Source organism: Chiloscyllium plagiosum, unplaced genomic scaffold, assembly GCF_037043375.1.
Source record: "Chiloscyllium plagiosum isolate Xiang-an unplaced genomic scaffold, Cpla_swu_hap1 HiC_scaffold_18, whole genome shotgun sequence".
Classification (NCBI taxonomy): Eukaryota; Metazoa; Chordata; class Chondrichthyes; order Orectolobiformes; family Hemiscylliidae; genus Chiloscyllium; species Chiloscyllium plagiosum.
Window position 1 is genome coordinate 111,541,709 of NW_028270156.1, and position 72,089 is coordinate 111,613,797.

The window sequence follows — 72,089 nt, forward strand, 5'->3', positions numbered from 1 at the left end:
TATGTCGGGCCGTGATGGTTACTGTACAGTGAGGGGTATGTCAGGCCGTGATGGTTACTGTACAGTGAGGGGTATGTCGGGCCATGATGGTTACTGTACAGTGAGGGGTATGTCAGGCCGTGATGGTTACTGTACAATGGGAGGTATGTCGGGCCGTGATGGTTACTGTACAGTGAGGGGTATGTCAGGCCGTGATGGTTACTGTACAGTGAGGGGTATGTCGGGCCATGATGGTTACTGTACAGTGGGGGGTATGTCAGGCCGTGATGGTTACTGTACAGTGGGAGTTATGTCGGGCCGTGATGGTTACTGTACAGTGGGAGTTATGTCGGGCCGTGATGGTTACTGTATAGTGGGAGGTATGTTGGGCCGTGATGGTTACTGTACAGTGGGAGGTATGTTGGACCGTGATGGTTACTGTACAGTGGGAGGTATGTTGGACCGTGATGGTTACTGTACAGTGGGAGGTATGTTGGGCCGTGATGGTTACTGTACAGTGGGAGTTATGTCGGGCCGTGATGGTTACTGTACAGTGGGAGGTATGTTGGACCGTGATGGTTACTGTACAGTGGGGGGTATGTTGGGCCGTGATGGTTACTGTACATTGGGAGTTATGTCGGGCCGTGATGGTTACTGTACAGTGGGAGGTATGTTGGACCGTGATGGTTACTGTGCAGTGGGAGGTATGTCGGGCTGTGATGGTTACATTACAGTGGGAGGTATGTTGGGCCGTGATGGTTACTGTACAGTGGGGGGTATGTTGGACCGTGATGGTTACTGTACAGTGGGAGGTGTGTCGGGCCATGATGGTTACTGTACAGTGGGGGGTATGTCAGGCCGTGATGGTTACTGTACAGTGGGAGGTATGTTGGACCGTGATGGTTACTGTACAGTGGGAGGTATGTTGGACCGTGATGGTTACTGTACAGTGGGAGGTATGTCGGGCCGTGACGGTTACAGTACAGTGGGGGGTATGTCAGGCCGTGATGGTTACTGTACAGTGGGAGGTATGTCGGGCCGTGACGGTTACAGTACAGTGGGGGGTATGTCAGGCCGTGATAGTTACTGTACAGTGGGAGGTATGTCGGGCTGTGATGGTTACTGTACAGCGGGAGGTATGTCGAGCCGTGACGGTTACAGTACCGTGGGGGGTATGTCGGGCCGTGATGGTTACTGTACAGTGGGAGGTATGTCGGGGTGTGATGGTTACTGTGCAGTGGGAGGTATGTCGGGCCGTGATGGTTACTGTACAGTGGGGGGTATGTCGGGCCGTGACAGTTACTGTACAGTGGGAGGTATGTTGGGCCATGATGGTTACTGTACAGTGGGGGGTATGTCAGGCCGTGATGGTTACTGTATAGTGGGAGGTATGTCGGACCGTGATGGTTACTGTACAGTGGGAGGTATGTCGGGCCGTGATGGTTACTGTACAGTGGGAGGTATGTCGGGCCGTGATGGTTACTGTACAGTGGGAGGTATGTCGGGCCGTGATGGTTACTGTACAGTGGGAGGTATGTCGGGGTGTGATGGTTACTGTACAGTGGGAGGTATGTCGGGGTGTGATGGTTACTGTACAGTGGGAGGTGTGTTGGGCGGTGATGGTTACTGTACAGTGGGAGGTATGTCGGGCCGTGATGGTTACTGTACAGTGGGAGGTATGTCGGGCCGTGATGGTTTCTGTACAGTGGGAGGTATGTCGGGCCGTGATGGTTACTGTACAGTGGGGGTTATGTTGGGCTGTGTGGTTGCAGACTGTATGAATTGTGCAGAATATGATTCTGCTCCTGCCGATGGCCCTCTACACTTCATGGATGCATCATTATTAGTTTCTCAATCTATTTAAATACTGTGCCATTCACTACCCAAGGGGCTACATATCATGGTGAGGTGGGTCTGCAAAATGTAAAGATAGCCCTTGCTCCCCATAAGGACTGTGCAGTGACCTATTCGTACCGATGTATGAAATGGATTGGTGTAACTGCAGCAGGCAGATCGGTGATGATGTGGTCAATTATAGGTTTCCCTTTTATTGATTCCCCCATAACCAGCCACAGAGCAATCTAGCAGCCATAGGATCCAGCATCAATACCGAGCACTATACTGACTATATACCAAGGAGCTGCCCCCTCAGCCTGGCTATGTGCTTCCAGTGGGGCAGACCCCACCAGAGAGGGTGGTGATGTTGCCTGGGATATAGTCCTGTTCACAGAATCCTGCTTTACAGACAATATCTGACTGTTGCTTGATTAGTCCTTGGGAAATATACAACAGGTCACTTTTCCTTTTTGTATAATGAAGAGTTAACATCCCTAACATATTTAAAAGAAACCAAACATCATTATCTTTCAGTTGAAAAGAATTGAAGTGAACAATAATTGAAATACCAGAGCGCATACCTAACTATTACACAATTCAGTGACTGTAGTAAACAGCTCATTGATGTTCAGATGAATGAACACACCATCTCGCAGGAAGCAAAGCTGTTGAAAAAGACTTTCAGAAAAAACCTGAATTCAGACACAGTGTTACTGGGCCTCACCATGACCTCCAAAACACTGGCCATCTCCACAATCTGTCCAGAGAGCTTCCAAACTGGAGCTGGGCAGTTACTCACACAATCCCTCACAATAGACTGGTTAGAGACATACCTGAACAGCAGGGAGATGTGAGTGGGGAAACTGGTCAATGGACTAGCACATGGTGCTGGTCTAGACTCAGTTCAACATTTGTAACAATGACCTATGAACAACCATGTCTTGCAAGTATATCTCTTCTGATATGGCCCTTAAACTCTGTAATTCTGCACCTTGTACCCGATCCTGAATGAAGGTGTTATAAAGGTGATGGGCTCCTGCAGCACATGGCATCATACATTGAATCCCTCATAAAAGATATCCAGTGTTATAATATCCAATATCCAAACAGAATTGTGCAGCTCCATTGATGGCCAGAATGATCCAAGCCCAACAACCTTGTGTGTGACTTGAGCTGGAAATTTCTGTGTAAATGTTCACAGCGTTGTTTTAACCGTTAACAGCAAAGTCTCTTTACTGAAGGTATGACAGCCTTTCATAATACCAACTTTTAGATTGTCCAATAAGCCCAAAATCCTCCCATTTATTCCGTTCACTTTTATAACAACGATATGATGAAAACAGTGCCCAACTCACGGTAAGGAGCATTGAAACGTTGAGTCTCATTACCACACCCAAGACCAAATTATTATTAAATGCACGGACTTTGAAAATATGCAATTATTTCCCTTTGTACTACTATTGTGAACTAATAGTTGACCCTCCTGTTCCTCAGATGCTGCCTGAATGGCTGTGCTTTTCCAGAACCACACTTTTCGACTTTGATCTGCAACATCTGCAGTCCTCACTTTCTCCCTGCTAATATCCATTCATAATCATTTTCGTGGCAACAATATCACTGTGTATTTAAACATGTTACAGTCAGATATGGATATATTTTCAATTGCTTCTGCCTATCTTAGAGCTTAGTAATGTGGGATGTGAATGTCAGTGTATGTGTGATGCTCGGTCTGTAGGCCATGGGTCTGAAAGACTGACAGATTATTTCAAACAACATATCCCTTCAGCTGTTCAGAACAAGCAAGATACTGCCTAGACACAACCAGCCTGAGCTCACAAAGTCCAATAGTCAGGGTCCAGCATTTGGAATGTTTGGACAATATTTTTCGTTTTAATTACTTCATGGAATATGATTGGGACGGTATTTCTTGCCTGTTTCGCGTTGCCCTTGAGAAGGTGGTGTTGAGCTTTCACATTGACCCGTTGCAGTTCATGTGATGTAAATGTGCATTAGCGAGGGTCTTTGAAACAGTGGCACTGAAGGAACAGCAATATACTTCCTAAATCAGGATGGTGGACAGCTGGGATCGGAACGTGAACATGATGGGGGTCCCATGTATCTGTTTCCTTTGTCCTTGTTAATGGTCGGGCTTCAAAGGTACATTGTAAGGAGCCTTGGTAAATTTCTGCAGAGCACCGTGTAGATGGCAGGCATTGCTGCTACCGAGTGTCAGTGGATGAGGGGTGAAGCTGCACTAACACAGGCAAACGGTGGGTATTTCATCACACACACATTCAGTGTGTGTCTTCTGGATGGGTGACAGGCTTTTGGAAATCATGAGGTAAGTTACTTTTGCAGGATTCCTAGCCCCTGGCATATTATTGTAGCCGATTAATTTATATACATAAAAGTGTAACGCTGGAAAAGCACAACAGGTCAGGCAGCACCTGAGGTACAGGAAACTTGACGTTTTAGCATTAGCCCTTCACAGGAATGGGTAATGAAATTATATGGTCAGTCCAGTTCTGGTTAACGGTAATCCCCGGGATATTGCTAGGTGGGAGTTCAGTGATGGTGGTGGCATTGAACGTTAGAGAATATGGTGCAATTTTCTATTGTTAGAGGTAATCCTTGTCTGGCACATGTGTAATGGAAATGGTACTTGTCAATATTAAGCACAAACCCGCATGTTTCCAGGTCCTTGTTACATTTGGATAAGGATTGCTTCAGTACCTGAGTAAATCACAAATAGTGTTGAACATTGTCCAATCATTAGCAAGCATCTCCACTTGTGATTTTAGAGCTTAGGGATGGTCATTTATGATTAGGCTTAGGGCAGAGGGCAGTCTGAGAGCTCACAGATGCTGCCCCTCTCTCTGAGCGAGGAAGCTGGCTTCGAGTTCGACCTGCTCCAGAGGTTTCTGACAACATATCTGAACGGATTAATGTTACAATATTTATCCCAAAAAGCTGAGTGGGGACTTGGTTAGCTCAATCGGTTGGACGGTTAGTTATTAATGCCAACAATATGGGTTCAATTCCTGCACTGACTGGGGTGACTAACGGACTGTCCTACTCAACCTCTCCCTTACTTGATGCATGATGACTGTCCAGTTAAATTGCCACCAGTCGTCTCTGTCTAACAAGAGAGCATCCCTATTATTCTGTAGGAGTATGGTGGCTTACTCTTCCATTTCTGATCTACAGGCTTACCCAGAAACCCCTCCCCTGGAGAACTGGAGCTGAGATGGCTGCTCCTACCGACCCCAGCCACCTTCCTTTGTACCAGGTATCACTTCAGCCAGTGCAGACGATTCCTATTTGCTCCAGTTTTGCCGTCAATCCTGGATACGACACCTGATCAAATACGGTTATGATGATGTTAAGTGCAGTCCCTGTCGCCTCATCTCGAGAATTCAGCAGTGTGTTTTCTTGTTGTACATAGTTAAACCAAGGCTTCAATGAGCACAAGGGATGAGAGCCCAAACTGAGCTTCATGAGAGGGTTGGTGCTGAGGAAGTGCTGCTTGATCCCACTGTGAGTGACACCTTCCATCACTTTATTAATGATAGGGATTAGAGCAATGGGGCAGTCATTGATTGTCTGATGTTTTGTCTGTGTCAGTACAGGATCCGCGCGGATAGTTTTCCACATTGTCAGGTAGGTCCCAGTGCAATATCCCTGCTGGAACAATTTGAATGGAATGTTATCAGAGCCCCCATCAATTGCATTATCCCATCCCTCCAGCCGTTTGGATTTACCACACACAGTGAATCAAATTAGCTGAAGACGCCCATCTGGAGAAGACTAAAATAGATCATCCCATTGACACTTCGGTCTGAACATTGTTGTGAATGTTTCATCCTTAGCTTTTCTATTGTTGTGCTGGGCCCTTCCATAGTTGAGGAAGGTGATATTTGTGTATCCTACTCTTCCAGTGAGTTGTTTAATTGACCACACAATTCACGCTGATTGCATGTGACAGGATTGCAGAAATTAGGTCTGATTTGTTAGTTAGATCTGTCTGTCACTGGCTTTTTATGCTATTTGGTGAGTAAGTGGTCCTGTTTGGTAATGTCACATCATTGTGAGGTGTATCTAGTGCTGCTCTTGACCAGCCATCCTGTGTTCTTATTGAACGAGGGTTTATCCCCTGGCCTGATGGTCCGGGTATTGTGGAGCACATGCCAGGCAGTTACAGTGAAAATTGTGCAGGAGTACAATTCTGCTGCTGTTGGTAATGTCCCGAATCACCACACACATGCCAGTGCTGAGTTCTAGATCTCTTTGAAGTTTGTTCCGTTGAACATGTTGATAGCATCTCTCACATGTGTGCTCATGTGTATACACACACTCTCACTCTCACTCTCACTCTCACTCTCACACTCACACTCACTCACACTCACACTCACACTCACACTCTCACACTCACACTCACACTCACACTCACACACTCACACTCACACTCACACTCACACTCACACACTCTCTCACTCTCACTCTCACATTCTCTCACTCTCACTCTGACTCTTTCACTCTGACTCTCACTGACTCACTCTCGCTCTCTCTCTGTCACTCGCTCTCACTCACTCGCTCACTCTCTCACACTCTCACACTCTCACTCACTCACTCACTCACACTCTCACACTCTCACACTCTCACACTCTCACACTCACAAAATTCACAATGTAAAAGTGGGACTTTGTCGAAAGAAATACTGTGTGTGGTAGTCACCTTTCCCAATACGGTAATCGATCAATGTGCCTGCAGCCAGTAGGTTGGTGACGATAAGGTCAAGAATGTTTCTTCCTCTCAGTCATTCCCTTCCCACTCAGTGCAGTCCCTGTCTTGCAGCTATGTCCTTTTGGACCCGACCGTCTTGATGAGCAATGCTGCTGCTGAGCCCCTCTGGGAGGTGGTTTTTAAATGGCCCACCCAGGATACCTTCTCCATCTTTGTCACTCTCGACTTCCATCAGAGGGACACTGATCCATCAGCTGAGAGAAGGGAGTCAGCAAGAGGTTTCCGTGTCAGTGTTTGATCTGACACAATGAGGTTTCGTTATGACACATTGTTGCTTGAGGAGTCTGTAGGACACCTCTCCCACATTTAGCCCTAGCTCCCAGATGTTAGGAAGGAGGGATTTCCAGGGTCTGCAGGGCTTTTAATTTTTTGTCACGATCAATCGAAGGGCCTCTTCTGTGCTGTATGACACCCACTCTATGACTCTTGTGATTTGACAGTCCAAGGTCTCACTCCTTCAGTTCCATCAAGTGCCTTGTCTATTCCACAGATTTCTACAATATTTTCTCCATACAGACATTGCATAATTCCGTTTTTAAACTATCTCCGTGTATTTCTGTTTCCGTCCCTGTCATCTGCTCCAGTTGCAACATTCATTTGTATCTTAGTAACCCTTTGTATCACTACAATCTTTATCTCTCACTTTAGTACCATCTATCGCTGTAAAATCGGCCAGCCTCTACACCTGTCCCTATCTCTCTAATCTTCAGCTGCTTCATCTTTCCCCATATTCTGTAAATGAATTTAAAAATATCTCGCTAACCTAGTCTAGCATGCACAGGTCACACTATCTCTGTAACAAATCCAGCCTTGATTTCCTGTATCTGCAACATCTCCAGCCTTGTTTTCCTATCTCTGTAACATCGCTAGCCTTGCTTTTCCCTCTCTCTGTAACATCTCCAGCCTTGCTTTCCTCTCTAACTGTAACATCTCCATCCTTGCTTCCCTCTCTCTCTGTAACATCTCCAGCCTTGCTTTCCTCTCTGTCACATCTCCAGCCTTGCTTTCCTCTCTGTAACAGCTCCAGCCTTGCTTTTCTATCTCTGTAACATCTCCATATTTGCTTTTCTCTCTCTGAAACATCTCCAGCATGCTTTTCTCTCTCTCTTTAACATCTCCAGCCTTGCTTTCCTCTCTCTGTAACATCTCCAGCCTTGCTTTTCTCTCTCTTTACTATCTCCAGCCTTGCTTTCCTATTTCTGTGAAACATCTCTAGCCTTGCTTTCCTCTCTGTAACATCTCCAGCCTTGCTTTCCTTTCTCTCTGTCACATCTCCAGCCTTGCTTTTCTATCTCTGTAACATCTCCAGCCTTGCTTTTCTCTCTCTTTAATATTTCCAGCCTTGCTTGCCTATCTCTGTGAAACATCTCCAGCCTTGCTTTTCTCTCTCCCCGTAATATCTCCAGCCTTGTTTTCCCATATCTGTAATATCTCCAGCCATGCTTTCCTCTCTCTGTGTCATCTCCAGCCTTGCTTTTCTCTCTCTCTCTGACATCTCCAGCCTTGCTTTTCTCGCTATCTGTAACATCTCCAGCCTTGCTTTCCTCTCTCTGGGGAACATGTCCAGCCTTGTTTTTCTGTCTCTCCGTAACATCTCCAGCCTTGCTTTCTTGTCTCTGCAACATCTCTAGCCTAGCTTTTCTGTCTCACTGTAACATCTATGCCTTGCTTTCCTGTTTCTGTAACATCTCCAGACTTGCTTTCCTCTCTATCTGTAACATCTCCAGACTTGCTTTACCCTCTCTCTGTAACATCTCCTGCCTGGCTTATCTCTCTCTCTGTAATATCTCCAGCCTTGCTTTTCTTTCTCTCTCTGACATCTCCAGCCTTGCTTTCCTCTCTCTGTGTAACATCTCCAGCCTTGCTTTTCTGTCTCTCTGTAACATCTCCAGCCTTGCTTTGCTATCTCTGTAACATCTCCAGCCTTGCTTTTCTGACTCTCTGTAACATCTCAAGCCTTGCTTTTCTCTCTCTCTTTAACATCTCCAGCCTTGCTTTTCTGTCTCTCTGTCACATATCCAGCTGTGCTCTCCTATCTCTGTAACATCTCCAGCCTTGCTTTCTTCTCTCTCTGTAATTTCTCTGCCTTGCTTTCCTCTCTCTCTGTAACATCTCCAGCCTTGCTTTCCTATCTCTGTGAAACATCTCCAGCCTTGCTTTTCTCTCACTCTTTAACATCTCCAGCCGTGCTTTCCCCTCTCTCTCTGTAATATCTCCTGCCTTGCTTTTCTCTCTCTCTGTAACATCTCCAGCCTTGCTTTTCTCTCTCTCTGTAACATCTCCAGCCTTGCTTTCCCCTCTCTCTGTAATATCTCCGGCCTTGCTTTTCTCTCTCTGTAACATCTCCAGCCTTGCTTTTCTCTCTCTCTCTGACATCTCCAGCCTTGCTTTCCTCTCTCTCTGTAACATCTCCAGCCTTGCTTTCTTCACTATCTGTAACATCTCCAGCCTTGCTTTCATGCCTATCTGTAATATCTGCAGCCTGGCCTTCCTCTCTCTCTGTAACATCTCCAGCCTTGCTTTCCTATCTCTGTGAAACATCTCCAGCCTTGATTTTCTCTCTCTCTTTTACATCTCCAGCCTTGCTTGTCTGTCTCTCTGTTACATCTCCACCCTTGCTTTTCTGTCTCTCTGTCACATCTCCAGCCGTGCTCTCCTATCTCTGTAACATCTCCAGCCTTGCGTTCCCCTCTCTCTGTAATATCTCCTGCCTTGCTTTTCTCTCTCTCTGTAACAACTCCAGCCGTGCTTTCCCCTCTCTCTGTAATATCTCCTGCCTTGCTTTTCTCTCTCTCTGTAACATCTCCAGCCTTGCTTTTCTCTCTCTCTCTGACATCTCAAGCCTTGCTTTCCTCTCTCTCTGTAACATCTCCAGCCTTGCTTTCTTCACTATCTGTAATAACTCCAGCCTTGCTTTGCTCTCTCTCCGTAACTTCTCCTTGCTTTTCTCTCTCTGTAACATCTCCAGCCTTGCTTTTCTCTCTCTCTCTGACATCTCCAGCCTTGCTTTCCTCTCTCTCTGTAACATCTCCAGCCTTGCTTTCTTCACTATCTGTAACATCTCCAGCCTTGCTTTCGTGCCTATCTGTAATATCTCCAGCCTGGCCTTCCTCTCTCTCTGTAACATCTCCAGCCTTGCTTTGCTCTCTCTCCGTAACATCTCCAGCCTTGCTTTCCTCTCTATCTGTAATAACTCCAGCCTTGCTTTCCTTTCTCTCTGTAATATCTCCAGCCTTGCCTTCCTCTCTCGGTGAAACATCTCCAGCCTTGCTTTTCTCTCTCTCTTTAACATCTCCAGCCTTGCTTTCCCCTCTCTCTGTAACATCTCCAGCCTTGCTTTTCTCTCTCTCTGACATCTCCAGCCTTGCTTTTCTCTCTCTCTGTAACATCTCCAGCCTTGCTTTCCCCTCTCTCTGTAACATCTCCAGCCTTGCTTTTCTCTCTCTCTCTGACATCTCCAGCCTTGCTTTCCTCTCTCTCTGTAACATCGCCAGCCTTGCTTTCCTTTCTCTCTGTAATATCTCCAGCCTTGCTTTTCTATCTCTGTAACACCTCCAGCCTTGCTTTCCTATCTCTGTGAAACATGTCCAGCCTTGCTTTTCTCTCTCTCCGTAATATCTCCAGCCTTGTTTTCCCATATCTGTAATATCTCCAGCCTTGCTTTTCTATCTCTGTAATATCTCCATATTTGCTTTTCTCTCTCTGAAACATCTCCAGCCTTGCTTTCCTCTCCCTGTAACATCTTCAGCCTTGCATTTCTCTCGCTGGAACATCTCCAGCCTTGCTTTTCTCTCTCTTTAATATCTCCAGCCTTGCTTTCCTATTTCTGTGAAACATCTCCAGCCTTGCTTTTCTATCTCTGTAACATATCCAGCCTTGCTTTCCTCTCTCTCTGTAACATCTCCAGCCTTGCTTTTCTCTCTCTGTAACATCTCCAGCCTTGCTTTTCTCTCTCATTAATATCTCCAGCCTTGCTTTCCTATCTCTGTGAAACATCTCCAGCCTTGCTTTTCTCTCTCCCCGTAATATCTCCAGCCTTGTTTTCCCATATCTGTAATAACTCCAGCCTTGCTTTGCTCTCTCTCCGTAACATCTCCAGCCTTGCCTTCCTCTCTCTCTGTAACATCTCCAGCCTTGCTTTCCTATCTCTGTGAAACATCTCCAGCCTTGCTTTTCTCTTTCTCTCTGACATCTCCAGCCTTGCTTTTCTCGCTATCTGTAACATATCCAGCCTTGATTTCCTTTCTCTGGGTAACATCTCCAGCCTTGTTTTTCTGTCTCTCCGTAACATCTCAAGACTTGCATTCCTGTCTCTCTGTAATATCTCCTGCCTTGCTTTTCTCTCTCTCTGTAACATCTCCAGCCTTGCTTTTCTCTCTCTCTCTGACATCTCCAGCCTTGCTTTCCCCTCTTTCTGTAACATATCCAGCCTTTCTTTCTTCACTATCTGTAATATCTCCAGGCTTGCCTTCCTCTCTCTCTGTAACATCTGCAGCCTTGCTTTCCTTTCTCTCTGTGGCATCTCCTGCCTTGCTTTTCTTTCTCTCTCTGACATCTCCTGCCTTGCTTTCCTCTCTCTGTGTAACATCTCCAGCCTTGCTTTTCTGTCTCTCTGTAACATCTCCAGCCTTGCTTTCCTCCCTCTGTGTAACATCTCCAGCCTTGCTTTTCTGTCTCTCTGTCACATCCCTAGCCTTGCTTTCCTGTCTCTCTGTCACATCTCCAGCCTTGCTCTCCTATCTCTGTAACATCTCCAGCCTTGATTTCCTCTCTCTATGTAATATCTCCTGCCTTGCTTTTCTCTCTATCTGTAACATCTCCAGCCTTGCTTTCCCCTCTCTCTGTAATATCTCCTGCCTTGCTTTTCTCTCTCTCTGTAACATCTCCAGCCTTGCTTTCCCCTCTCTCTGTAATAACTCCAGCCTTGCTTTGCTCTCTCTCTGTAACATCTCCAGCCTTGCCTTCCTCTCTCTCTGTAACATCTCCAGCCTTGCTTTCCTATCTCTGTGAAACATCTCCAGCCTTGCTTTTCTCTCTCTCTTTAACATCTACAGCCTTGCTTTTCTCGCTATCTGTAACATCTCCAGCCTTGCTCTCAGATCTCTGTAACATCTCCGGCCTTGCTTTGCCCTCTCTCTGTAATATCTCCTGCCTTGCTTTTCTCTCTCTCTGTAACATCTCCAGCCTTGCTTTTCTCTCTCTCTCTGACATCTCCAGCCTTGCTTTCCCCTCTTTCTGTAACATATCCAGCCTTTCTTTCTTCATTATCTGTAATATCTCCAGGCTTGCCTTCCTCTCTCTCTGTAACATCTCCAGCCTTGCTTTCCTATCTCTGTGAAACATCTCCAGCATTGCTTTTCTCTCTCTCTTTAACATCTCCAGCCTTGCCTTTCTGTCTCTCTGTAACATCTCCAGCCTTGCTTTTCTATATCTGTAACATCTCCAGCCGTCCTCTCCTATCTCTGTAACATCTCCAGCCTTGCATTTCTTTCTGTCTCGAACATCTACAGCCTTGCTTTTCTTTCTCTCTCTAATATCTCCAGCCTTGCTTTCCTCTCTCTGTAACATCTCCAGCCTTGCTTTCCTTTCTCTCTATAATATCTCCAGCCTAGCTTTTCTATCTCTGTAACATCTCCGGCCTTGCTTTTCTCTCTCTTTAATATCTCCAGACTATCTCTGTGAAACATCTCCAGACTTGCTTTTCTCTCTCTCCGTAATATCTCCAGCCTTGTTTTCCCATATCTGTAATATCTCCAGCCTTGCTTTTCTCTCTCTCTCTGACATCTCCAGCCTTGCTCTTCTCTCTATCTGTAACATCTCCAGCCTTGTTTTTCTGTCTCTCTGTAACATCTCCAGCCTTGCTTTTCTCTCTCTCCGTAATATCTCCAGCCTTGTTTTCCCATATCTGTAATATCTCCAGCCTTGCTTTTCTCTCTCTCTCTGACATCTTCAGCCTTGCTTTCCTTTTTCTCTGTCACATCTCCAGCCTTGCTTTTCTATCTCTGTAATATCTCGATATTTGCTTTTCTCCCTCTGAAACATCTCCAGCCTTGCTTTTCTCTCTCTCTTTAACATCTCCAGCCTTGCTTTCCTCTCCCTGTAACATCTGCAGCCTTGCATTTCTCTCTCTGGAACATCTCCAGCCTTGCTTTTCTCTCTCTTTAATATCTCCAGCCTTGCTTTCCTATTTCTGTGAAACATCTCCAGCCTTGCTTTCCTCTCTCTCTGTAACATCTCCAGCCTTGCTTTCCTCTCTCTCTGTAACATCTCCAGCCTTGCTTTTCTATCTCTGTAACATCTCCAGCCTTGCTTTTCTCTCTCATTAATATCTCCAGCCTTGCTTTCCTATCTCTGTGAAACATCTCCAGCCTTGCTTTTCTATCTCTGTAACATCTCCAGCCTTGCTTTTCTCTCTCATTAATATCTCCAGCCTTGCTTTCCTATCTCTGTGAAACATCTCCAGCCTTGCTTTTCTCTCTCCCCGTAATATCTCCAGCCTTGTTTTCCCATATCTGTAATATCTCCAGCCTTGCTTTCCTCTCTCTGTGTCATCTCCAGCCTTGCTTTTCTCTCTCTCTCTGACATCTCCAGCCTTGCTTTTCTCGCTATCTGTAACATATCCAGCCTTGATTTCCTTTCTCTGGGTAACATCTCCAGCCTTGTTTTTCTGTCTCTCCGTAACATCTCAAGACTTGCATTCCTGTCTCTGTAACATCTCTAGCCTTGCTTTTCTGTCTCACTGTAACATCTCCAGCCTTGCTTCCCTTACTCTCTGAGGCATCTCCAGCCTTGCTTTACCCTCTCTCTGTAACATCTCCAGCCTTGCTTTCCTTTCTCTCTGTGACATCTCCAGCCTTGCTTTTCTGTCTCTGTGTAACATCTCCAGCCTTGCTTTGCTATCTCTGTAACATCTCCAGCCTTGCTTTTCTGTCTCTCTGTAACATCTCCAGCCTTGCTTTGCTATCTCTGTAACATCTCCAGCCTTGCTCTCCTATCTCTGTAACATCTCCAGCCTTGATTTCCTCTCTCTATGTAATATCTCCTGCCTTGCTTTTCTCTCTATCTGTAACATCTCCAGCCTTGCTTTTCTGTCTCTCTGTAACATCTCCAGCCGTGCTTTCCCCTCTCTCTGTAATAACTCCAGCCTTGATTTGCTCTCTCTCCGTAACATCTCCAGCCTTGCCTTCCTATCTCTGTGAAACATCTCCAGACTTGCTTTTCTCTCTCTCTGTAACATCTCCAGCCTTGCTTTCCTATCTCTGTGAAACATCTCCAGCCTTGCTTTTCTCTCTCTCTCTTTAACATCTACAGCCTTGCTTTTCTCGCTATCTGTAACATCTCCAGCCTTGCTCTCAGATCTCTGTAACATCTCCGGCCTTGCTTTGCCCTCTCTCTGTAATATCTCCTGCCTTGCTTTTCTCTCTCTCTGTAACATCTCCAGCCTTGCTTTTCTCTCTCTCTCTGACATCTCCAGCCTTGCTTTCCCCTCTTTCTGTAACATATCCAGCCTTTCTTTCTTCATTATCTGTAATATCTCCAGGCTTGCCTTCCTCTCTCTCTGTAACATCTCCAGCCTTGCTTTCCTATCTCTGTGAAACATCTCCAGCATTGCTTTTCTCTCTCTCTTTAACATCTCCAGCCTTGCCTTTCTGTCTCTCTGTAACATCTCCAGCCTTGCTTTCCTATATCTGTAACATCTCCAGCCGTCCTCTCCTATCTCTGTAACATCTCCAGCCTTGCATTTCTTTCTGTCTCGAACATCTACAGCCTTGCTTTTCTTTCTCTCTCTAATATCTCCAGCCTTGCTTTCCTCTCTCTGTAACATCTCCAGCCTTGCTTTCCTTTCTCTCTATAATATCTCCAGCCTAGCTTTTCTATCTCTGTAACATCTCCGGCCTTGCTTTTCTCTCTCTTTAATATCTCCAGACTATCTCTGTGAAACATCTCCAGACTTGCTTTTCTCTCTCTCCGTAATATCTCCAGCCTTGTTTTCCCATATCTGTAATATCTTCAGCCTTGCTTTTCTCTCTCTCTCTGACATCTCCAGCCTTGCTCTTCTCTCTATCTGTAACATCTCCAGCCTTGTTTTTCTGTCTCTCTGTAACATCTCCAGCCTTGCTTTTCTCTCTCTCCGTAATATCTCCAGCCTTGTTTTCCCATATCTGTAATATCTCCAGCCTTGCTTTTCTCTCTCTCTCTGACATCTCCAGCCTTGCTTTCCTTTTTCTCTGTCACATCTCCAGCCTTGCTTTTCTATCTCTGTAATATCTCGATATTTGCTTTTCTCCCTCTGAAACATCTCCAGCCTTGCTTTTCTCTCTCTCTTTAACATCTCCAGCCTTGCTTTCCTCTCCCTGTAACATCTGCAGCCTTGCATTTCTCTCTCTGGAACATCTCCAGCCTTGCTTTTCTCTCTCTTTAATATCTCCAGCCTTGCTTTCCTATTTCTGTGAAACATCTCCAGCCTTGCTTTCCTCTCTCTCTGTAACATCTCCAGCCTTGCTTTCCTCTCTCTCTGTAACATCTCCAGCCTTGCTTTTCTATCTCTGTAACATCTCCAGCCTTGCTTTTCTCTCTCATTAATATCTCCAGCCTTGCTTTCCTATCTCTGTGAAACATCTCCAGCCTTGCTTTTCTATCTCTGTAACATCTCCAGCCTTGCTTTTCTCTCTCATTAATATCTCCAGCCTTGCTTTCCTATCTCTGTGAAACATCTCCAGCCTTGCTTTTCTCTCTCCCCGTAATATCTGCAGCCTTGTTTTCCCATATCTGTAATATCTCCAGCCTTGCTTTCCTCTCTCTGTGTCATCTCCAGCCTTGCTTTTCTCTCTCTCTCTGACATCTCCAGCCTTGCTTTTCTCGCTATCTGTAACATATCCAGCCTTGATTTCCTTTCTCTGGGTAACATCTCCAGCCTTGTTTTTCTGTCTCTCCGTAACATCTCAAGACTTGCATTCCTGTCTCTGTAACATCTCCAGCCTTGCTTTTCTGTCTCACTGTAACATCTCCGGCCTTGCTTTCCTTTCTCTCTGAGGCATCTCCAGCCTTGCTTTACCCTCTCTCTGTAACATCTCCAGCCTTGCTTTCCTTTCTCTCTGTGACATCTCCAGCCTTGCTTTTCTGTCTCTGTGTAACATCTCCAGCCTTGCTTTGCTATCTCTGTAACATCTCCAGCCTTGCTTTTCTGTCTCTCTGTAACATCTCCAGCCTTGCTTTGCTATCTCTGTAACATCTCCAGCCTTGCTTTTCTGTCTCATTGTAACATCTCCTGCCTTGCTTTCCTCTCTCTCTGTAACATCTCCAGCCTTGCTTTTCTGTCTCTCCGTAACATCTCCAGCCGTTCTCTCCTATCTCTGTAACATTTCCAGCCTTGCTTTCCTCTCTATCTGTAATAACTCCAGCCTTGCTTTGCTCTCTCTCCGTAACATCTCCAGCCTTGCCTTCCTCTCTCTCTGTAACATCTCCAGCCTTGCTTTCCTATCTCTGTGAAACATCTCCAGCCTTGCTTTTCTCTCTCTCTCTTTAACATCTCCAGCCTTGCTTTTTTCGCTATCTGTAACATCTCCAGCCTTGCTCTCCGATCTCTGTAACATCTCCAGCCTTGCTTTCTTCACTATCTGTAATATCTCCAGCCTTGCCTTCCTCTCTTTCTGTAACATCTACAACCTTGCTTTCCTATCTCTGTGAAACATCTACAGCCTTGCTTTTCTTTCTCTCTCTAATATCTCCAGCCTTGCTTTCCTCTCTCTGTAACATCTCCAGCCTTGCTTTCCTTTCTCTCTATAATATCTCCAGCCTAGCTTTTCTATCTCTGTAACATCTCCGGCCTTGCTTTTCTCTCTCTTTAATATCTCCAGACTATCTCTGTGAAACATCTCCAGACTTGCTTTTCTCTCTCTCCGTAATATCTCCAGCCTTGTTTTCCCATATCTGTAATATCTTCAGCCTTGCTTTTCTCTCTCTCTCTGACATCTCCAGCCTTGCTCTTCTCTCTATCTGTAACATCTCCAGCCTTGTTTTTCTGTCTCTCTGTAACATCTCCAGCCTTGCTTTTCTCTCTCTCCGTAATATCTCCAGCCTTGTTTTCCCATATCTGTAATATCTCCAGCCTTGCTTTTCTCTCTCTCTCTGACATCTCCAGCCTTGCTTTCCTTTTTCTCTGTCACATCTCCAGCCTTGCTTTTCTATCTCTGTAATATCTCGATATTTGCTTTTCTCCCTCTGAAACATCTCCAGCCTTGCTTTTCTCTCTCTCTTTAACATCTCCAGCCTTGCTTTCCTCTCCCTGTAACATCTGCAGCCTTGCATTTCTCTCTCTGGAACATCTCCAGCCTTGCTTTTCTCTCTCTTTAATATCTCCAGCCTTGCTTTCCTATTTCTGTGAAACATCTCCAGCCTTGCTTTCCTCTCTCTCTGTAACATCTCCAGCCTTGCTTTCCTCTCTCTCTGTAACATCTCCAGCCTTGCTTTTCTATCTCTGTAACATCTCCAGCCTTGCTTTTCTCTCTCATTAATATCTCCAGCCTTGCTTTCCTATCTCTTTGAAACATCTCCAGCCTTGCTTTTCTATCTCTGTAACATCTCCAGCCTTGCTTTTCTCTCTCATTAATATCTCCAGCCTTGCTTTCCTATCTCTGTGAAACATCTCCAGCCTTGCTTTTCTCTCTCCCCGTAATATCTGCAGCCTTGTTTTCCCATATCTGTAATATCTCCAGCCTTGCTTTCCTCTCTCTGTGTCATCTCCAGCCTTGCTTTTCTCTCTCTCTCTGACATCTCCAGCCTTGCTTTTCTCGCTATCTGTAACATATCCAGCCTTGATTTCCTTTCTCTGGGTAACATCTCCAGCCTTGTTTTTCTGTCTCTCCGTAACATCTCAAGACTTGCATTCCTGTCTCTGTAACATCTCCAGCCTTGCTTTTCTGTCTCACTGTAACATCTCCGGCCTTGCTTTCCTTTCTCTCTGAGGCATCTCCAGCCTTGCTTTACCCTCTCTCTGTAACATCTCCAGCCTTGCTTTCCTTTCTCTCTGTGACATCTCCAGCCTTGCTTTTCTGTCTCTGTGTAACATCTCCAGCCTTGCTTTGCTATCTCTGTAACATCTCCAGCCTTGCTTTTCTGTCTCTCTGTAACATCTCCAGCCTTGCTTTGCTATCTCTGTAACATCTCCAGCCTTGCTTTTCTGTCTCATTGTAACATCTCCTGCCTTGCTTTCCTCTCTCTCTGTAACATCTCCAGCCTTGCTTTTCTGTCTCTCCGTAACATCTCCAGCCGTTCTCTCCTATCTCTGTAACATTTCCAGCCTTGCTTTCCTCTCTATCTGTAATAACTCCAGCCTTGCTTTGCTCTCTCTCCGTAACATCTCCAGCCTTGCCTTCCTCTCTCTCTGTAACATCTCCAGCCTTGCTTTCCTATCTCTGTGAAACATCTCCAGCCTTGCTTTTCTCTCTCTCTCTTTAACATCTCCAGCCTTGCTTTTTTCGCTATCTGTAACATCTCCAGCCTTGCTCTCCGATCTCTGTAACATCTCCAGCCTTGCTTTCTTCACTATCTGTAATATCTCCAGCCTTGCCTTCCTCTCTTTCTGTAACATCTACAACCTTGCTTTCCTATCTCTGTGAAACATCTCCAGCCTTGCTTTTCTCTCTCTCTGTAACATCTCCAGCCTTGCTTTCCAATCTCTGTAACATCTCCAGCCTTGCTTTCCTGTCTCTGTAACATCTCCAGCCGTGCTCTCCTATCTCTGTAACATCTCCAGCCTTGCTTTCCTCTCTATCTGTAACATCTCCAGCCGTGCTTTCCCCTCTCTCTGTAATATCTCCAGCCTTGCTTTTCTCTCCCTCTGACATCTCCAGCCTTGCTGTGCTCTCTCTCTGTAACATCTCCAGCCTTGTCTTCCTCTCTACCTGTAACATCTCCAGCCTTGCTTTCCTTTCTCTCTGTGACATCTCCAGCCTTGCTTTACCCTCTCTCTGTAATATCTCCTGCTTGCTTTTCTCTCCCTCTGACATCTCCAGCCTTGCTTTCCTCTCTATCTGTAACATCTCCAGCCTTGCTTTCCTCACTCTCTGTAATAACTCCAGCCTTGCTGTGCTCTCTCTCTGTAACATCTCCAGCCTTGCCTTCCTCTCTATCTGTAACATCTCCAGCCTTGCTTTTCTGTCTCTCTGTAACATCTCCAGCCTTGCTTTTCTGTCTCTCTGTAACATCTCCAGCCTTGCTTTCCTCTCTCTGTGTAATATCTCCAGCCTTGCTTTTCTGTCTCTCCGTAACATCTCCAGCCGTGCTCTCCTATCTCTGTAACATTTCCAGCCTTGCTTTCCTCTCTATCTGTACTAACTCCAGGCTTGCTTTGCTCTCTCTCTGTAACATCTCCAGCCTTGCCTTCCTCTCTCTCTGTAACATCTCCAGCCTTGCTTTCCTATCTCTCTGTAACATCTCCAGCCGTGCTTTCCCCTCTCTCTGTAATATCTCCTGCCTTGGTTTTCTCTCCCTCTGACATCTCCAGCCTTGCTTTCCTCTCTATCTGTATTATCTCCAGCCTTGCTTTCCTCATTATCTGTAATAACTCCAGCCTTGATGTGCTCTCTCTCTGTAACATCTCCAGCCTTGCCTTCCTCTCTATCTGTAACATCTCCAGCCTTGCTTTCCTTTCTCTCTGTGACATCTCCAGCCTTGCTTTCCCCTCTCTCTGTAATATCTCCTGCCTTCCTTTCCTGTCTCTCTGTAACATCTCCAGCCTTGCTTTCCCCTCTCTCCGTAATAACTCCAGCCTTGCTTTGCTCTCTCTCCATAACATCTCCAGCCTTGCCTTCCTCTCTCTCTCTGTAACATCTCCAGCCTTGCTTTCCTATCTCCGTGAAACACCTCCAGCCTTGCTTTTCTGTCTCTCTTTAACATCTCCAGCCTTGCTTTTCTCGCTATCTGTAATATCTCCAGCCTTGCCTTCCTCTCTCTCTGTAACATCTCCAGCCTTGCTTTCCTATCTCTGTGAAACATCTCCAGCCTTGCTTTTCTCTCTCTCTGTAACATCTCCAGCCTTGCTTTCCAATCTCTGTAACATCTCCAGCCTTGCTTTCCTGTCTCTGTAACATCTCCAGCCGTACTCTCCTATCTCTGTAACATCTCCAGCCGTGCTCTCCTATCTCTGTAACATCTCCAGCCTTGCTTTCCTCTCTATCTGTAACATCTCCAGCCGTGCTTTCCCCTCTCTCTGTAATTTCTCCTGCCTTGCTTTTCTCTCCCTCTGACATCTCCAGCCTTGCTGTGCTCTCTCTCTGTAACATCTCCAGCCTTGTCTTCCTCTCTACCTGTAACATCTCCAGCCTTGCTTTTCTTTCTCTCTCTGACATCTCCAGCCTTGCTTTTCTCTCTCTGTGTGTAACATCTCCAGCCTTGCTTTTCTGTCTCTCTGTAACATCTCCAGCCTTGCTTTGCTATCTCTGTAACATCTCCAGCCTTGCTTTTCTGTCTCTCTGTAACATCTCCAGCCGTGCTTTCCCCTCTCTCTGTAATAACTCCAGCCTTGATTTGCTCTCTCTCCGTAACATCTCCAGCCTTGCCTTCCTATCTCTGTGAAACATCTCCAGACTTGCTTTTCTCTCTCTCTGTAACATCTCCAGCCTTGCTTTCCGATCTCTGTGAAACATCTCCAGCCTTGTTTGTCTGTCTTTCTGTAACATCTCCAGCCTTGCTTTCCTATATCTGGAACATCTCCAGCCGTCCTCTCCTATCTCTGTAACATCTCCAGCCTTGCATTTCTTTCTCTCTCGAACATCTACAGCCTTGCTTTCCTCTCTCTGTAACATCTACAGCCTTGCTTTCCTTTCTCTCTGTAATAACTCCAGCCTTGCTTTTCTATCTCTGTAACATCTCCGGCCTTGCTTTTCTCTGTCTTTCATATCTCCAGCCTTGCTTTCCTATCTCTGTGAAACATCTCCAGACTTGCTTTTCTCTCTCTCCGTAATATCTTCAGCCTTGTTTTCCCATATCTGTAATATCTCCAGCCTTGTTTTCCCATATCTGTAATATCTCCAGCCTTGCTTTTCTCTCTCTCTCTGACATCTCCAGCCTTGCTCTTCTCTCTATCTGTAACATCTCCAGCCTTGTTTTTCTGTCTCTCTGTGACATCTCCAGCCTTGCTTTGCTATCTTTGTAACATCTCCATCCTTGCTTTCCAATCTCTGTAACATCTCCAGCCTTGCTCTTCTCTCTATCTGTAACATCTCCAGCCTTGCTTTTCTGTCTCTCTGTAACATCTCCAGCCTTGCTCTTCTCTCTATCTGTAACATCTCCAGCCTTGCTTTCCTGTCTCTGTAACATCTCCAGCCGTGCTCTCCTATCTCTGTAACATCTCCAGCCGTGCTCTCCTATCTCTGTAACATCTCCAGCCTTGCTTTCCTCTCTATCTGTAACATCTCCAGCCTTGCTTTCCTTTCTCTCTGTAACATAGAACATAGAACATAGAAGAACACAGCGCAGTACAGGCCCTTTGGCCCTCGATGTTGCGCCGATCCAAGCCCACCTAACCTATACTAACCCACTATCCTCCATATACCTATCCAATGCCCGCTTAAATGCCCATAAAGAGGGAGAGTCCACCACTGCTACTGGCAGGGCATTCCATGAACTTACGACTCGCTGAGTGAAGAACCTACCCCTAACTTCAGTCCTATATCTACCCCCCCTTAATTTAAAGCTATGCCCCCTTGTAATACCCGACTCCATACGCGGGAAAAGGTTCACACTGTCAACCCTATCTAACCCCCTAATCATCTTGTACACCTCAATCAAGTCACCCCTAAACCTTCTTTTCTCTAATGAAAGCAGCCCCAAGTGTCTCAGTCTTTCCTCATACGATCTTCCTTCCATACCAGGCAACATCCTGGTAAACCTCCTCTGCACCCGTTCCAGTGCCTCCACATCCTTCCTATAGTATGGCGATCAAAACTGCACACAATATTCCAGATGCGGCCGCACCAGAGTCTTATACAACTGCATCATGACCTCAGGACTCCGGAACTCAATTCCTCTACCAATAAAAGCCAGTATGCCATATGCCTTCCTCACCGCACTATTTACCTGGGTGGCAACTTTCAGAGATCTGTGTACATGGACTTCAAGATCCCTCTGCTCATCCACACTACCAAGTATCCGACCATTAGCCCAGTACCCCATTATTTTGTTATTCTTCCCAAAGTGAATCACCTCACACTTAGCTACATTGAATTCCATTTGCCACCTTTCTGCCCAGCTCTGCAGATTCTCTATATCCTGCTGTAACCTCCCACATCCTTCCTCACTGTCACCAACTCCTCCGACTTCTCCAGCCGTGCTTTCTCCTCTCTCTGTAATATCTCCTGCCTTGCTTTTCTTTCCCTCTGACATCTCCAGCCTTGCTTTCCTCTCTATCTGTAACATCTCCAGCCTTGCTTTCCTCACTATCTGTAATAACTCCAGCCTTGCTGTCCTCTCTCTCTCTAACATCTCCAGCCTTGCCTTCCTCTCTATCTGTAACATCTCCAGCCTTGCTTTCCTTTCTCTCTGTGACATCTCCAGCCTTGCTTTACCCTTTCTCTGTAATATCTCCTGCCTTGCTTTTCTCTCTCTCTGTAATATCTCCAGCCTTGCTTTTCTTTCTCGCTCTGACAACTCCAGCCTTGCTTTTCTCTCTCTCCGTAATATCTCCAGCCTTGCTTTTCTCTCTCTCTGTAACATCTCCAGCCTTGCTTTCCTATCTCTCTGTAACATCTCCAGCCTTGCTTTTCTGTCTCTCTGTAACATCTCCAGCCTTGCTTTGCTCTCTCTCCGTAACATCTCCAGCCTTGCCTTCCTCTCTCTCTGTAACATCTCCAGCCTTGCTTTCCTATCTCTGTGAAACATCTCCAGCCTTGCTTTTCTCTCTCTCTTTAACATCTCCAGCCTTGCGTTTCTCGCTATCTATAACATCTCCAGCCTTGCTCTCCGATCTCTGTAACATCTCCAGCCTTGCTTTCCCCTCTCTCTGTAATATCTCCTGCCTTGCTTTCCTCTCTATCTGTAACATCTCCAGCCTTGCTTTCTTCACTATCTGTAACATCTCCATCCTTCCCTTCCTCTCTCTCTGTAACATCTCCAGCCTTGCTTTCCTATCTCTGTGAAACATCTCCAGCCTTGCTTTTCTCTCTCTCTTTAACATCTCCAGCCTTGCTTGTCTGTCTCTCTGTAACGTCTCCAGCCTTGCTTTCCTATATCTGTAACATCTCCAGCCGTCCTCTCCTATCTCTGTAACATCTCCAGCCTTGCATTTCTTTCTCTCTCTAACATCTACAGCCTTGCTTTTCTTTCTCTCTCTAATATCTCCAGCCTTGCATTCCTCTCTCTGCAACATCTCCAGCCTTGCTTTCCTTTCTCTCTGTCATATATCCAGCCTTGCTTTTCTATCTCTGTAACATCTCCGGCCTTGCTTTTCTATCTCTTTAATATCTCCAGCCTTGCTTTCCTATCTCTGTGAAACATCTCCAGCCTTGTTTTTCTCTCTCTCCGTAATATCTCCAGCCTTGCTTTACCCTCTCTCTGTAATATCTCCTGCGTTGCTTTTCTCTCTCTCTGTAATATCTCCAGCCTTGCTTTTCTTTCTCTCTCTTACATCTCCAGCCTTGCTTTTCTCTCTCTGTGTAACATCTCCAGCCTTGCTTTTCTGTCTCTCTGTAACATCTCCAGCCTTGCTTTTCTGTCTCTCTGTACCATCTCCAGCCTTGCTTTTCTGTCTCTCTGTAACATCTCCAGCCTTGCTTTCCTCTCTATCTGTAACATCTCCAGCCTTGCTTTTCTCTCTCTCTGAAACATCTCCAGCCTTGCTTGTCTCTCTCTGTCTGACATCTCCAGCATTGCTTTCGTCTCTCTTTGTAACATCTCCAGCCTTGCTTTCTTCACTATCTGTAATAACTCAAGCCTTGCTTTGCTCTCTCTCCGTAACATCTCCAGCCTTGCTTTTCTCTCTCTCTTTAACGTCTCCAGCCTTGCTCTCCTATCTCTGTAACATCTCCAGCCTTGCTTTCCACTCTCTCTGTAATATCTCCTGCCCTGCTTTTCTCTCTCTCTGTAACATCTCCAGCCTTGCTTTTCTCTCTCTCTCTGACATCACCAGCCTTGCTTTCCTCTCTATCTGTTAGATTTCCAGCCTTGCTTTCTTCACTATCTGTAATATCTCCAGCCTTGCCTTCCTCTCTCTCTGGAACATCTCCAGCCTTGCTTTGCTGTCTCTGTAACCTCTCCAGCCTTGCTTTTCTGTCTCTCTGTAACATCTCCAGCCTTGTTTTCCTCTCTCTGTGTAACATCTCCAGCCCTGCTTTTCTGTCTCTCTGTAACATCTCCAGCCCTGCTTTTCTGTCTCTCTGTAACATCTCCAGCCTTGCTTTCCTCTCTCTCCGTAACATCTCCTGCTTTGCTTTTCTCTCTCTGTCTGACATCTCCAACATTGCTTTCGTCTCTCTGTGTAACATCACCAGCCTTGCTTTCTTCACTATCTGTAATAACTCCAGCCTTGCTTTGCTCTCTCTCCGTAACATCTCCAGCCTTGCCTTCCTCTCTCTCTGTAACATCTCCAGCCTTGCTTTCCTATCTCTGTGAAACATCTCCAGCCTTGCTTTTCTCTCTCTCTTTAACGTCTCCAGCCTTGCTCTCCTATCTGTGTAACATCTCCAGCCTTGCTTTTTTTCTCTCTCTCTCTGACATCTCCAGCCTTGCTTTCCTCTCTATCTGTTAGATTTCCAGCCTTGCTTTTTCACTATCTGTAATATCTCCAGCCTTGCCTTCCCCTCTGTCTGTAACATCTCCAGCCTTGCTTTCCTCTCTCTGTTACATCTCCAGCCTTGCTTTCCTTTCTCTCTGTCACATCTCCAGCCTCGCTTTTCTATCTATGTAGCATCTCCAGCCTTGCTTTTCTCTCTCTTTAATATTTCCAGCCTTGCTTTTCTATCTCTGTGAAACATCTCCAGCCTTGCTATTCTCTCTTCCCGTAATATCTCCAGCCTTGTTTTCCCATATCTGTAATATCTCCAGCCTTGCTTTGCTCTCTCTCTCTAACATCTCCAGCCTTGCTTTTCTTTCTCTCTCTAACATCTCCAGCCTTGCTTTCCTCTCTCTGTAACATCTCCAGCCTTGCTTTCCTCACTGTCTGTAACATCTCCAGCCTTACTTTCCTATCTCTGTAACATCTCCAGCCTTGCTTTCCTCTCTGTCTGTAACATCTCCAGCCTTACTTTCCTATCTCTGTAACATCTCCAGCCTTGCTTTCCTCTCTGTCTGTAACATCTCCAGCCTTACTTTCCTATCTCTGTAACATCTCCAGCCTTGCTTTCCTGTCACTGTAACATCTCCAGCCTTGCTTTCCAATCTCTGTAACATCTCCAGCCTTGCTTTCCTCTCTGTCTGTAACATCTCCAGCCTTGCTTTCCTATCTCTGTAACATCTCCAGCCTTGCTTTCCTCTCTCTGTAACATCTCCAGCCTTGCTTTCCTTTCTCTCTGTCACATCTCCAGCCTTGCTTTTCTATCTCTGTAGCATCTCCAGCCTTGCTTTTCTCTCTCTTTAATATTTCCAGCCTTGCTTTTCTATCTCTGTGAAACATCTCCAGCCTTGCTATTCTCTCTTCCCGTAATATCTCCAGCCTTGTTTTCCCATATCTGTAATATCTCCAGCCTTGCTTTGCTCTCTCTCTCTAACATCTCCAGCCTTGCTTTTCTTTCTCTCTCTAACATCTCCAGCCTTGCTTTCCTTTCTCTCTGTCACATCTCCAGCCTTGCTTTTCTATCTCTGTAGCATCTCCAGCCTTGCTTTTCTCTCTCTTTAATATTTCCAGCCTTGCTTTTCTATCTCTGTGAAACATCTCCAGCCTTGCTATTCTCTCTTCCCGTAATATCTCCAGCCTTGTTTTCCCATATCTGTAATATCTCCAGCCTTGCTTTGCTCTCTCTCTCTAACATCTCCAGCCTTGCTTTTCTTTCTCTCTCTAACATCTCCAGCCTTGCTTTCCTCTCTCTGTAACATCTCCAGCCTTGCTTTCCTCACTGTCTGTAACATCTCCAGCCTTACTTTCCTATCTCTGTAACATCTCCAGCCTTGCTTTCCTCTCTGTCTGTAACATCTCCAGCCTTACTTTCCTATCTCTGTAACATCTCCAGCCTTGCTTTCCTCTCTGTCTGTAACATCTCCAGCCTTACTTTCCTATCTCTGTAACATCTCCAGCCTTGCTTTCCTGTCACTGTAACATCTCCAGCCTTGCTTTCCAATCTCTGTAACATCTCCAGCCTTGCTTTCCTCTCTGTCTGTAACATCTCCAGCCTTGCTTTCCTATCTCTGTAACATCTCCAGCCTTGCTTTCCTCTCTCTGTAACATCTCCAGCCTTGCTTTCCTTTCTCTCTGTCACATCTCCAGCCTTGCTTTTCTATCTCTGTAGCATCTCCAGCCTTGCTTTTCTCTCTCTTTAATATTTCCAGCCTTGCTTTTCTATCTCTGTGAAACATCTCCAGCCTTGCTATTCTCTCTTCCCGTAATATCTCCAGCCTTGTTTTCCCATATCTGTAATATCTCCAGCCTTGCTTTGCTCTCTCTCTCTAACATCTCCAGCCTTGCTTTTCTTTCTCTCTCTAACATCTCCAGCCTTGCTTTCCTCTCTCTGTAACATCTCCAGCCTTGCTTTCCTCTCTGTCTGTAACATCTCCAGCCTTACTTTCCTATCTCTGTAACATCTCCAGCCTTGCTTTCCTCTCTGTCTGTAACATCTCCAGCCTTACTTTCCTATCTCTGTAACATCTCCAGCCTTGCTTTCCTCTCTGTCTGTAACATCTCCAGCCTTACTTTCCTATCTCTGTAACATCTCCAGCCTTGCTTTCCTGTCACTGTAACATCTCCAGCCTTGCTTTCCTATCTCTGTAACATCTCCAGCCTTGCTTTCCTATCTCTGTAACATCTCCAGCCTTGCTTTCCTATCTCTGTAACATCTCCAGCCTTGCTTTCCTGTCACTGTAACATCTCCAGCCTTGCTCTCCTCTCTGTCTGTAACATCTCCAGCCTTGCTTTCCTCTCTGTCTGTAACATCTCCAGCCTTGCTTTTCTCTCTCTGTAGCATCTCCAGCCTTGCATTAATATCTCTGCTTTCCTTCACACCTCGGTGAATTTGATTTTACGTACTGCAGTGAATTGTTTATATATCTGCTCCCTGAATTTGCATCTTCCTGTGGCTCTATAAAATATCCCCAACAGTGTGTTTGTCATCATTTTGACACTAACCTCGACCCATAAAGCCTCATTTGAATACGCTTCCAAGATATCGTCCCTCCTTATTGCAGTGACTATTCCTTAATTAATAATGCAATACCACCTCCCCTTCAAAACCCTCTCCCGTCCTGCCTGTAGTTTCAGTACAGCAGAATATTGAGTTGTTAGTCCTGATCTCCCTCAAACACGTCTCTGTGATGGCAAATATGTTCCACCTCCACATGTCAATTCATGCCATTATCACATCAGTCTGTCTGATAATGCTCCCAGCATTAACGTAAGCTGGATTATAACACCTGGAATACTCTGTATCTTGGACTTCCTCAAAAATTCACTATTTATTTATAGGTTGCCCAAACCATGAGCCAAAATTGTAACTCTGGGACTGAATGACTATTCGATGAATTGTAATTTCTTTTTTAAAAATGTAATTATTAAGTGCAACTTTCCAGATCTGAGCAGTCAGCTCCACATACAATGAGTTTCTGATGGTTAATTTCCCGCTCAGTGTGTAGAGGGGATAGCCCTCAGTAATGGAGAAAGTGAGGACTGCAGTTGATGGAGATCAGAGTCGAACGGTGTGGTGCTGGAAATGCACAGCAGATCAGGCAGCATCACAGGAGCAGGAGATTCAATGGTTCGAGTATGAGCTCTTTATCAGGAAGGGATTGGTGCATTTTTTTTTTAATTCTGTGATTTGAAGGACGTTGGAAACCGTACTTGCTTAGGAAGGCATCCCTATATATTTCACTGGAATGGAAAGCAGTCAATCAGTTCATTGGACAGGGTGTAGGCAAGTTGAGTGGAAGTACAGACTGATTGAAGTACAAACATTCCCTGGGCCAGATAGGGTACACACGAGGTTACTCCAGGAAGTGATGGAAGAGATTGGTGTGCCTGTGGTGATGATCGTTGTGTCTTCACTGTCAACTAGAGTCGTGCCAGATGATTGGAGTGTGGCAAATGTTATTCCCTTGTTCAGGGAAGGGAATAGGGATAATCCTGGGAATGACCAAACAGTCAGTCTGACATCAGTGGTGGGCAAAGTATTGGAGATGCTTCTGAGAGACAGGATTTACAATTACTTAGAAAATAATAATTTGATTAGAGATAGTCAGCATGGCTTTTTGAGGAGCAGGTCATGCCTCACAAACCTTATTAAATTATTTGAAGATGTGAAAAAAACATGTTAATGAAGGTAGACCGGTAGATGTGGTGAACATGAATTTTAGCAAGGCGTTTGATTCGGCTCCCCATTGTAGGCTCATTCAGAGGTTGAGGAGGAATGGGATGCAGGGAAATTTGGCTGTCTGGATACGGGCATGGCTGGCCCATAAAAGACAGAGGATAGTAGCAGATAGAAAGTATTCAGCCTGGAGGTCAGTGACTCGTGGTGTTCCACAGGGATCGTCTCTGGGACCTGTGCTGTTTGTGATTTTTATGAATGACTTTGATGAGGAAGTGGAATGGTGGGTTAGTAAGTTTACCGAAGACATGCAGATTGATGGAGTTGTGGATAGTGTGGAGGGCTGTTGTAGGTTGCAACAGAACATTGACAGGATGCAGCGCTGGGCTAATAAGTGGCAGATAAAGATCAACCTTATAAAGTGTGAAGTGTTTTGTTTTAGAAGGTTGCATTTGAATACAGAATACAGGGTTAAAGACAGAATTCTTGGCAATGGGGAGGAACGGAGGGATCTTGGCTCCATGTCCATAGATCCCACAAAATTGTCACCCAATTTGATAAGGTTGTTCAGAAGGTGTATGGCGTGTTGGCTTTCATTATGGGGAATTGAATTGAGGTTAATGCTAAGGTCAATAAAGCTGTGGTTCAACCACACTTGGAATATTGTGTTCAGATTTGGTAGCCTCAGTATAGGAAACATGTGGAGGCCTCAGAGAGTGTGCAAAGGAGATTTACCAGGATGCTGCCTGGACTGGAGGACATGTCTTAGGAAAAAAGTTTGAGGGAGCTAGGGCTTCTCTCCCTGGAGCGAAGATGAATGACAGCTGACTTGATAGAGGAGTACAAAGGTTGAGAGACAAAGATTGGATAGCCAGAGTCTTTTCCCATGGCAGAAATGGCTATCTACAAGGACCGTAATTTTAAGGTGATTGGAGGAAGGTTTAGGGATGATGTCAGAGGTAGCTGCTTTACACAGAGTATGGTGGGGTTGGAATGCACCGCCAGTGATAGAAGTAGTGTCAGATACATTAGGGATAATTAAGAAGACTCTTGAATAGGCTCATGGAAGCTAGTGCATTGAAGGTTATGTAGGTTAGTCTGATCTTAGAGTAGGATAAACGTATTGAGGGCTGAAGGGCCCTTATTGTGCTGTACTGTTCCATGTTCCAAGTTTCTCTCAGCTGGTGGATTCTCATCAGTTGGTGAATGTGTGAAGGAGTGAGGTGTGTGAGGTCAGGAAGCTGGAAGGGGCGTGAGGCCAAGACTTCCAGTTATGGTGTGCATGGTTACAATCAGCTGAGTGGCAGCACAATATATGTGGTTACCTCGACCAGACAAAATCCACCAAGTTTAGTTATTAAACTGATTTTTGGTTTGTCGTTAGCTCCTGTTTTCTTCAGATACATTCTGTTTGGTGACCAATGTATTAATATCTGACCATCCACAGACATGTACAATTTTATTTTGATACTGGTGAATGTGAAGGTACATTTATTGGATATAATTTCAGAGAATTCACTGTGAGACGCAAGATGCTGCAGAAAGCTGTCAATTGTGAACATTTTCACAAAGCGTCTGGACCAGGGAGCAGATGTAGGAAGTACTGGGAACATGCCAGTTGTCAGCACCGTAAGCAATACCATGTGATTCTGACACTCCATGTCCAGACAATGCTCTCTGGGATATGCTCTGACTGAAGATGAATTTGTAAGACCTGGTTCCTGATTAAACATTGATATCTAATATAGACAGTATTTGCAACTACACTGAGAACATTGATAGGTAAAAACAAGGACTGCAGATGCTGGAAACCAGAGTCTAGATTAGAGCGGTGCTGGAAGAGCACAGCAGGTCAAGCAGCATCCGAGGTGCAGGAAAGTCGGCGTTTCGGGCAAAAGCCCTTCATCAGGAATGGTGACTGATAGCCTGTTGGCTAGTTTCCTCCTGCCCAAGGTGGAATCCAAATGATTTCCTTTGAAGGAATGTTTGAATGATTGTCCTGAGGAGAAAGTGAGGACTGCAGCTGCTGGAGATCAGAGCTGAAAAATGTGTTGCTGGAAAAGCGCAGCAGGTTAGGCAGCATCCCAGAAGCAGGAGAATCGACGTTTCATGCGTCTCGGCCTCCACGCCGACCACCTGATTATCCTGACCCAGGTTGGAATCGTTCTGGTCAGATTCTGGAGCAGGCCAGTATCTCACTCAGTGTCACAGGCAGCTGTGAGGTCCAGTAGCACGTGCCTGATTACAACGTGGTGGGTTTACTGACCTGAACAATAATCAGGAGTTAGCCATGTTTGTGAATTGGGCAATGATGAGATATGAACTACAATTATTCAACTGAGCAATAATTGCATCATCCCTGAAAACAATTAAGTTGGTTCTATATTGAAGGAACTAAAACGTAAACACCCAACAACATTTTATGATACAAAAGTAAAGAGTGCGCGTTTTGTTTTATACCAAAAAGAAAATGTTGTCTGATCATTCTGGTGATCACAATTACACATTGAATGCCAGTATTCAAATCCATACATTGTCGCTATATCATTTACAAAGTGGTTAACCTCTGACTGATTGCATATTCAGAGTGAGCAAACAATTGAACAATCAATAGAATTATCATTCTGACACATTTATATCTAATCAATCGATTTAATTCTCACTGAAGTGTGTGAGCTTCAGCTATTTCTCAACAATTCTATTAGTTTTAAAATCGTGATGGAAACTGATGGGCCAGATCTAAAAGTTGAAGTTCTAAATTGGAGTAAGGCTAATTTTGATGATATTAGGCAAGAACTTTCAAAAGCTGACTGGAGGCAGATGTTCGCAGATAAAAGGGTAGCTGGAAAGTGGGAAACATTCAGAAATTAGGTAACGAGAGTCCAGAGACAGTATATTCCTGTTACAGTAAAAAAGAAATGCTGGCACGTATAGGGAATGCAGGATGGATAAAGAAATTGAGGGTCTGGTTAAGAAAAAGAAGGGACCATATATCAGATACAGACAAGGTCGTTCGAGTGAACCCTTAGAAGAGTACAAAAGGCAATATGAGTATATGCAAGGTTTAGAAGGTTTGAAGCTCAGGTTGAGGTTTAGGGTGTAGGTTTGCTCGCTGAGCTGTAGGTTTGATATCCAGACATTTCATTACCTGGCTAGGTAACATCATCAGTGGCGACCTCCAAGTGAAGCGAAGCTGTTGTCTCCTGCTTTCGATTTATATGTTTGTCCTGGATGGGGTTCCTGGGGTTTGTGGTGATGTCATTTCCTGTTCATTTCAGAGGGGTTGATAGATGGCATCTAGATCTATGTGGTTGTTTATGGCGTTGTGGTTGGAGTGCCAGTCCTCTAGGAATTCTCTGGCATGTCTTTGCTTGGCCTGTAACAGGATAAAAGTGTTGTCCCAGTCGAAATGGTGGGGTTTTTTTCATTCGTGTGTAGGGCTACGAGGGAGAGAGGGTCGTGTCTTTTTGAGGCTAGCTGATGTTCGTGTATCCTGGTGGCTAATGTTCCTCCTGTTTATCCTATGTAGTGTTTGTGGCAGTCCTTGCATGGAATTTTATAGATGACGTTGGTTTTGTCCATGGGTTGTACTGGGTCTTTTAAGTTTGTTAGTTTTTGTTTGACAGTGTTGGTGGGTTTGTGTGCTACTAGGATTCCGAGGGGTCTTAGTAGTCTGGCTGTCATTTCTGAAACATTTTTGATGTATGGTAAGGTGGTTAGGGTTTCTGGATGTGTTTGGTCTGCTTGTCGTGCTTTGTTCTTGAGGAATCTGCGGACTGTATTTTTTGAGTATCCGTTCTTCTTGAATACGTTGAGTATAATATGAGTATACTTAAGAGGGAAATCAGGAGGTCAAAAAGAGGACATGAGATAACATTGGCAAATAGAATTAAGGAAAATCCAAGGGTAAATAGGGAAATAATAGCGCCCCACAAAGATCAGTTTGGAAGCCTTTGTGTGGAATGCAGGAGTTGCGGGCGATACTAAATGAGTATATTGCATCAATGTTTACTGTTGGAAAGGACATGGAAGATATAGAATGTAGGGAAGTAAATGGTGACATCTACAAAAATGTTCATATTACACAAGAGGATGTGCTGGATGTCTTGAAACGTATAAAAGTGGATAAATCCCCGGAACCAAATCAGGTGCACAGAGAACTCTGTGGGAGGCCAGGGAACGGGTTGCTGGGCCTGTTACTGAGATATTTGTATAATTGATAGCCATAGGTGAGGTGCCAGAAGACTGGAGGTTGGCGAATGTGGTGCCAATGTTTAAGAAAGTTGGTAAGGACAAGCCAGGGATCTATAGACCAGTGAGCCTGATAGTGGTGGTGGGAAAGTTGTTAGAGGGAATCTTGAGGGACATGATGTACATGTATTTCGAAAGGCAAGGACTGAGTAGGGATAGTCAGCGTGGCTTTGTCAGTGGAAAATCATGTCTCACAACCTTCTTTGAATTTTTTGCAAAAGTAACAATGATCATTGATGAGAGCAGAGTGGTGGGTATGATTTATTTGAACTTCAGTAAGTCGTTCGACAAGGTTCCCCGTGGGAGACTGATTAGCAAGGTTAGATCTCATGGAATACAGGGAGAAGTAGCCATTTGGATCCAGAAATGGCTCAAAGGTAGAAGGCAGAGGGTTGTTTTACAGACTGGAGGCCTGTGACCAGATCAGTACAACCAGGATCGGTGCTGGGTCCAATACTTTTCGTGATTTATATAAGTGATTTGAATATGAGCATAAGAGGTATAATTAGTAAGTTTGCAGACAACACCAAAATTGGAGGTGTAGAGAATAGCAAAGAAGATTACCACAGATTGCAACAGGATCAGATGGGCCAATGGGCTTAGGAGTGGCAGATGGAGTTTAATTTACATAAATGTGTGGTGTTGCATTTTGGGAAAGCAAATCTTAGCTGGATTTATACTCCTAATGGTGATGTCCTAGGGAGTGTTGCTGACCAAAGAGACCTTGGAGTACAGGTTAATTGAAAGTAGAGTCATAGATACATAAGATAGTGAAGAAGACATTCGTATGCTTTCCCTTATTGGTCAGACTATTGAGTACAGGAGTTGGAAGGTCATGTTGTGGCTGTACAGGAAGTTGGTGAGGACTCTTTTGGAATATTGCGTGCAATTCTGGTCTCCTTCCTATCGGAAAGAAGTTGTGAAACTTGAAAAGAATCAGAAAAGATTTACAAGTATGTTGCCAGGGTTGGAGGCTTTGAGCTACAGGGAGAGGCTGAATAGGCTAGGGCAGTTTCCGCTGGAGTGTCGGAGGCTAAGGGGTGACCTTATCGAGGTTTATAAAGTCATGAGAGGCATGGATAGGGTAAATAGACAAGGTGTTCTCCCTGGGGTGGGGGAGTCCAGAACAAGAGGGCAGAGGTTGAGTGTGAAAAGGGAAAGATACAAAAGAGACTGAAGGGGCAACGTTTTCAGGCAGAGGGTGGAACGTGTATGGAATGAGCTGCCAGAGCAAATGGTGGAGGCTGGTACAATTGCAACATTTAAAAGGCATCTGGACGGGTATATAAATAGGAAGGGGTTGGAGAGATATGGCCCGGGTGCTGCCAGGTGAGACTAGATTGGGTTGGGATATCGGGTCGGCATGGCCGAGTTGGACCAAAGGGTCTGTTTTCATGCTGTACATCTCTATGACTCTCTGACTCTAATTTAGAAATGACAATAATTTAACATGCACTGTCAAATAAATAAATGGTTTATGTTATTAAATTGTAACATACAATAAGTTGAAAACTTGCAATTTTTAGAATGAAAAGTAAAGATCGAAGAACAAAGAAAATTCCAGCACAGGAGCAGGCCCTTTAGCCCTCCAGGCCTGCACCGATCCTGTCTAAATCTGTTGCATATTTTCTGAGGGTGTGTATCCCTTTGCTACTTGCCCATTCATGTATCTGTCTAGATGTATCTTCAATGATACTATTGCAAAATACTCCAAATATGGTCTGATCAGAACCTTGTAAAAACTCATAAATCCTTCCCTGCTTTAATATTCAAGTCATCTCAAAATAAATACCATCGCTGTATTTGTCTTTCTGACCGGATAGGCCACCAGAAACAATGAACACATGATGGACATTAATAAACTTATCACGGAGTTCTAAAAATAAACAATGCTTAAAGCATGCTGAGAAATGGATCCCAGCCTTGAGTAAACTCTCTGCTAATCCATATGCTGCAGAATCCAGACAGGCTGCAGCTCCCCACAGACAGTGTGCGAAAAAAAAAACTGACAGCTACAGACCCTGCAATACCCACCTGAAATTGGACTTGAATGGTACAATGGAATGTCGCCCTTGGGCCATCAATAATGCCAACCCCTGGTTGAGTCTGATTTATCTGGGTAAATGAGCTTGATCATTCCATTGGAAGATCTTCCCAAGGGCTTGAAGACTTGGAAGGATAAGAATCACCTCAAAATCCCACAGAGTGCGGCAACTGGAGAATAACCACTGAGAAAGTAGACAACTCCAAGACCATCGGAAGAGGAAGAAGGCATCACCACGTGGAGCCCGGCCAAGTTCTAGTGTGGTGGTACACAATCAGCCAAAGTTAAGTTAAAACATAAGACAGTTTGCAGTATTTGTCATTACTTTATCGTAAACTTTATTGTACTAACATTGAGTGTGCTCAATAAACAAATATTATTGATTGTAAGAGTTGACTCCGTTCTTTTGCTAAATGGAAGAATTTAAGCAAACTGTGCGGCAGATGCAACACCTTCCTAACTATTGACTCAACCTGCAAGTTTACCTTGAGACAATCCTGTACTAGAACTCACAACTCTCTTTGCTCTTCAGACCTATGAATTTTCTCTCCATTTATAAAATAGTCCATGCCTCTCTCCCTCCTCACAAAGTTCATCACTTCAGGTTTTGCCAAGAGTTACTCCATCTGCCACTTCTTTGCCCACTCTCCTACCCTGTCTAAATCCTTCTGCAGCCTCCCTGCCTCCTCAATGCTACCTGTCCCTCTACCTACCTTTGTATCATCTAAAAACCGAGCCAGAATACACTCAGTTCTTTAATGTAGATTGTTAATGCACAAAGTAAAAAGTTGTGGTCCCAACACTGAGTCATGTGGAACACAAGTTGTCATCGGCTGCTATCCCAAGGAGGATCTTTTTATCCCCAATCTCTACTTTCTGCCAGACAGCCAAACTTCTGCACACACTAGGGCCTTATTTTACTCAGTAGCCTCCTGTTTGGCACCTTGTCAAAGTCCTTCTTGAAGTCCAGGTGGATAACATCCACTGGCTTTCCTTTGTCTCACTTGCTTGTTGCATCCTCAAATAACTCTTACAGATTTATGAGGCATGACGTCCTCTTGATGAAACCATACCGACTTTACCCAATTTTAGAATTCACTTGCAATTATTCAGAAATCTCATCCTTCACATTGGATTCCAGGATCTTACACATGACTGAGGTTGTGCTAATCGGTCTGTCACTTTCTGCCTTTTGCCTTATTCCCTTTTTAAAGAGGCTGTCACTTTAGCAACTTTCTAGTCTTCTGAGCCTCTCCCTAATTCTAGAAATTCATGAAAGATCACCACTAATGTCTCCATTATTTCTTCAGCTATCTCCCTTGGAACTCTGGAATATTGTCCAGCTGGTCCAGTTTATTTACCTATTTAGTTTTTCGAGCAACTTCTCCTAATAAGCTCTGTCCCCTCGCAATCTTGAATTTCTGGGGATACTATTTGTGTCGTTCACGGTGAAATGTGACGTGAAATAATTGTTCAGTTTCTCAGCCATTATTTGTTCCCCATTACTTTATCTCCAGCGTCGTATTCCACGAACAATGAGCATTTCTGCCTCTCTTTTGTCCTTTACGTATCGAAAGAATCTCTTACAGTCTTTTATATTACTGGCCAGCTTACCCTCATATTTAATCTTCTTCCTCCTATTTCTTATTTTGTTGCCCTATGTTGGCATTTTTAAGCTTCCAAATCCTCTGGTTTCCCAGTGCCATTTGCCATGTTATCTGATTTCTCTTTTGCTTTTACGCTAACTCTGTTCCCTGTCAGTCGTTGTTTCCTCATCCTCTCTATACCATGCTTCTTTTAGCTTGGGATGAGTCTCTGCTGTGTCTCCTGAATTACTCCCAGAAACTTCCGACATTACTGTTCCACTGCCTTTCCTGCTAACCTACTCTCCCAGTCAATTTAACCCAGATCCTCCCTCATGCCTTTGTAGTTGCTTTTATTCAGCAGTAATATTGTTAACTCTGATTCTATCTTCATCCTCTCAAATTGAAGAGTAGGTTCAATGATATTATGATCACTGCCTCATAAAGGTTTCTTTACCTTAAGCTCCCTTATCAAGTCTGCACAACACTAAATCCAATATTGCCCGTTCGCTCGTTGCCTGCACCATAAGCTGCTCCAAAAACCCATCTCGTAGACATTCCACAAATTCCTTTCCTTGCAAACCACTGCCAACCTGATTTTCCCAGTCCAGCTGCATATTGAAATCCTCCCAATCACTGTAACTTTGCCTTTCCGACACATCTTTTCTACCTCTTAACTTGACGTCCGACCCAGCTCCTAACTACGGTTTGTGGACCTGGACATAACTCCAACTATGGTTTTTCACCTTTGCCGTTCTCTAATTCTAACCACACAGATTCTACACCGTCTGTCCCTACTTTGAGTTTTGGGAACTGAGTGATGGGACTGCAAAGCACTTTAGATTGTCACAAGTTCATAGTTTAGACATTAATTAAAAATATTACATTGTCAATTCCATTGGAATATGGCCACAATCTCTTTCTTTGGCCAAATATTCTGTGTGTGCAATGGAAGAATGCAGACTTTGAAACTGTTAGAAAAGCATCATATAAAGAGGACTTGAGTTTATCAAGAGATTAAGGTGCGTCAAGTAAACAGAAAATATTGTTGTATGGAGCATTGTAGGATGTATTTTCTGTGCGCTCAACGATGTTGGCGGGTTAAATCGAAAGGCAGTGTATTATTTCAATGGACAGATTTGGCTTGAGGCGCAGAAGAACCGGGCACCTGGGTTACAAAATAAAAACTTTGTGTGCATAAAGATTTGAGGGAGGTAAGATAAATGTAGACATTTTCTGAAATAGAATACATTTAGAATTAGGGAAGATTTTCTACAGAGTAGTGGCGAGACCACATCGCGAGAATAATGGTCACACTGACACGCAAATCAGTCCAGAGAAGATTCACTCAACTGACTCCTGTGTGGAACGTTTATTTCAGGTGGAAATCTTGAACTGACTGTGGATCTGCTGGAGTTTAGGCGAACAACATGTGATCTTGGTGACCCCAGGATATTCCAAGTCGTCTTTCCATGTTGAATTCTGAAACCATATTTCAGCTTGTGTGAGAGATTACCAGGAATGAATGGACTATGAAACTGAAGGTTATCGCACTGAAGAAGAAGTGTCGTGTATTTGTGAACTCTCTTCCCAGATAGTAATGGGGGATAAAACATTGAATATTCCTAAGGCAGAAGCAGGCAGATTCTTGACTAACAATGAAGCACTAACATTGTAAAGGCATAGGAGGGATGTGTGATTGATGTCACAATTAGATAATCTACGATCTTATCGCATGACTGAGCTGTATTGGTGACCTACCCCTGATGTTAGTCTCTGCATTTCTGTTGACTTTAGGTACTGAAAAAAATTATGAAATGATTCTCATGAACATAGAGACATTTCCTTTCAGATTATTGGGCGCAGGTTTCCATATGTGACTTTTAAACAACACTCAAAAGCAGTCAGGGAAGTTTCATGGTATTGGAGAAGGGTCAGGAGCATAGGGCAAAGTGAAAGCCTGCTTTGAATCTGCTTTAGAAATCACATTGGGTCGAATGGATAACTTTAATTTTGCTCATTCCTTTCAGTTCTTGTTGTGAGGAGAGTTTCATTAGCAAGGCCAGCATTCTGTTGCCGATGTGTAATTTCTATTCAGAATATGGTGATAACCCCAGGGATTCTTGTGGGGCAGGAACACTAACAAAGAGAGAAATGGGGTTCTGATCCATTTGATAGTGAAGGCAGAATGATAAAACTTCCGGTTGGTGTGCTGTGTGACCTTGGAGATTGCATTCTTCACCACTTGATGCTCACAATCTATGGAAATAGTGAGACAACAATTAAAGTAATAGTCATACAGCATATAAACAGGCCCTTCGGGCCAATACATCTATGCCAGCCAGAAAACACCAACGTACATTATTCCCAGTCACCTGAAGATCTATGGCCTACTATGCCCTGGCTGTTTTTGCTTAAATGCTGCATTGTCTTCTTATACACATAATGGTAAGGTACTAGGGAGTGTTGTTGAACAAAGATATTTTGGAGTGCAGGTTCATAGCTCCTTCAAAGTGGAGTCGCAGGGAGATAGGATAGTGAAGAAGACGTTTGGTATACTTTCCTTTATTGGTCAGAGTTTTGAGTACGAGAGTTGGGAGGTCATGTTGCGGCTGTACAGGACATTGGTTAGGCCACTGTTGGAATATTGCGTGTAATTCGGGTTTCCTTCCTACCGGAAAGATGTTGTGAAACTTTAAAGGCTTCAGAAAAGATTTACAAGGAAGTTGCCAGGGTTGGAAGATTTGAGCTACAGAGAGAGGCTGAACAGGCTGGGGCTGTTTTCCCTGGAGAATCGGAGGCCGAGGGGTGACCTTCTAGAGGTTTATAAAATTATGAGGGGCATGGATAGGATAAATACACAAAGTCTTTTCCCCTAGGGTCGGGGAGTCCTGAACTAGGGGGCAAATGTTTAGGGTGAGAGGGGAAAGATATAAAAGAGACGTCAGGGGCAACTTTTTCACGCAGAGGACGGTACGTGTATGGAATGAGCTGCCAGAGGATGTGGTGGAGGCTGGTACAATTGCAACATTTAAGAGGCATTTTGATGAGTATATGAATAGGAAGGGATTGGAGGGATATGAACAGTGTGCTGGCAGGTGGGACTACATTGGGTTGGGATATCTGGTCGGCATGGACGGGTTGGACCGAAGGGTCTGTTTCCATGCTGTACATCTCTATGACTCTATCTGTGACCTGAGGGTTTTTTGTTCTTTTATGTACAAAATGGTTTCATGAACATAGATAACGCAACGATAAAGACAGTGACAAACTCATCAGATCAATAAAAACAAACTCTGCATTTTTCAATAATTATAGAAAATCTAATTGTCGTTTCAATTCATTTGAAATTTTAAAGGAGCTAGACCAGCATTAATTGCCCTTGAGACTTTCCAGTCCAGTTGATGTTGGTCTGTCCAAGTGGCTGTTGGGAAGGAGTGCCAGCTGTGCATCTCATGTGCTGGGTTAGCTGGGAGTAAATATTACTGGTGGTGGATGGAATGTTACACAATCCGTCATGCTGTGATGAACAGCTCGCAGGCAAACAGGAAAACGGACTCATTGTCAAAGCAAACATATAGGATGGAGTTTATTATTTTTCTGAGAAATAGCAACCTTGCATATACAAGTCTATATAGTAATGAAGAGAAATCTGTGTCTGTGTTATTGGTATCCTTAAAATAATGGTGCCAAACAGTTGGAATTATGTTATTGCTTTGGAGGGACGATGCTTGCACTGAGCATATGATTTATCCTGGATATTTTAACAGATGGCTGGGCTGTCCGAGGTTGAGTAAGTGCTGATATTCCATGGGATGATGTTGATTTGTAAACTCGCCACTTACTGAGCACAGTTCGCCAGAACAAACCAACAAGTACTGTTGGTTGGTGCTTCAGAATGTATCAGAGCTTTCATGGCTGCCATCACATGGAATCATGTTTAAAGACAAGGCCAATCGAGTTTGCACCATCCAGTGCTGATGCTAGTGTTTTATACAGTTTGTGAGGTTACCTTCCTGAACCACCCTCCCAGGCAATGCATTCTAGACACAAATCGTTCTCTGGGTTCAAAACGGATTCCCCAAATCCTCTCTCAATATCTTCTCTTTCGCTTCAAACACGTGTCCCTTCTTTTTGACACTTTGATTAAGAGGAACAACTGCTGTCTGTTCACTCTGCCCATACCTCTCATGCTCTTATACACCTCTGTCAGGTTCACCCCTCACCCTTCTCTGCTCCAAAATCAAGACTAACCTATCTTCATGGTTTGAGTTCTCTCTTGTCTTGTTACTTCTTCCAAAGTGCAGCATCTCATATCTTCCCGTGCTAATTTTTATTGGTCATTGTTCAGGTGGTCAGATCAATCAATGTGTACCCTCCTGCAACTAAACACTTTCCTCCTCACTGTGCCCCATCCAGCCTATCGTTGCGTCATCCAAAGATTGTGTATCATTCTCCAACTCCCCCTCCCCCCCCCCCCCCCGACCATCTCCCACATTAATATCATCAACATTTCGGTGCAGCGAGAGGGGGGAGCCGGGATGAGGTGATATTGGTGCAAGGTGATTGTCGGGATGGCCGGTAAGTATATTTAAACTTCTTACCTTCAGGCCAGCGAGGGAGGAGCGAGCAAAGGACTTCTGAGAAGGGTAAGTAGAACAGTTTATATTTGCGTGGTTGCATTACCTGAGACACTACTTGGGTAGTGTCTCCCAGCCATTCTCCTCCTCTAACCTAAAGAAAAATTGTGGGTGCCAGACTGATGAGGTAAGGTAACCTTGGGAATAGTGGGAATGGAGTTTAGGGCAGTGGAATTTTTCTCTTGCAGAATGTGGGAAGTAAGGATCACCACTAGGGTCCCTGCTGACTACATCTGTGGGAAGTGCACCCAACACCAGCTCCTCGAAAACCGCGTTAGGGAACTGAAGCTGGTGTTGGATGAACTTTGGATCATTCGGGAGGCAGAGGGGGTTATTGGCAGGACATATAGAGAAGTAGTCACTCCCCAGATAAAAGAAAAAGACAGATGGATAACAGTTGGGGGACAGAAAGGGAACCCGCAGGCAGTGCAGGGATCTCTTATGGCCATTCCCCTCAACAATAAGTAAACCGTTTTGGATACTGTTGGGGGGGATAACTTACCAGAGGAAAGCAGTGGGGCATCTGCTGCTCACAAGGGAAGGAGAAAGAGGAGCAGAGCAGAGCAGTAGTCATTGGGGACTCGATAGTTAGGGAGGCAGGTAGGAGGTTCTGTGAGGACGAGAGAGACCCATGGTTGGTATTTTGCCTCCCGGGTTCCAGGGTCCACGATGTCTCTGATAATGTTTTTGGGATCCTTCGGGGGGAAGGAGAGCAGCCCCAAGTCATGGTCCATATTGGCACCAACGACATATGTCAGAAGAGAGATGGGGAATTGAGGCAGAAATTCAGGGAGCTAGGATGGAAGCTTAGAGCTAGGACAAACAGAGTTGTTTTCTCTGGTTTGTTGCCCGTGCCACATGCTAGTGAGGTGAGGAATAGGGAGAGAAAGGAGTTGAACACATGGCTACAGGGATGGTGCAAGAGGGAGGGTTTCGGGTTTTTGGATAATTGGAGCTCTTTCTGGCGTAGGTGGGATCTCAACAAGCAGGATAGTTCTTCATCTAAACCAGAAGGGTACCAATAACCTGGGTGAGAAATTCACTAAAGATATTAATGTGGGATTAAACTAATACAGCCGGGGGGAAGGGAACCAAAATTGTAGGACAGGTACAGAAGAGGATGAGAGTAGGGAGTTCCAAAATCAAGTATTTGACACCGGCAAGCGAGAACCTCGTTTGAAGTGTGTGTCCTTCAACACGAGGAGTATCCGAAATAAAGTGGGTGAACTGGCAGCGTGGGATGGTACCTGGGACTTCGATGTTGTGGCCATTACAGAGAAATGGATAGAGCAGGGAGTGGAATGGCTGTTGCAGGTTCCAGCATTCAGATATTTCAGTAAGAACAGAGAAGATGGTAAAAGAGGGGGAGGTGTGATATTGTTGATCAGGGTCAATATTACAGTTGTAGAAAGGATGTTTGGAGACTCGTTAACTGAGGTAGTGTGGGCTGAGGTTATAAATAGGAAAGGAGAAGTCACCATGCTGGGAGTTTTCTATAGGCCTCCGAATAGTCCCAAAGAGGAAAGGATAGCAAACATGATTTTCGATAGGAGTGAGAGAGGCAGGGTAGTTGTCATGGGGGACTTCAACCATCCAAAAATTGTCTGGGATCACGACAGTACGAGTACTTTGGATGGGTCAGCTTTTGTCCAGTGTGTGAAGGAGGGATTCCTGACGCAGTATGTAGACAGGCCTACAGGGGGCGAAGCCACTTTAGATTTAGTACTGGGTAACGAACCTGGCCAGGTTTTAGATTTGGAAGTAGATGAGCACTTTGCAGACAGCGATCACAATTCTGTCAGGTTTACTTAAGTGATGGAAAGGGATAGGCGTACTCCACCGCGCAAGAGTTACACTGGGGGAAGGGAAATTATGATGCAATTAGGAAAGATTTAGGAAGCATAGAATGGGGAAGGAAACTGCAGGGGATGAGCACATTAAAAGTATGGAACTTATTCAAGGAAAAGCTGCTGTGTGTCCTAGATAAATATGCACCTGTTAGGTAGGGAGGAAGGTATAGAACGCGTGAACCGTGGTTGACTAAGGAATTGGAATCCCTGGTCAAAAAGAAAAAGAAGGCTTATGTTGTGACAAAATGTAAAACTCAGTTAGAGCACTTGAGGGTTACAAGGAAATCAAGAAAGACCTAAAAAGAGAGGACAGAAAAGTCAGGAGACATCAGAAGTTGTTGGCAGATAGGATCAGAGTTAACTCCACGGCTTTCCACAGACACGTCAGGAATAAAAGAAAGGTGTGAGTTAAATTAGGGCCAACCAAGGATAATAGCGGGAAGTTGTGTGTTGAGACAGAGGAGATAGGGGAAGCACTAAATAAATATTTTTCGACAGTGTTCACTATAGAAAATGAAAATGTTGGCGAGGAATATACAGAAATACTTGCATCTAAACTAGAAGAGATTGAGGTTCACAAGCAAGATGTATTAGAAATACTGTAGAGTGTGAAAATAGACAAGTCCCCTGGGCCGGATGGGATCTATCCTAGAATCCTCTGGGAAGCAAGGGAAGAGATTGCCCGCTTTGGCATTGATCTTCAAATCATCATTGTCTACAGGAATAGTGCCTGAGGACTGGAGGATAGCAAATGTGGTTCACTTGTTCAAAAAGGGTAGTAGAGACAACCCCGGTAATTACAGACCAGTGAGTCTCACTTCACTTGTTGGTAAAGTTTTGGAAAAGGTTATAAGAGATAGGATTTATAACCATCTAGAAAATAATAATCTGATCAGGGACAGTCAGCACGGCTTAGTGAAGGGTAGGTCGTGCCTAACAGGTAGATGAGAGTAAACTGGTTGATGTGGTGTATATGGATTACAGCAAGGCGTTCGATAAGGTTTCCCACAGTAGGCTATTGTACAAAATGCAGAGGAATGGGATTATGGGAGACATTACAGTTTGGATCAGTAATTGGCTTGCTGAAAGAAAACAGAGGGTTGTAGTTTATGTAACATGTTCATCTTGGTGTCCAGTTACTAGTGGCACACCACAAGAGTCAGTGTTGGGTCCACTGCTGTTCATCATTTTTATAAATTACCTGACTGAGGGCTTAGAGGGTGGCTGAGTAAATTTGCGGATGACGCTAAGGTCGGTGGAGTTTTGGATAGTGACGAAGGATGTTGTCGGTTGCAGAGAGACATAGACAGGATGCAGAGCTGGGCTGAGAGGTGGCAAATGGAGTTTAATGAGAACAAGGTGTGAGGTGATTCACTTTGGACGGAGTAATCGGAATGCAAAGCACTGGGCTAATGGTAAGATTCTTGGGAGTGCAGATGAACAGAGATATCTCGGGGTCCCTCGATGAACAGAGATATCTCGGTGTAAGAATGCATATAGTGTTTTGGCCTTTATTAATATAGGGATTGAGTTCCGGAACAGGAGGTTATGCTGCAGCTGTACAAAGCTCTGGTACGGCCACATTTGGAGTATTGTGTACAGTTCTTGTCACCACATTATAAGAACATTATAAGCTTTGGAAAGGGTGCAGAGAAGGTTTACTCGGATGTTACCTGGTATGGAAGGAATGTCTTACGAGGAAAGGCTGAGGGCCTTGAGGCTGTTCTCGTTAGAGAGAAGAAGGTTGGGAGGTGACTTAAAAAGACATACAAGATAATCAGAGGGTTAGATAGGGTGGACAGGGAGCGCCTTTTTCCAAGTATGGAGACGGCAAACACGAGGGGACACAACTTTAAAGTGAGCAGAGATAGGTATAAGACAGATGAGAGAAGTAATTTCTTTACTCAGAGGGTAGTAAGGGTATGAAATGCTTTGCCTGCAATGGTAGTAGATTCGCCAAGTTTAAGTACATTTAAGTCGTCATTGGACAAGCATATGGACGAACATGGAATACTATAGGTTAGATGGGCTTGAGATTAGTATGACAGGGCGGCGCAACATCGAGGGCCGAAGGACCTGTACTGTGCTGTAATGTTCTGTTTTCTATGTTCTACGTTCTATTTATGAATATCAGTTTCAAATCTTGATTTTCTACCTGTTCTACAGATCTGTTGCAGAGGAAGAATTGGGAATTCCAGTCTCTTGTTTTTCATATTTGGTGAATTTACAGCGTGATGCAGTTGAGGTCATTTGTGAGGAAGCCACAAATAATATTTTGGACATGGAGCTGAATTCTGCTTTTACACTCCAACCCTCTGCATGTATTATTCATAAGACTTAATGTTTCTCATTAATTTTGGACTAACTTTTGGCACTGTGCACTGCGACAGTTCAATTTGATGTGGGCCTGAATCTTATTCTGTACAATATGAACAAGAATCATTTGTTAATAAAGAAATATGAGAAATCTTTTCTTAATTTTCAAAGGAAACCAGATCCCAATTTTTGAACAGTGATGTTTGATTGTTCATCAATCTCACTTTTGCGATTATATGCTTTTCTTGCCACTGATGCACCTTCTGGCACACCTCATCCTCCCTTCCGATTCGTTCCTTACCCTCCTACTTCCGTTGCATTGCCCATTCTGATGCGACATACCCTTCCACTGACCATCTCCCTTCACACTTCTCGCACTGTATTTCACACCACTTCCCGTGACCCTCCCTTTCCCTTTTTGCTCTCACGCTAGATGCTGGAACCTGCTGATTTATGTGCTACTGCTGGTCATCAGTGAATGGTGAGTTTGTAATGATCAATGTCCAATAGCAACAGACAATAGGATGTTTGCCATTGTCTGATGCACCGTGAACAGGATAGTTTTGTTCACTGTTGGTACAGACCGGAGCTTCTTCCTGTCCGTCTGTCACAATGTTTAACCAAATAGCCTCATCACCAACAGGACAAACAACTTCTGACAGAATCGTACGACCATGTATCAATTGTCTTTTGAATATTGCGAGGACATTGTTCTAACAAACAGTGTTCTTGTCTTTTGCTCTTTATCCTTTCAACTGATCTTCCCATGTAATTTGAGCTGAGATCAGAGTGACTTCCCTTTCATTCGAAGCAGAATTTGACAGAGGGTGGAATCAAAGACACTGAGTAAAACTGTGGTTAATGGTAATGAGAGAAAATTCTGCACTGGAAATTGGAAAAATGGTAAAAGCGGTATCTGCAAGTTATCATCCAAGTTGCATGTCATTCTGACTAGGGACTAATTTATTCTTACTTCATTATCGGTTGTTAAAAATCTTGAAATGTCTCAACAACAGCTCTGTGTGGATCTGCAATACTTAGGTTAAAGAGGTTCAAGTAGGCAGCTCTCTGGCGCCATTTCAAGAGCTACTTGGGACGACAAATAAACTCTGCCCTTGCTAGTGCCTTCCAAAACCCTGGATAAATATGCTCTGTTTAAAAGAAAAACAAGATATATTATGTTTGCACACTCTCATCTGAAGTTTCGGAAAGGTAAGACCATGCTGAATGAGTATGATGCCAGTAACATCAGGAGCATGACAAGACATTGATAACAATTGGAATCATTAATTCAGTTAGTTATTTACAGATAATTGATTGTGTGATGTCAGTGCCACTGAGTTCAACATTTTCATAATGCGTAATGGTAGTCATTTTCATATTTTTACATTTTTCGTTCAGAAGCCATAACCAAATACTCGAGAGCCAACAGAAATGGCAGTTTCATTGTTCACTTTCAGATCAGACAAATATCCACAGTCCAAAAGACTAAGTAAGTTGAAAGTGCTGGAAAACCTTAACATGTTCTGAGCAGAGAGAAACAGATTTAACTTATTGAGTCGAATATGAGTTTTTCCCAATAGGGTAATATCAGACTTAATATTCTAACTCGGCTTCTCTCTCCAGATACTGGCTCATCTGCAGAGTTTTGCCTCTGTTTTCTATTTATTTTACAAATTTGCATTTTCCCCAGTATTCCCAAGCGCAGTGATTCATTGGGGGGAGGGGTGGGAGTGACATGGTGTGTCAGTGGTTAGCACGACTGTCTCACAGTAGCAGGGGCCCTGTTTGGGGGGGGAGGGGGCATGGTGTCTCATTGGTTAACACGGCTGTCTCACAGCACCAGGGACCCGGTTGGGGGGAGGGGGAGGGGGGGGCATGGTGTCTCAATGGTTAGCACGGCTGTCTCACAGTACCAGGGACCCGGTTTGGGGTGGGTGGGGGCATGGTGTCTCAGTGGTTAGCACGGCTGTCTCACAGTACCAGGGACCCGGTTTGGGGTGGGAGGGGGCATGGTGTCTCAGTGGTTAGCACGGCTGTCTCACAGTACCAGGGACCCGGTTTGGGAGGGAGAGTGGGAGTGGACCATCGAGTCTCAGTGGTTAGCACAGTTTTCTCACAGTACCAGTGACACGGTTTGGGGGGTCATGGGGGAGGTAGAGGGGGCATGGTGTATCGGTGCTTAACACGGCTGTCTCTCAGTACCTGGGACCCGGTTTGGGGTGGGAGGGGGAGGGGGCATGGTGTCTCATTGGTTAACACGGCTGTCTCACATTACCAGGGACCCGGTTTGGGGGGGAGGGGGGGGCATGGTGTCTCAGTGGTTAGCACGACTGTCTCACAGTGACAGGGACACAGTTTGGGGGGAGGGGGAGGGGGCCATGGTTTCTCAGTGGTTAGCACGGCGGTCTCACCGTGCCAGGGACAAGATTTGGGAGGAAGGGGGAGGGGGCACGGTGTCTCAGTGGTTAGCACGGCTGTCTCACAGTAGCAGGGTCCCGGTTTGGGGGGAGGGGAGGGGGCCATGGTTTCTCAGTGGTTATCACGGCGGTCTCACAGTGCCAGGGACACGGTTTGGGAGGGAGGGGAGGGGGCACGGTGTCTCTGTGGTTAGCACGGCTGTCTCACAGTAGCAGGGACACGGTTTGGGAGGGAGGGGAGGGGGCACGGTGTCTCTGTGGTTAGCACGGCGGTCTCATAGTGCCAAGGACACGGTTTGGGAGGGAGGGGGAGGGGGCACGATGTCTCAGTGGTTAGCACGGCTGTCTCACAGTACCAGGGACCCGGTTTGTGGGGAGGGGGAGGGGGCGTGGTGTCTCAGTGGTTAGCACGGCTGTCTCACAGTGCCAGGGACCCGGTTTGTGGGGAGGGGGAGGGGGCACGGTGTCTCAGTAGTTAGCACGGCTGTCTCACAGTGCCAGGGACCCGGTTTGTGAGGAGGGGGAGGGGGCACGGTGTCTCAGTAGTTATCACGGCTGTCTCACAGTGCCAGGGACCCGGTTTGTGGGGAGGGGGAGGGGGCACGGTGTCTCACAGTATCAGGGACCCGGTTTGTGGGGAGGGGGAGGGGGCGTGGTGTCTCACTGGTTAGCACGGCTGTCTCACAGTGCCAGGGACACAGTTTGGGGGGAGGGAGAGGGGGCCTGGTGTCTCAGTGGTTAGCACGGATGTCTCACAGTGCAAGTGACACAGTTTTGGGGGACGGGGAGGGAGCCATGGTGTCTCAGTGGTTAGCATAGCGGTCTCACAGTGCCAGGGACACGGTTTGGGAGGAAGGGGAGGGGGCGTGGTGTCTCAGTGGTTAGCACGGCTGTCCCACAGTACCAGGGACCGGTTTGGGGGAGGGAGCTCTCCCTCCTCCACCCTCAGGACTGTTTGTATTGAGTTTTCATTTTCTTCACACATGCAAGTGTTTCCTCCAGGTGCTCCAGATTCCTCCCACAGTCCAATCCGGGTCAGTCGATTGACCATTCTAAATTAACAATCGTGTGCAGCTAGGTGTATTAGGTAAGGGCCATGCAGGGGTAGGGTAGGAGGCGGGTTAGCCATGGGAAATGCAGGAGTGGGGTATGAGTTGGCTCTGCGTACAATGCTCTGCATACAATGCTCTGCAGAGGATCAATGCAGACGCAATGGGCCAATGTCCCATAAAATAACACAAATAGAAGTTAAAACAAGCTAAGGAAGATACTGGAGATCTGAACCATAAAGTCACGAAGTGCTGGGGAAACGGAGCAGATTTGGCAGCCAGAACAGTGAAAGGAGCAAATTTCCTTCCCTGAAGGCCACGAGTGAGGCAGGTGTTCTTAGTTTTAACAATCATCAATATTTCATTAGATTGTTAATTCCAAATATTTATTGAATTCAAATTCCACCATCTGCTGTGGCTCAATTGAAGTTCGCGTTTGAGTCATTACCTGAGTCCCTGGACTTATAGTTTATGGAAAATCCAGTATCTACAGCAGCAATAGCGGTGTTGCTATTATTGTGACTGATGTACAGAAAATTGTCAACTACTTTCACGGAGAGCAGAACTATTCATATTTCATGTCACTGGGATTGCACAGACATGTAACGGTTTATCAGCCAGGAATAGAAATGGGGGAGAGGTAGGCATTTTCAACACTGAGTGGGTGTGCCATGTACATAGGTATTGACTTGCTCCTGTCAATGGAATGTCAGTGGTGGTTTGGTGGATTGTTTTCTCGAATTTGTGTTGTTAACTGCTACATTCATTCAGCGAGACCTGAGGGCCTGGTGTCTCTACCCTGTGCAAGGTATGGGATAGCTTTTCAGCGTATCTGGGTCTGCAGAGACTGCATAGGGAGGAGCAGGATAGTGCAGTATCCTTTCTGAGATTTCCACAAATATTTCCCAATTTTGAAGCTTTTCCAAGTGCAAAGTGGGAAGCCAGTTTATTTCAACAATGCGGAGGTCACACAGCTGTGTAACCTCATCCAGTATAACCTGTAGTCTCACACCAGAGAGAGGACTGTACTCAAAATGTCCATCATCTATTTTGATTCTGGCACTTGCCAGGTTGGAGTGGGTAACATATCCATTATGCCAGAGTCCCATTCTCTCATGTATTCACGAGGTGACAGAGACCATCTCTGTCCTGTGAGGTGAATACGTTGGTTCCGTCTTCACAGAGGAAGCAACAGAAAATCTTCTTTGTAAATATTAGAAAACAGGCTGACGTGTGAACGTGAACAAGTTAAGAAAATTAGAATTAGTAAAGTCGAAGTACTGGAAAAAACTCTTTGTGTTGTTGATTGGTAAGCTGCTGGACCAGAAAAGTGACGAATTTAGAGAGTTGCAGAGACAGGGCTGGAGAATTGATCTTGCTGGACAACTCTTTTTGGAGCTGGTGCAGACATGATGGATCAATGGTCTCCTTCTGTCCTGCCTTTTCCTTAAGTAATTAAGGAGGTCAAAGTTCTTTACATTATGCAAAGTATCCTGAAGACTGGAACGTCGCTATTGTGATCATAAATATTTTAAACAGGACAAAGAGTGAAAACAGAAAACTAACTGGTGGAAAACTTGATGTCAGTTGAGAGGAAACTATGAACATTTTTTGTAATTAATGATAACTAGATTCTTGGAGAATAATGATATAATTGAGCAGCGTCAACCTAGATAAGGACAGAAAAACTATCTTTGCTAAATGTACTGGAGTTTGTGGAGGATGATGGTTGTGACATTGATGAATGAGGACTACGAGGAATGGTGCACTTGAATTTGCAGAATTTTGATATGGTGTCACATAGGTGAGTCAAGAAAATTACAATCCTTGGGTAAGGGGGGATATCCTACGTGGAATGAGAATTGGGTGATGGAGAGAATACAGAAACTAGGGTCCTCTTTGTACAGAAGGCCACTGCTCATTGGGTATCACATGTATCAGTGTTTGGAACATCGATATTTGTAATGAAAAGAAATCATTTCAACGTGAACAACACATACAGTCTTTTTCATGTTGTATTTAGTAGAAGGTGAGAGATTGGGTGAGTGCGTTTGGCAAAAAGGACCGGAATGCCCTTGGTCACATGTCACGAACAGGATTCATGCAGGGCATCCATTAATCAGGACAGGAAATTGAATTCCAGCGTCCATTACAAAATTAATCACGTGTAGGAGTAAAAACACCTTCCTGCAGTTGTGGAGTGTTGTTGAGGCAGTATTTTGGCTTTTGTGGACAGACTTTCTCTCCTTTATAAGCAATGATCTCCTAATCACAGAGACAGTACAAAGGAGTTTTATCAGAATAATCTCTGGGATGATGGCAACATGAGGAGACTGCGAAGGAAATGGATGTTTAATTTGTAGCCCGGTGAGAGAATAAGAGTTAGCTGCAGTGAAACTTGAAGATTATGGACAACACACATTATGTCCACAGAAAGAAATTGATGGCATGAGAAATTACATTTTGCCCATCGTACCTACTTCTTGGTAGTCAATGTACCTCTGTGGAGCTCCCATGTTGATTGACAGAGAGTTTCAGGCTCTGAATGAACCCTCACCACCTCAATGTGCAGTTGGTGTGTGACCCTGCACTGAGCGTCACATTGTTCACAAAGCTGTCAACAACTGCAGTGCCTAACTCCAAAATAATTTAGCCATTCCCAACAGCTTCTGACCTCCATAGGGGATACTAATCTGCCTTCTCGGAGGTGCCCTCCCTCCTCACCGTCAACAAACCACTTTAATGTATTCATTGTGTACCATTAGCAATGGAGCCAGGAGGAACGGCATGGAGCAGTCTATCCGTGCAGTCTCTGTTTCATTGGTTTGTCTTTTTGGGGCGTCAATAGCACCCTCCTGTTTCTGTACAAGGGTCTTGAATGGCTGAATGACCGCCTCCTGATCTCCTTACCCTTTTCTAATTATTGGCTGAATCTGCTGACTAGGATTTTGTGGCTCATGTACCGGAATGCACTAATCCTTCCGTACCAATGAGTTCTGTGATTTTCTCTCCATTTAATTAGGTTACTGTTATTTTCTCTGTTCAACACAACACTGACTTCTCTTAACCCACATTATACTGTTTCCGATCAATGTTTTGCTCACTAAGCTCCTCATCTGTATCCCATTGCAGAGTCTCCATGTCCAGTGAAACGACTATCTTGGTGAATGAGCTAACTGAGCTCCAAGACAATCAGTCCTCTCAACCAAGTAATTGATATAGATTATAAATAGTTGATAATCTCACACTGATCCCCAAGGAACTCCACACAGTTACAACATTACAACCTGAAAATAAACATATATCCCGAATATTTATTCCCTGTTAGTTCACTGGGTTTCCCCTGTTGCTGAGCAGCAGGCTAGAAAGGTTAGATGGCCTCATCCTATACTTTGTAATGTACATAGCGGACTGAATGACTTCAATCTATTCATGCATAAATCCTTAGAGGGCAGAATGGTCTCCTTCTGTCTCATTATAACGATGCTGACTGATTGAATGGGATCTTTTTATCTCTGTAACATTACTGAGTGCTTGAGAGAACAACACATGGGTTAGGAGCAACAGCTGGCCATTCAGCCCCCCTAGACTGCTGCACCATTCAGGATGTGCATTGTTGATGTGATTGTAACTAAACATCCCGTTCCTGTTTGTTCCCAATAACATGGATTCTCTTGTTCATCAAAGATCTATGGAACCCAACCTTGAGTGTTTTCAGTAACCCAGTCTTCACTGCTCCATAGGGATGTGAACACCACAGATCACACAACCCTAAAGAGAAAGGAATATCCCTGTCTCAGTCTGGAATTGGAAGGGTCCTTATTTTCAAATGTGTTCCCCTCAAACCAATCACCATTCTTTTGGCATATAAGGAGTCGACAATTAGTAGCAGATATCGCCCACTCAGCCCCTCAAACCTGTCCATATTAATTCTCCTAAATCAAGTACTTATCAAATTTTGCCTCCACTTACCGCGTGGAAAGACAATTCCAGCACCACAGGATCATATGAACAATGAACATCAGAACAGAATTAGGCCATTCAGCCCATCTAGACTGCCATGGCATTTGATCGCAGATAAAATATTTCCATTCTCCTGCCTTCTCCGACTGACCATTGATCACTTATTAATAAACAACGTATATATCTTTGTGTTAAACACCGTGTGTGCCTGTATGCGGGGGTATGTTCATGTGTTTTTGTGTAAATATCCATGTCTGTGTGCGTATGTCTATCTGTGTTATGTATATTAGTGCCAGTATCCAAGTTGCAGCGCTGTGCAATTCTGTTTTTGAAGTAAATGCATTGAAATTGGAATCAAAGTCTCCCTCCTCCTCTCTCTCTCTGTCTGTCCCTATGGTTCATAGAATTGCTACAGTGTGGGAACAGGCCCTTCAGCCCAACAGGTCCACACTGACCCTTCGAAGAGTAACCCATCCAGACCCGGTCAAGTACTATCCTACGTTTACCCATAACTAGTGCCCCTAACCTACACATCCCTGGGCACGATGAGCAATTTAGCATGGCCAATTCATCTAACATCCACAGCTTTGGACTGTGGGTGGAAACAGGAGCACCCGGTGGAAACCCAAGCAGACACGGGGAGAATATAAAACTCCACACAGATAGTTGCCTGAGGCTGGAATCGAGCCCGGGTGCCTGGCGCTATGAGGCAGCACTGTTGAACACTGAGTTTTGTGATTAGATTAATACAATACTACCTTCTGCTGGCCTCCCCACACCACTGCATCAGTGGCAGAGGTTTTTTAATCTCTGAGAAGACAACAAATCTTTTACTGTAAATCCCTCATATTGTACGGATATTTGGTTTTTCAAATATCTTTGAAAATACAGAACAGTTTCGTCACATTCTGAGCATTGCAAGTCACAAAATGAGAAGTGAATTAATCTCATCTCCTGACAAAATGGTTCATTCGGAGGTGAGAATTTCCATTCAAACAGGTCCAAGTATATTTGCAACCCTCCATCTGTCAGCAATGTGTGTGTGTGTGTGTGTTGATGATGCTGTCAATGTGGATGGTGCTGTGAGCTGCTGCCCTCTTTCCCTCCCAGACTGAATCCTCGAGAGTTATCACCCTCTGTCTCTGTCAGTGCAGTAGAGTGGGGAGGCAGCTGAGGGAAAGATTGTGTCATTTTAAACACCACAGAGACTTTCAGACCTGCACCGACATATATATACTCACAGAATCAAACACAGACACACAAGTATGGGGAGTGGGGGGTGGGGGGCGGTTGGAGGAGATGAATATCGGGCACTCCACCACCCGGCTTGTCCCTTTCTGTCCTATTCCAGGCTGTTTCTCCTGGAATGTGAGAAAGGGAGGGAGTGAATGTGGGAGTGAGTGTCCCTGCTGTTAGTGCTGGTGTGGGAGGAGGGGAGATGGTGACGTGTCCAGAGGGAGTCAGTCCACAGTGTTGTATCCATGCGGTGCTATTAATGAGGGAGATGTAGTAGAGGGGAAAGAGAGAGGGAGGAAGTTGCTGCATGCAGCAGTGAGAGTGGTGGAGCATGAGCCTTGTTCGTGGGGGTGACCCTTACCCTTACAGAGGGAGGAAAGTTATTGATGCTTGTCCCGTATTGCTGGACATTTCTTCAGATTGCAGATACTGCACTGAGCTGGGTGGTGAGCTCAGACCATGCTCGGGGGGTCTGGTGGTGTGGCCCCCTCTGGGAAGACACTAGTCCCCCTCCATCAGGACCTCGTGCCCCTGTCGACAAACCATGGTGTAATTGGCTCTTATCTGCCATGCTCAGCGTAAACTGTGCAGGGCAGCTCCATACTGAGAAAGCTCAATCGTGTGCCCATTGGCCTTTTAAAGATGGCACTAAAGCCAGGGATCACGGAATATCCAGGGGCACACAGGCGATGGTGAATACCTCCAGCCATGATGGGGAATCGGCTGGCATTGAATGAGAGGGACACCATGTGGTGGGGTGGGTGGTTAATGAGGTGAGTTTGATAAGATAGCACGAGGGAACTATCTCAGCCTCGTACAGATAACCCTCTGTCATACGCAATGAAAATGGCAAATTATTGTTAGATTCAGCCCAATGAGTTGAAGACTCTTCTGACCCCAATCCCAATTACAAAGGTGCAGCTGCTTGTCCAATGGTATCCATCACAGAGAAGGAGCTAAACCTCACCTTACCGTTGGGAAATAAGGCAGTGGGAAGGGGTGATTGAGGGGGAGCACTTTATTGCAAGTCATCATAATTTCAAAATAGTGATAGAAAAGGACGAATCACGTCTAAAGCTTAAAGTTCTATATTGTTTAAAAAATTGATGATATTAATCAAGAACTTTCCAAAGTCGATTGGGACATATATTCGCAGGTAAGGGGCCAGTTGAGAGGTGGGTAACCGTCAAAAATGAGATGTCAAGAGCACAGAGGTAATATGTACCTGTCAGGGTGAGGGTCAGGCTGGTAGGTGGAAGGAATGCTGGAGGACTGGAGAAATTGAGGTTCTGGTCACGGATAACAGGGAAGCATGTGTCAGGTATTGACAGCAGGAACCAAAGTTTTTTTTCTTAATTCATTCGCAGGGTGAGGATGTCGCTGGCTAGGCCAGCATCTATTATCCATCCCTAATTGCCCAGAGGGCAGTTAAGAGTCAACCACATTGCTGTGGGTCTGGAGTCACATGCAGTCGAGACCAGGTAAGGATGGCAGATTGATTCCTTCAAGGATGTTAGTGAACCAGATGGATTTTTCTGACAATCGAAATGGTCATCATTAGCTTCTTAATTCCTGATTTAAAGTGAATCACTGGAAGAGTCTGAAGGCCACAGAAGTATACTTAAGAGGGAAATCAGGAGCACAAAAATGGAGCGTGTGATAGCTTTGGCATATAGGGTTAAGGAGAATCTAATGCAATTCTATAAATTCATTAAGGATACAAGAATAACTAGGGAGAGAATAGGGTCCCTTAAAGATTAGAAAGGTCACAGATGTGCAGAACTGAAGGAGATGGGGCTGGTTCTGAACGAATATTCTGTGTTAGTATTCACTGTGCAGGATATGGAAGATAGATAACTTAGAAAAAAATACTGACATCTTGTAAAGTGTCTGTATTACAGAGGAGATGCTGGAGGTCTTAAATTGTGCAAATGTGGATAAATGTCCACGACGTTTTTAGTTTTTTGTTAGAACTTTCAAGGAAGCTGGGGAAGTGATTACTGGGCCCCTTGCGGAGATATTTGTATCATTGATAGCCACAGGTGAGGTGCCGGAAGACTCGATGTGAGAAACAATCATCACTCACTTCAATAATTTCAGTCCGAGACAAAATCTGAATCAGTAGTGTCCTTTATTTTACCCTTGCAAGAGGGTGTGATGTCCACACACACACACACTGAATTCAACTAATACGCGATATTTATGTAATTTGGTTCCTTTTTTTTATCCCATTGCTCCTCCCCGTTTACATCTTCCACTTCTCTAAGACCGGCACCCATTACTCCTGATTATCTCTTGTCTTATCCGGTCTTGTCTGTGACAAAATGCTTATTTCTGGCCTCACAAGGCCGTTTGACCACATCCCGCTGTGGCCCATTGTTAGGTATATCGTTTCTTCAACATTATCTACTCCCTCCATCTGTGCTTTCCCCAACCATACTGATCCTTATGACCTTTTAATTGGGGTTTGTTCCAGTCTTTCTGTAAAAGTGGGAAACAGATGCTTATAACTACCCCTTGTGCAAGCATATCTGGCTTAACTCCCTCCCCTCACAGCACCTTATCTATTTGTCTGTCACATCTATCATTATTTGCAGGCATATTTCAGCTAATACAAAAACAATTATGTCTTTCCTTCACATAGTTACCATTCATGTTGACTCAGCTCTTAGTAGAAACAATTACACACTGGTGTGAGTTCATTTACCTTGCATAAGTAATTATAATTGCAGAAGTAACACTACTTTACCTATATCCCACGCTAGAGGTTGCCTAATATGATGCCATTACTTAAATGATTTAAGATTTAAGGGTGATAGGGAAAGGCCAGTGAGCCTGATGTCAGTAGCGGGTAATTTGTTGGAGGAGATTATCAGGCATTGGATCTGCACGTATTTTGAATGGCAATAACTGATTAGGGATCTTCAACATAGCTTTGTGCAAGCGATATTGTGTCTCACTAACTTGTCTGAGTTTTTTTGAAGAAGCGACTAAGATGATTAATTGCGGCAGAAAGGTGTGCATTGTCAATATAAACTTTGGTAAGGCGTTTAATAATGTTGTGCATAGGCATCTGGTTAACACGGTTGGTTGATATGAATATATGGAGAACTAGACATATGGATATAAATTTTGTTCAAAGGTAGGAGACAGACGGTAGTGGTGGAGGGTTGCAATATACTGGCAAAGGTTTGCAATGCTGGGCAGATAGTCCAGTTTAGGGAGTAATCTCTGAGCACGGTCTGCACAGCTCTCCATCCTGGCTGTTACCTTGTCCCAGTTTATGGTGTCAGGGCTGGTTCGGTGCGGTAGATTCAGACTTTGAGGCAATGGAAATTCCAGCTGATCTGGCAATGTCTTTATTCAATGTTTGCATTCTTGTGAGTTGTCCCATCATTTTCTCCCTTCTCCAGTTACGTCCATTCCCATGCCTCCTTAATCATAGTTTCTCGAAGTTATCAGTTTATTAATTATTTGTTTTTTTTTCTTTCTGTATCTTTCCCTGGCTTTGGTTTTTGGCTACCTCGAGTGCTGGCATTATGAAGCTCAAAAATATTGAAATGGTGTGTGTGTCGGGCTTTTGTTCACTTGCTGCTGTGTCCCATGTGGTGTTCCATGTAGGGCAGGGGGATTCCAATAGCTTTGACTCACGCCTTTGAAACTTGGTCTGTGCCTGTCCACTGAACACCTGTGTTTGTCCCTCTCAGCTGATCGTGCGGTCAGTTACACGAGGAAGCCCATCGAATATTATTGTAAAAGAGCAGGCATCGAACTTGTAGCTCAGGGGCTTCTGAATGACTCATTTTATTGAAAAGTTAGTGGAGCTGCTGGGGATGGTTTGTTGGAGGTTGTGCTGTGAGCGACGTCAGACATTCAGGGAGACCTGAGGATTTGGTGACCCAACTCTCGATGGAGCATGAGGATTGAAGTTACAGCATCAGAGTGTGCAACATGAATAGCAATGGAACAGAGGCTGCAGAGAGGGGAAGCTCTGAAACCACGGAGTGAGTGTGTGGGGAAATGGATCTGCCAAATTTGTCTGTGTCTTAGCCTGGGCAAGCACACATTCTCACTCTCCCCTTTACATACACTGATGCACACTCTCCCTATCCGCTCCAATGACACACACATTCATAATCCTCCTGTCTCACATGTTCACACGCACACTCAGCTCTGTTAGACCCATGCCCACATCCATTCGGTTTCCCTCCTGTACTCACACACACATACCTCCTTAGTCTCTCTCACTTACACACATTATCTCTCTGCCCTTCTCACAGATACCCTAGTTCACACACATATGTATGCACGTATAAATTTGTGGTGTGAATTTGCATGTGCACGTTTGCATTTGCAGATACACTTCATTTTGTTCCAAAAACATACAGTTTGGAGGCAGTCAGTCAATGCTGTATTTTATGAACTCGTACTTTGGGAACAAGCCCAATCTGACTCCATGCGAAGACACTGACAGACTCCAAACAAGACCTCTCGCCAGAAATAAATTGTCTGACCGGAGGAGTCACCTCTTTTACATCAATAATGCCTGAAGTTATCTCCAGGCAGTGACTTGAAATAAATTCTGCGATTTGCATTTTATCAATCAAGACATAAACCTCCATTCTAAGTGATTAAGGATTTAAGAGCCATCCTAGGTGCGTACCTTTCATGTGCATGAGTTGTACAATCCTTATAATTTATGTCTTTAAGGTAGTCCTCTCTCTCCAACACTTAATGAAGGAGCAGCGCTCTGGATGCTTGTGTTTTCAAATAGACACGTTGCACTAAAACCTACTGTCGAGTGAATTTTGACCTTGTCTGACCCAATCCCTGCGGCTCCATATCATAGCTTTTTATTGCTTAGTCAATCATCTCTCTTAGTAAATAAATCTTTCCTTTCCCCATGTGATCTTCTTGTGCATTACAATATTTTGTGAAGCACGCTACACACTGCTGTCTGGAAATCCAGGTATAATACATCTATATGATCCCCATTATCCACCTCGTTTGTCAATTTTTAAGAAAGCTAGTCAAATCATTCAAACATGATTTATCCTTTATAAAGCTAAGTTGCCTGTGCTGGATTATGTCTTGACTTTGAAAATATCTTGCTATTAATTCCTTCATAACGGATTCTAACAATTTGCCTTCATTACCAATAAACTTTTCGTTACTTTTCATCCCCTAGTGAAGCTGGTTATTCTAACTTCTTTGTTTTCTATAACCTCTACGTTTCCTTTCACAATTCCCATGTAACAGGCACAAGACTGTAAAAGATCTGCTCCAATTGCTGTGTTAAAGGCATGAGTGGCTGATTGGACTCATTCTGTTCTTGCTTTATACACTTACTAGGCAGAATGTCCTCCTGCTGTCCCTATATTATAGTCTCGATGGCTTGCATGTCCTGCTCCTGTTCCTGACCAAGCCGTTCAAGATCTCAATGCCCTCCTCCTGTCGGTCAACAACAGTTTTGGGGACTTATGGAATCTCCCTCCTCAACTGTCACTTTTCAAGAGCTGAAATATGCAGGCAAGTTGTGTTAACACTGCTGCCAAACTGCACCAGAGATTCATGTTCAAATACAGTCTCCAATTTCCTCCCACAGTCCCAAGATATGTAGGTAAGGTGGAATGGCCACGCTAATTTACCCATAATGTCCGGGGATGTGGAGGCTAGGTGCATCAGTCATGGAAAATGCCAGGTTATAAAGATTGGGTGGGGTGGGTGGTGGTGTTTGGATGGGATGGTCTTCGGAGGATCAGTGTGTTGTCGATGGGTCAAATGGACTGCTTCCACACTGTAGAGATTCTTGAGAAATAAATTGAGGGAACAATCATCGAGTTAATTCCAATAACCTTTCCTCAGTGAGGAAATTAACTCTGTTCACACTACTCGAGATATGATCTCAGTGAGACCCTATACAGCAGCAGCAGCACTTTTTCAGTCTATTGTAAGGTTCCCACCCAGGTTAGAGCAGGCTCAGCTCTCTGGGAATACACAGCATTACTGAAAGATCATTGTCCTTCTCTACTCCACCAGCATAACGGGAGATCTCGTGATAATGTCGCAATGAGACTTGAGAAGAACATGTCTGGTGTGTTGAGATGCTATCAATGTTGAGATATGCCTTGCCAAACATCTCGCCTGAATCTACCGTTAATCTCTCCAGAACCCACATCACTCAAATTCCACGGAAGCTGGTAAGGTGGAGCTTTGAAACAGCAAACATTGATGAGTTATATCTCAAAATCAAAATTGTGATACAAATGTTGGGTATGTTATAAAACAGGAAATTAAACATACAAGTTTCTGAGTACTGCAGTAATAATGGACAGTTTTAAGTTACTTCTGAACAAGTTAACCCAAGTGAATGTTAATAATGATAAAATGGTATTCATGGCCATGTGTATGAGATGGGTTGTTTTGACAATATGTTGACCATATGTTGACCACCGAGCTAGATATCACCGAGCTGTTTTGGAATTGCTGTTGTGTGATCAGAAGAGGTAATTAAAGACTTTGTTGTAAAGGAGATTTTGGAAATAGTAAGCTTAATATTCTGAATTTAAATGACATCTGAATACAAAGCATTTTTTTTCTTATATTACTCGTGCATACCTGAGTCGTGCACTCCATTAAGAATCGAGGATAAAGTTGGCTTCAGTGAATTTGAAAAGTATATTAAAATGATTTAATGAAGGCAGACAATGGCTAATATTTATACAAACATTGTGAGATCTGTAAGGACATTCTCGAGATTAATCCCTCAGGTAGGAGGATTGTCTGATGAGGGAACTCCGCCCGTGTTCCAGGGAGTTTCAGAGAATGAGAGGTGATCAAAATGATTCATTTTTAAAACACTCACACATTGGGGAGTGATAAACACAGGGGCATTCACAACTGAGAGCAAGAGTACCGAGAATCCCAAGGCATTCCAGAAGGACGTCAAGCAGAACAGAATAACCAGATAATGTTTGATCAGGGATAGTCAGCATGAACGTGTCAGAGGGTGGTCACGCCGATCGAATTTTATTGATTTTTTTCAAGGAGGTTGTTTATATTTTTTTCAGCAACGCCATTGACAAATCCTCACATGCAAAACTGATAAAGAAAGTACAATTTCATGGCATCAAGTGTAACTTGGTAAATGACATTCAAATTTTCTTCTCGGCAGGAGACAGAGGGTGATGGGAGAAGGTTCTTTGGGCGACTGGAGATCTGTGACCCCTGGTGTACCCCAGTGCTGTTTCCCTTATTGTTTGTGGTATTCATAAATGATGTAGATGTGAATGTGTAGGGGGGAGGTAAAGTGTGATAAATAAGTGTATGTTCGACACAAAGATTGACCAGGTGATTGGCAGTGAGGAGGAAGGCCTTATCTTACAGGAAGATAGAGATGGATTGGTCAGATGGGCAGATCAATAGAAGATAGAATGCAACCCTGATAAAAATGAGGTGATGCATTTTGGAAGAAGGAACCAGTCAGGAGAAGACTCAATGAATGGCAGCACACCTAGAAATTGAGATGGTGCTTCTCTACACATCCCTGGATGTGACTGGCCAGGGTAATAGTGGAATTAAGAAGGCATTGTGAATAGTAAATAGCCTTGACTCATCGGGACATAGATTATAAGAGCTATACAGGACTTTGGTTCAAGGTCTGGAAATGTCATAAAAATCACAGCCGTGGGCTTCATGTCGGAGAGTGGGACTACTGTAGAGCATGTTGTATTTCTGACGGTACAAGGACTCTGCTACAGTGATTGTATGGTGTTGACACGAATTGATGGGTTTCTGAAGAGAATCGTATAAGAATTATAAGAGTGAAATGTCAATGGAAAAGTTAGAGAAAACACGTGCAGACTTCGTTACAGTCTGATCCCAGAGGAAGGAGAATAGAGAACAGGGCAATAGCATTCTATGAATCAAGTATTTCAGTTTAGTCTTCACAGACGAAAACAAACCAAACAAATCAAATCTTCCCACCACGACAGAAAAAGAATTAAATTAGTAAATAAGTTTTTTGGGAGATATTAGTGGGACTGAAAGTATCGTTGAATTTAGAATACAGATGGACGGTGAGAAGATAAAGTCCAATGCCAGGGTCCTGTGCTGAATCAAAGGAGACTACAATAGGATGAGGGAGGAGATGGCTAAGGTGGCTGGAAGCAAAGACTTTAAGGTGGAACCATTGATGAACATTGGCAGGCTTTTAAAGCAGTTTTTACAAATGGTCAGCACCAGCATATAACAGTGAAATGGAAGGATTGTCGGAAAAGGTAAGCTGCCATGGATGTCTCATGAAATAAGGAAGGCTATCAAAATAAAATAAATGGCATAAATAATGGCAAAGACCAATGGGAAACTAGAAGATTGGGAAAACTATAAATGTTAAAAGAAAGCAACAAATAAACTATCTTGCAACATCAGATAGATAGATTATGAGAGTAAGCTACCTCAGAATATAAAATATAAAATAAACAGACAGCAAAAGATTCTAAAAATATATGAAATGAAAAGAATGGCGAAGGTAACCATTGGTCCTTAAGATTAGATTAGATTACATTACAGTGTGGAAACAGGCCCTTCAGCCCAACAAGTCCACACCGACCCGCCGAAGCGAAACCCACCCATAGCCCTACATTTACCCCTTACCTAACACTACGGGCAATTTAGCATGGCCAATTCACCTGACCCTGCACATCTTTGGACTGTGGGAGGAAACCGGAGCACCCGGAGGAAACCCACGCAGACACGGGGAGAACGTGCAAACTCCACACAGTCAGTCGCCTGAGGCGGGAATTGAACCCGGGTCTCAGGCGCTGTGAGGCAGCAGTGCTAACCACTGTGCCACCGTGCCGCCCACAAAGAGGGTGAGAAGGGGGATTCAATGAGAAAATGGCTGAGGAATTGAACAGATATTTATTCGGTTTTCACAGTGAAGGACACCAATAACGTGCTAGAATTGTCAAAGAGAGGAAGGTATTTGAGGACCTGGAAACTGCCATTCCCACGAGAGAGATAGTGTTGGGCAAGCTAATGGATCTAAAGGTAGATAAGTCTCCTGGCCCTGATGGAATGCATCCAAGGGTACTAGCAGAGGTTGTGGAAGAAATAGCAAATGCATTTGTGGAATTTTTCTAAATTCTCTGGACTCTAGTGCAGTTCCAGCAGATTAGAAAACCAGGAAATCAGACACCATTGTTTAAAAAAGGTAGAAAAAAAGTGGGGAATTATAGAACTGTTAGCCTAACATGTGTAGTGGGGAAAATACTTCAATCTGTAATCAAAGAAAAAATAGCAATGCATCCAGTTAGAAATTGTTCCGTTGGACAGACACAGCATCAGTTCATGAAAGGCAGGTCATGATTTACAAATTTAATGGAAATCTATGAAGACATTATGACCAGGGTGATCCCAGAACATGTGGTGTACCGACATTTACAAAAGGCATTCGACACAGTGCCGCCAAAGAAAAAAAAAAGCTGCTGCATAAGGGAAAGATGGGTGGCGTTATGGGTAATGTATTCACATTGGTAGAGGATTGGTTAACCAACAGGAAACATAGAGTGGGATTAAATGAGTGTTTTTTTCTGGTTGCTGATCAGTGATTAGTGGTGTGCCTCTGGGATCAGTGCTGGGACAGCAATTATTCACACCTTACATCGTCGATTTAGAGCTGGGGACCACGTGTAATGTCTCAAAGATTGCGGATGATATGGAAATGAGTGGCAGAGCAAATGTGCAGAGGACTGATAAACTTTACAAAACGACATAAATAGTTTAACTGAGTGGGCAAAGGTCTGGCAGATGGAGTACAATTCTAATAAATTTTAAGTGCCTCCGAGGATGTTACATCCTCCCACCCCAACCCCGACTCCTCACGGCGATTGACAAAGTAGGACAGGTCCAGGTTTTGAATTAAACTCTCCCCAAATTAATACAGTGCAGTTGGTGTGTGATCCTGCACTGAATGTCATATTATCCAAAATCCTGACAGCAGCAATAATACCTTCATTCTAAAACAGTTAACTATTCCCATTAGCTTCTGACCTTCATGAGTCCATCTTCTCGGAGATGCAAGGTGCCTGCTTGAGGTTTAAACCATAAGACGATAAGACATAGGAGCAGAAATTAGGCCATTTAGCCCATCGAGTCTGCACCACCATTCAATCATCGCTGATAGATTTCTCAATCCCATTCTCTGACCTTCTCCTTGTAACCCTACATTCCCTGGATAATCAAAATCTTATCTATCTCTGTCTCAAATATACTTAATGACCTGGTCCCCACAGCCTTCTGTGGCAATAAATTTCAAAGATTCGCCATTCTCTGGTTAAAGACATTTCTCCTTATCACTGTTCTAAAAGGTGTTCCGTTTCATCTAAGGCTGTGCCCTCGGCTTCTAGTCCAATGGAAACATCTTACCAACATCCACTCTGTCCAGGTCATTCAGTATTCTTCATGCTTCCATTACAATCCCTCTCATCCTTCTAAACTTTATCGAGTATAGACCCAGAGTCCTCAAATATACCTCATACGATAAGCTTTTCATTCCTACGAACATTCTCATGAAGATCTTGTCAACACACTCCAGGGCCAGTACATCCTTCCTGAGATATGGGGCTCAAAACTACGCACACTATTCCAAATGTGGTCTGATCAGAGCCGTATACAACCTGTTTTACATTCAATTCCTTTCATAATAAATGCCATCAATAATAAATGCAATTGCACTCCAAAGTACTGCCTCAACCTGCAAGCTTACCTTGAGAGAATACTACACTAGAACTCCCAAGTCCCTTTGCACTTCAGATTTCTGAATTTCCTCCACATTTAAAAAAATCGAGAGCATACCTCTATTCTTCGTGCCAAAGTGCATGATCTCACACTTTGCGACGTTGGAATACATCTACCAATCTCCTTACCTTTCAAATCCTTCTTCAGCCTCTCCGTCTCCACAATACGACCCGTCTATTCGCTATCTTTGCATCGTCGGAAAACTTAGACAGAGTGCCCTCATTTCCCTTATTTAGATTGTTAACATGACGATTGAAAAGTTACGATTCCAACACTGAGCCTTGTGGAACGCCACTTGTCACTGGCTGCCAACCTGATAAGGACTATTTTATCCCCATTCTGCTTTCTGCCATACAGCCAAGCTTCTATCAAAGCCACCACGTTGCCTCTAGCACCACGGACCCTAATCGAACTCAGTCATCTCTTGTGTGACACCTTGTCCAAGGCCTTCTTGAAGACCAGGTGGATAACATCCATTTGCTGTGCTTGATTGAGCCTGCTCATTTCGTCTTCAAAGAATTCCAACCGATTTGTCAAGCCTTACCTTCCCTTGATGAAACCATAGCGACTTTGCCCTATTTTACCAAACACTTCCAAGTATTTAGAAATCTCATCCTTCACAATGGATTTCAGGGTCTTACCCACAACCGAGGTTAAGAGATTCATTGTGGATTTTTGTCTCTTTCCTTACTTCCTTGTTAAAAATGGGTTTCATGTTAGTGGATTTCCAGTTTTCTGACATTATTCTTTAGTCTAGTGATTCCTGAAAGATCACCACGATCGCCTCCATTCCCTCTTCAACTATCTCCCTTATAACACTGGGATGCAGTCCATCTGGTCAAGGTTATGTCACCACCTTCGGGCCATTAATTTTTTTCTAGCTTGTTCTCCATGTTGGTTGCCATCACACTCAGCTCTGGTCCCTCAATCTCTTGAATGTTTAATGTATTACTCGTGTCTTCCACCGTTAAGGCTGATGCAAAGTAATTATTCAGTTCCTTGGCCATTTTCTCATTCCCCACTACTATCTCTCCAGTTTCATCTTCCAGCAGTCCAATGTTCACTTTTGCCGCTCTTTTGTACTTTATATATCGAAAGAAACTGTTACAGTCGTCTTTCATATTACCCTCATACTAAATAATCTCCCTCCTTATTTTATTTTGTTTGTCCTCTGTTTTATCTTTGTAAGCTTCCCAATCCTCAGGCTTCCACTGCACTTTGCCACATTATATCATTTCTCTTTTGTTTTTATGCTATACCTGGCTTTCCTAGTCAACTATGGCTGCCTCATCCTCCCTGTACTATGCCTCTTTTCCCTCTTGATAAATCTCTGCAGTACTCTGAATTGCTCCAAACATCTCCTGCCATTGCTGTTGCACTGTCTTTCCTGCCGGGCCCGCCTCCCAGTCAATTCTACCCAGCTCCTCCCTCATGTCTCTGTAATTGCCTTTATTCAGCGGTAATACCATAACTACTGATTCTAACTTCTCCATCTGAATCGCAGAATAAGTGCAATCATATTATGATCACTACCTCCTACGATTTCTTTCACGTTAAGCTCCCTCCTCTAATTCGCCTGTGCAAACTGCTCCAAAAAGCCATCTCATAGACATTCCACAAACTTATTTTCTTGTGAACCACTACCATCTGAATTTCCAGTCCACTTGCATAATGAAATCCCACATGATCACTGTAATTTTGTCTTTCCTACAGATATTTCTTGCTCCTGGTGTATCTTGCACCCCACTCCCTGTATATGACTCCAATTGCATTTTTTCTCCTTTTTGATTCTTCAATTCTACCCGACAGATTCTACACCATCTGATATTACTTCATTTCTTATCATTGATTATTGATTCAATTCCATTCTTATTAATGATACAACTCTATCTCTCTACCCACCCGCCTATCTTTTCGACAGGATGAATATCCTTGAATATTTAGCTCCTAATCCTGATCCTCTTGCAGCGATATCACTGTAATGCCCACCATGTCGTACCTGGCAATTTGTGAATGAGTCACAAGCGTATTTACCTTATTCCTTGCATGCATTCCAATATAATAGTTCAGTCCTGTATTACCCGTCGCGCTTCTCATTGTCATTTGTTTGTCCAGCCGTTGGTAACTACACAGACCCTGACTAGTGGATCAATCCCCGCCCACTCCAAGTTCTTGTGCAGCCCAGATGACATATCCCAAACCCAAGCACCAAGTAGGCAACACAACCTTCAGGGCTCTCAATTCCAGTCACAGAGAACAGTAACTATGTCTCTAACTATACTATCCCCAGTTTTATTGGGCGGCATGGTGACACAGCAATGCTTCTTCAAAGTGCTAGGAACTCGGGTTCAACCTCTGGACCCTGTCTATGAGGACTTTGTAAATTCTTCCCATGTCTGCATTTGGAAAATTAACTCTTTCATCTCTCCACATTCTGTCTCTGTGTTTGTTTCGGATTTCGACCATCTGCCGTATTTTTTGCTTTTGTTCGACGGAGAAATTCAGTAAATGTGACAGGTATTTGTACAAGCAGCTGTGCTTCGCGGGTTCCCTGGGTGTTTAGGAATCTTGCCCAGCCACTTGCGTGTGTGCAGTGTCCCTGGATACCCATTCCATCCCTTTTAGTCCCTCAGTCAATTGTCACTATACGCAAACTTTCCTTGTGCCACTCCTGGGACTCCCCAGACCCCATTGCCTGGCACTAGATACTCTGCAAATATATGGTCCATATGTATACCTTGTCCAACAGGTTTAGTGGCAGGGATAGATATCAGCTCCTCTGGTCATTGGACTGATTCAGTGGACTCCACTTTCCTGAGGTCACACTTAAGTTTTTATTATCACGTCTATCCACTTTAAAGAAAAGGCCTTGCTGGAGTTCTGCTGAAAGGATATTTGAATTTTGGAGACACTAGAATATGTCACGTGCGAATGATATTAGAAATAGGAAGGTAGCACAGTGAAATACATGGCAAATCAGCTGGCGGGGGAAGGGGGCGCGGGGGGGTGGGGGGGGGGCAGTCCTTCTGATATGTGGATCATTGGGATTCCCGGGTAAGTAGGATATGCACAAGTATGACGCGATGGACCTGAACTGGCCGCAATCTCCTGGCAGGTAGGTTTGCTATTGTCTTTTAGGAGGGTTTAAACTAGTGTTTGGCGGCGGTGGGTGGGGTCGGCGGGAGGGGTGTGGGAAACCACTGCAGGAAGTCCACAAGAACAGTGATGAGGAGGAGTTGGAGATTAAAACCAGCACAGCTAAGACCAAAAGCAAGCAGGCAGAGGTTAATGAACACAATGGACCTGGCAGTCTGAAGTTTGTTGATTTTAATGTGAGGAGTCTGTTTGTTTGAACAAATATTTCGATGCTGCTGCATATCAGAAAAAAGGAAGAGAAAATGGTTAATTGTCCACTGTCCTTCACTGGACCAGCTTGTCTCTACAGGCACCTAAAGTGCTTATTGTGGGTCAGAGAAATTCAGAATTCCTACGGCACAGAAGGAGGCCATTCAGCCCACCATGCGTCGACGAGATCTCCAACTTGACAACTTGAAAATAAAGAGAATGATCGGAGATAGAATGAGAGGAAGAGAGAGAAAGAAACAGCGAGAAAACAAGTGAAGTGATATAAACAGAGTGGAGAGAAAACGGAGCGACAGAATGAGTGAGAGCAAGGGGTGTCAGATAAGTGTGAAGTTAGGAGACAGCATGAGGAGAAATACACAGAAACTTTATTTAGAAGCTGCCAGATACTGTAAGCCCTTTGTCTGGTGCCATAACCTGTGAGCACCATGCTGATACTTGCTGTCATCCCAGATCATTTATTGCCAATGACATCACAGAGCCGGGATTGCTGACAGCTAAGCACAATCCAAAAGACCAATAGATTGGTTCCAGGGAGAAGGTGGATTAATTGAAATATTCTGGGCCATCATCAACTTGTATCCGTCTAGATACTGTGTGAGAAACAGGGCGAGAGAATCTCAGTGAGGGGAGTATTGACAGAGGAATCAGGGTCTCAGCTGTAAGTCAAATAATGATTGATAAAGTTTGCACATCACTTCCATGGTTTTGTAATACACATTCAATTTATATAGGGCCACATAGTAAGTGTATTTTCACAATCTTGTCTCTTTTTCGTTTTCATAGATTTGTATGTACAGAAAAGATTATTGGCCCTGTATTTTGTATTGAAAAAATACGTTTTATTACAGAGGAAGAAAGAACCTGTTCCGATGGGTCAGCCTTCATCTGAACCGTGCTGGGACCAGAGTCCGAGTGAATCCTAACCAGGGCTGTAGACAGAGTTCTAAACTGATTTGGAGTGTGTCTGTGTGCGGGGGGTGGGGGTTCAGTTACAGGGTTTAATTAGAATATCCGAATCAAAAGAGGAGGTAGGAGTACAGAACTCAGGAGATGTTATTAAAATCTCCAGCACAGACACAAATAGGATAAAGCATCTGGAAATGTTTAACCATCAAACTTCAAGCATACTGGACAAACAAATGACAATGAGAAGCTGGACCGCTAATACAGGACTGAAGGGGTTATAACTGAATGCATGCAGCGTAAGGAATAGGGTAAGTGAGCTTGTGGCGCAGATTGAAATTAGCAGGTATGAAGTGATGGGCATTACGGAGAAGTGGCTGCAAGGGGATCAGGATATTTAAGGACATATATCCTATCGAAAAGATAGGCAGATAGAGGGGGTGGATTTGCATTATTAATACGAAATGAAATTAAATCAATAGAAAGGAAGGACGTAAGGTCAGATGGTGCAGAATCCGCATGGGTAGAATTGAGGAACCACAAAGGTAAGACAGCCGCAGTTGGATTCTTTTACAGTGCTCCAAAGAGTCGTCAAGAGCTGGGGGACAAGACACAACAGGAGATAGAAAAGATGCATGGGAAAAGGAAAAGTACAATGACCATAGGGGGTTTCAATATGCAGGTGGAATGGGAAAATCAGATTGGCAGTGGTTCGCAAGAAAAGGAATTTGGGCAATGTCTATGAGATGGCTTGTTGGAACAGATTGTGGTGGAGCCCCCTCGGGAACAGATGATACTGGATTTAATGATGCAGGTTAGATAAGAAGCTTCAGCTGAAAGAAAACTTCGGAAGCAGTCATCAGAATATAATTGTAATTATTCTGCAATTTGAGAGAGAGAGAAGATAGAATTAGAGGAAAAAGTATTTCAGCTGAATAAAGGCAATTACAGAGGCATAAGGGAGAAGTTGGTTAGGACTGACCGAGAGACGGGTATAGCAGGAAAGACAGTGGAAGAGCAATGGCAGGTGATTCCAAGATTAATTCAGAAGACACTGCAGAGATTCATGTTGAGGGACAGAGGCATGGTAGAGGGAGGATGATTCTGGATTAGTGTTGCTGGAAGAGCACAGCAGTTCAGGCAGCATCCGAGGAGCAGTAAAATCGACGTTTCGGGCAAAAGCCCTTCATCAGGAATAAAGGATTGGATGAGGCAACCACGGTTGTCGAAGGAAGTCAGGGATTGCATACAAGCAAAAGACCATGCATATAATGTGGTGTAGGCCAGTGGGAAACTAGAGAATTGGAAAACTTATAAAGACCAAAAGAGGGCAAAAAAACGAGGGAGGAGATTAAATATAGGGGTAAGCGAACTCGCTATATAAAGGAGACTGTAAGAGGTTTTTTCGATATATAAAGTTCAAAAGAAAGGTAAAAGTAATAATGGATATTGGAAAATGATGCTGGAGAGAGTAGTGGGAAACAAATAAATGGATGAGGAACTTTGCATCAGTCTTCATGATGGAAGACATGAATAATATCACAAAAGTTGAAGAGAGTGAGAGGGCAGAGCTGAGTATGGTGGCCATCATCAATAAAAAACATGTTAGAAAACTTAATGGCCTGAATGTGGATAAATCACCTGGACCAGTCGGACTACACCCCAGCCTTGTAAGGGAGATAGCTGAAGAGGTAGTGCAAGTGTTAGTGGTAATCTTTCAGGAATGACTAAAATCATTGGACTAAAATTGCTAGCAAGACATCCCATTTAATAAGGGAGTTAAACAGAAAATGGAAAATTACAGACTGATTCGTTGTGGGTAACAACCTGGAATCCATCATGAAGGATGGGATTTCTGAATACTTGGAGGTCTTTGGTAAAATAGGTCAGAGTCAGCATGGTTCCATCAAGAGGAGGTCAGGCTTGACAAACCAGTTAAAATTCATTGAGGGAGTAACGAGCAGATTCGACCAAGAAGAACAATAGATGTTATCCCCTTGCTCCTCAAGAATCCTTTGACAAGGTGCCACACAGGAGGCTATTGAGAAAGATAAGGGCCCATGGTATTAGAGGCAAGGTGCGAACATGGATAGTAGCCTGGCTATCTGACAGAAAGCAGAGAGTTGGGATTAAAAAGTCCTTCTCAGGATGGCGGTCAGGGACAATTGGTGTTCCACAAGAATCAATGTTGGGGCCACAAATTTTCCCTTTATGCATTAAGGATTTAGGTTGAAACTTTATTGCTGGAACAGCACAGCAGGTCAGGCAGCATCCAGGGATTAAGGATTTACATGAAGGAGCTAAGGGGATTCTGGCTAAATTTTCAAACAGTGCAAAGATAGATCGAGGGGCAGGTAGCATTGAAGAGGTGGTTAGGCTGCAGGAGGGTGCTCTAGCACATCTCTGCAACTTCCCGCACCTCCGCCCTTGATCTACACCCTTCCAACTACAACAAGGATAAAACCCCTCTGGTGCTCGCCTTCCTTCCCACCAACTACAGGATACAACGCATCAACCTCCGCCATTTCCGCCACCAACAGTCAGACCCCACCACGAGATGTATAATTCCCTCCCCATCCATATCAGCAGAGAGCATTCCCTTCACAACTCCCTCGTGAGGTTCACGCCCCCCCCACCCCCACCCAGCCACCTTCCACTCCTGGCACCTTCTTTGCCACGACAAGAGATATGAAACCTGTGTCAACACTCCCTCCTCACCTCCATTCAAGACCCCAAAGGATCCTTGCACCTAAGGTAAAGAACATCCTGTGCATCCAAACACCACATCTACTCTGTCCATTGCGCCTGGTCTCCTCTCCATTGGGGAGACAGGACATCAACTTGCAGAACGGTTCAGGTAACACTCTCGGACACACACACCCAACAACCCCACTTCCCTGTTTTTGAATACTTCAACTCTCCCTCCCACTACAACAAGGACATGCACGTTTTTGGCTTCCTCCACTGCCAATTGCTAGCCAGCATTCGTCTGGAGGAAGAACGCATCATCTTCCACCGAGGAACCCTCCAAACACACGGTATCAAGGGAATTTCACCAATTTACTCATCTTCCCTCCCACCACCTTATCCCAGGTCTAACCCTCTAGTTCAGTACCGCCCTCTTGAAATGTCCTATCTGTCCATCTTCCTTCCCATTTATCCACTCCACCTTCCACTCTGAACTATCACGATCACCACCCACCTTCATCTAGCTATCGCTGTCCAAGCTACCTTCCTCCCAGCCTCTCAGCCCACTTCCACCCAACCACCTCGTTCCTGATGAAGACTTTATGCCTGAAACTTCGAATCTCCTGCTCCTAGGATGCCATCTGGCTGGCTGTGCTTTTCTCGCACCACACTCTTTGACTCTGATCTCCAGCATTGCGGTCCTCACTTTCTCCTACTGAAGGATGTGTACAGGTTAGAGGCGTGAGCAAAGATGTGGCAGATGGAGGATAACGTGGGCAAGTATGACATTATGCACTTTGACAATAAGAATACAGGCATGGACTATTTTCTAAATAGCGAGCACGTTCAGAAGTCAGAAGTGCAAAAAGCCGAGTGAGTTTTAGTCCAGGAGTCTCGAAAGGTAATCTTGCAGGTTGTC

The 72,089-nt window shown here is 44.4% G+C and overlaps 1 long non-coding RNA gene across 2 annotated transcripts; it reads left to right on the plus strand.

The window, feature by feature from the left end:
* Positions 1-5,022: 5,022 nt before the first annotated feature.
* LOC148147165 (uncharacterized) lies at positions 5,023-34,739 on the plus strand. 2 transcript variants are annotated; one of them, XR_015760080.1, is made up of 3 exons: positions 5,023-5,104; positions 5,261-5,352; positions 29,572-34,739. It is a non-coding gene; the product is annotated as an uncharacterized LOC148147165 (long non-coding RNA). The 2 variants fall into 2 exon arrangements; XR_015760079.1 differs by having other exon boundaries at positions 33,839-34,739.
* Positions 34,740-72,089: the final 37,350 nt, after the last annotated feature.